Raw genomic sequence first — 71,332 nt, 5'->3', positions numbered from 1 at the left:
AACTGTTAGGCCTTTAGCTCTTGCGTAGGACGAGAATCGAACTCGAAACCCACCGAATTAATATCGATATATTTCTCATCCGACCACTCAACCTATGCCCTAGGGGCACATTTAAGTTCCACTTGTTATGATGTAAAATATTTTTGTTGAAAAATAATTTACCCAAAAAATTATTTTTTATCTTATTTCTTAGTATTCGGTTTGTTTATAAAAACATTCTTCAAAAATTAGCTACACATACATATACATGTACTTACACACAAAATATGTATACAAATACGTACCTACAAAATTTGTATACGTATATACCCAAAATATCTACAAAATTAGTAAACATCCAATTTTTCTCAATTGTCTAGACCATAGTTTGAAATGCCCCAGGAACCCTTTGGTCCCAGATTGCCTTTCATTTGAATTGAATTTGATGTATTTCGATAATTACTTGGTAAAGCAAGGACCTTATTGTACTGGATTTTTATCAATTTCGCATATTTACAATCCAATTGGTGTTGAAGATCTAAGGGATTCGAAGTAATGCCGAACTTAGTGTTCTTTGGAATATTGATTTTTATAGGTGTAGTGTAGAGGTATTGATAGACAAAGTCATACAAGGGATTACAGGCCAATATAAGAGATAAAAAGGGTAAAAGGCACTCACAAGGACAGTGATTTTTATTTTTATTTTATTTTGGTCCATTTTAGTTTAGTTTTACATAACTAAGATTTAATTAACCTCAATTTTTACAAAAAAAATAAAAATAAAAAATAAACCACAAAAAACCTCCAAAACCATCTTTAAATAATAGAAGATTTGAGTGTAATTTACCCAAAAATAATTTAAACAAGAAATTATGCCAAAAATAGTCCCAATTCAAATTTGAATTTTTAATCTTACTATTATTGGGATTACCATCTTTGCATGGTACCCCATCGTTCATACTCTCGATTTGGGCAGAAAAAATAAATTGTTGCAGATTGAGACTTTGTCTCATTATGCAAGGCAAGGAATCAAAATCACAACTTATTAGTGTGAATCCTAATTTATCGTGGGCCGACCACTTAACCTGCACCTTGAGACTTTAATTTTACTATTCTCACTCAAACTCAAGTTGAATATAAGAGATCGGATCACTTACATAAAAGGTGAATGAACTTTGATGAAAATGTTCAAGTTTTGAGGCAAGAAGTGTCGCATCTCCTTCCCTTTGGGCTATAAGAACATATTTTATTTCCTTCTTTTTCCATAATTTTTCACATCATTTGGTTACTTTTACAAGGCCATTTCGATGAGAAAAAAAATCCACTTTTAATCTTGATGAGGAGAACGCCCTCGGTCCCATAATTACGCCAAGACGGATACCTAGTGGCGGTCAGAAGATATATGGCAGACAAGCATCGCCACGTCAATCGGATAGGCACTCAGTAAAGAAATCTTCGAGGCCTCAGGAACAGGCTAACCCACCGAAGGTCACGGAGGCAACAGCTATCCCAAACTCCTCGGAAACGGACATTATCGCGAAATCCTTATCGGGAAAGTTTCGAAGAAGGCGGAAGGGAGATCCCGAAGATCCCTCCATGATCCCTATCCCGAGAAAAAGTAAGAGAAAAAGGTGAAAGATTCTTCTTATCCTCTTCTGGAAGATATAGTTTAAAAGGGACAATTAATCCTAGATCGAGGACTAACTTGATCATCGGAGATCGACCGGGGGAGCAAGTCCCCGTCTCCATTGCAGGTACCATCGGAGAGGCAAGAAGGGAGCATGCGGCTACCACTTCAGAAAATCAATCATCAATTGGCGCTCACCGTGGGGTCGACATTCTTCTCTTCTGTCTCTCTAATATAGTAGACAATCTTGTTTTTTTTTTTTTCCTTTACCTTGAATGGCAACCAGAAGACAGCCGTCTAGGGCCGTGGGGGGCAACCCCGTTCCAGAGCCGAGTCAGCAGAAACCCCTCCCGAAGCCCACCAGGGAGAGCCCGGAGTCCGGAGGGCCCTCCGCCTCCGCCCGATCGAATAGCACTCCTGGAGGGTCAAGTGCAACGATTGACGGAGTTACTCATGGGTTTTCTAGATCGCCAGCATCAGCAAGCCCAGCATTCTCGGGCGGAAGAAAGGCACGAGCCCCCAAGAGAAGAGGAGTCCTATCGACGGGATGAGAACCCGCAGAGGCCGGGACAAGATGATGGTCATGGCGAGGCGGCCGAGTCTCTTGACTTGTCGTCTGTGCAGCAGCGACAGGAAAGAAGATTGCGGCAGTTAGAGAAGGAGATAGCCACCCTAAAACCGAAGACCGGAGAGGCTCAGGGACCAAGGATAAATCATCCCCTTAGCCCAGAGATCATGGCGGCCATACCACCGGAGCATCTCCGTATCCCGGCCATTAAGCCTTACGCAGGGACCTCTGACCTGATGGATCACCTTGATCTCTTTACCTCGCATATGATGGTACAAGACGCCTCAGACGCGATGTGGTGTAGGGTTTTCTTGGCCACCTTGGAGGGGCATGCCTGGGCTTGGTATTCAAATCTGGCTCATCATTCCATCGTAAGTCTTGCGCAACTCCGAGGCAGCTTTCTAACGCATTTTGCACCTCTCCGAAGACACCGAAGGTCCACCATGGCCTTGGTAAGTATGAAGCAGAACCAATGAGAGCCCTTGAAGGATTTCGTTTCATGATTTAATATGGAAGCCTTAAGCATAGAGAACTTTGACCACAGCGTAGCTATGGTGGCATTCTAGAACGCCCTGAGGCCCGGCCCTTTCGCCCAATCATTAGCCAAAACACCTCCGAGTACATTCACGGACATATTGGGCCGGGCCACGAAGTACATAAATGCCGAGGAGGTCATGCAGGCTAAGAGGGCGGAGCATGTGGAAAAGAAGGATAAAAAGAAGCATCCGGAGGAAAGGAGGAGTGACGATCGAAGGGAAAAACATCGTCCTCAGTGGGATTCGGGGGGCTTCACTCCTCTGAATGCCCCGAGGGCAGAGATCCTCGCTACTATTGAGGGTAAAGACTACTTGAAAAAGCCTCGACCGATGAAGGCACCATCCGACAAAAGGAACAGAAGTAAATATTGCCGATTTCATCGAGATCATGGTCATGACACTGAGGAATGTCACCAATTAAAGGAGGAGATTCAGGAACTTATCAATCGGGGTTTCCTGAGGAGCTACGTGGCTAAAACAGGTGATTCTCGGGGGAGAAAAGATCGACGGTCGCGATCGAGAAGCCCCCCCAAGAGGGACCTCACGGAGGATCGAAATCGGGCCCAGCGGGAGAGATCGCATCGAGGAGAAGACGATCATCCTCATCCTCCGATATTCCATACACTCGCAGCAAGGGAGGTCCCAGTCATGAAGGATGAAAAAAGTAGTGCGGTCCGGCTGAAAAGATCGAGGAATGTGGATCCAATCTCTTTTTCAGATAGCGACCTCCCGGGATACCCGACTCGAAATGACCCACTGGTGATAACAGCTGAACTCGGGAAGTGGGAACTTCGGCGGATCCTCATAGATCCAGGAAGCTCTTCAGAAATCTTGTATCGGCAAGCCTTCTTAGGCATGGGGTACGAAATGACACAGTTGAGGGCAGCGAGGGTCCCCTTGGTGGGATTCGATGGTGAAGCCGTATACTCAGAAGGGATCATTCAGCTCCCATTGACGGTAGGAGAGGTTCCTGAACTTCTCGAGTTATGCTAGACATCCTGGTAGCAGACGTGCCTTCGGCTTACAACATGATTCTAGGAAGATCTGGTCTCAATTCCCTTCGAGCCATCCCAAGCACATATCATATGATGATGAAGTTTCCCACAGATAGGGGGACGGGCGAAGTGCGGGGAGATTTGCGCTTAGCCCGTGAATGTTACATGGCCTCTATAGGCATTGCGAAGGATAAAGAAGCAAGGTCGCAAAAGGACGCTGACCCCCCGAAGGAGGTCAGTTTTCTACTAGAAGGACCTGAAGATCCCAAAACAGTAGAGCCGGTGGATGAATTGGAAGAAGTACTTCTGGAAAAAGATTGCCCAAGCCGATGCGTAAGAGTGAGTATGGAGTTAAAGGACCCGCTAAGGAGTCGAATAATATCACTCCTTAGACAGTATGCGGATATCTTCGCATGGACAGCCCGGGACATGCCAGGAGTAAATCCAGAGGTAATGACACATAGGCTGGGGGTCCGATCAGGTTTTCAGCCTGTCAGGCAGAAGAAGCGAAGCTTCGCCCCAGATAGAGCTCGGGCAATCGAGGAGGAGATTGCAAAGTTAGCAGAAGCGCGCCACATTCGGGAGGTGGATTATCCAGATTGGTTAGCAAATGTCGTGCTGGTTCCCAAAGGGCAGAGCAAGTGGAGACTTTGTATCGATTTCACCGATCTTAACAAAGCCTGCCCAAATGATAGTTACCCACTCCCAAGGATTGACGCCCTAATTGATGGAACTGCTGGATGTTCGCTCATGAGTTTCTTAGATGCTTTTCAGGGATATCACCAGATTCCATTGCACCCAGAGGACTAGGAGAAGACGGCATTTATCACCAACAAGGCAACCTACTGCTACACCGTAATGCCCTTCGATTTAAAGAACGCAGGAGCCACTTACCAACGCTTGGTAAATAAGATTTTTCACCAACAGCTCGGGAGAAATATGGAGGCATACGTCGATGACATGCTGGTAAAAAGCCTGGTAGCCGAATGTCATCCGGAGGATCTGGATGAGTGCTTCAAAACTCTTCGTAAGTTCCATATGAAACTTAATCCTGTCAAATGTGCTTTCGGCGTTTCTGCAGGAAAGTTCCTGGGCTACATAGTACATCACCGAGGGATTGAGGTAAACCCTGCGAAGGTCAAAGCTATCATGGATATGCCGGCCCCGAGGAATGTGAAAGAGGTACAGAGTCTTACAGGCAGGATGACAGCCCTTGGCAGATTCCTTTCTCGTTTGGCAGAAAAAGGCCTTCCTTTCTACAAGATCTTATCGAAGGCAAACAACTTCGAATGGAATTCTGAATGCCAGCGAGCTTTCGAAAAGCTGAAGGAGCACCTAGCCACGCCCCCGGTTCTTACCAAGCCGAAGCCTGGAGAACCATTATACATATATCTGGCGGTGGCCAATGAGGCCGTAAGCTCGGTATTGATACGAGAAGAAACTAAGATCTAGAGGCCTGTTTATTATGCGAGTAAACGATTATCGAGAGCTGAGGTTCGGTATCTTCCTATGGAAAAACTGGCCTTCGCCTTAATAACATCGGCGAGGAAACTCCAACCCTACTTTCAAGCTCATACGATTATAGTGCTTACTAATGAACCTTTGAAGCAGGTTCTTAGCAAGCCAGAGCTTTCAGGACGGATGTTAAAGTGGGCAGTGGAGCTCACCGCCTTCGACATTGAGTATAGGCCGCGACCGGCTATTAAGGCGCAGTCGTTAGCAGACTTCATTGCCGAAGGGATAGGAGCTCCTGAAGGCCCCGAAGAAAATCAAAGACCATGGTTGGTGGTGGTAGACGGAAGCTCGACCTCGGGCAGTGGTGGAGCAGGATTAATTAATGATAAAAAGTCCCGAAGGGCAAATATGGCCTTATGCTTTACATTTTGAATTCCGAGCATCTAACAACGAAGCAGAATATGAGGCCTTATTGGCTGGGCTGAGATTGGCTGAGCAATTGGGAGCTCAAAACGTCGAGGTGAGTTCAGATTCTAACTTAGTAGTGCAGCAGGTGAATGGAGAATACGAAGCCCGAGAAAGTCACATGGCGCGATACTTGACCATAGTCAAAGAGCTGATGGCACGTTTCCAACACGTAAAGGTGGAGTACGTCCCTCGGGCTATGAATACAGAGGCGGACTTGCTGTCCCGAATCGCTTCTTCCTCTTTCCCTACGAGCTCTCGGGAGATTCGGATCGAATCTCTTCCACAAAAGAGTATCGAAGAAGTCGCGGACCAGTTATGTGTTAATGACGAGCCTAGCTGGATGGACCCCCTGTTGTTATATTTGAGAGAAGAGAGACTCCCCGAAGACGACTCGGAGGCACGGGAGGTCAAACGAAAAGCCCAAAATTTCGTGTTAGTTAATGGGGAACTATACAGAAGGTTTTTTTCACAACCGCTACTCAAATGTATCCGACCTCGCGAAGTAGATTATATCCTACGGGAGATTCATGAAGGAATATGTGGAAACCACATCGGGGCTCGGGCTCTTAGTCAAAAGGCTCTGCGGTAGGGGTATTATTGGCCAACGACGAGATTCCGAGCAGCTAGTCAGGACTTGCGATCGATGCCAGAAAACGTCTAATTTGGTCCATGTGCCGGCAGTCGCACTAGCTCATCTCGCTACACCATGCCCCTTCGCTCAATGGGGTATAGACATCCTGGGGCCTTTTCCCCCAGCAGCTGGACAAGTCAAATATATCATGGCTGCTATCGATTATTTCACAAAGTGGGTCGAAGCTGAAGCAGTGGCCTCTATTACTCCCCGGCGGGTGAAACAATTCCTATGGAAGAATGTAGTCTGTCGTTTCGGAGTTCCTCGGGTGCTGATCTCAGACAACGGCACCCAATTTTCTAATCGGTCTGTTCGAGAATGGTGCCAGGAGTTGGGAATCAGGCAACAATTCACCTCTGTGGCTCATCCACAGGCTAATGGCCAAATTGAACTCGCCAACAGGACTCTATTGCGCGGTTTAAAAACAAGAGTAGATAAGGCGAAGGGTAGCTGGGTGGAAGAACTATCGAGCATCCTGTAGTCCTACCGAACCACGATGAAGATCTCCACGGGAGAAACCCCTTTCAGTCTATGCTACGGCTCAAAAGCGTTAATCCCAGTTGAAATTGGAGTACCTACGCTACGAGTAAAGCTGTTCAACCCTGAATCTAATGAGCAAAGTTTGAGGGACAACCTAAACCTCCTTGATGAATTTTGTGATCAAGCGAGAATCCGACGAGCTGCTTATAATCAGCGTATAGAGAGATACTACAATCGACGAGTAAGAGCACGAAATTTTCTACCAGGAGATTTGGTATTAAAGCGAGCAGATGTTCATGGAGCCCGAGAAACAGATAAGTTAACACCAAATTGGGAAGGTCCTTACAAAGTAACAGAGGTTTCCAGCCCGGGGGCATACAAACTACAGACCCTCGAGGGTGCACCGGTGAAAAACGCATGGAACGTGCAGAACTTGAGAAAGTTCTATCAGTGATAACTCTTTATTATCTTCATATGATCTGTTAGTAACAATTTTCCATTACATGTCGTGGCATTTTTTTTTCTTTGTTGCTTTGCGTATGCTATCCAGGAATAAATTCATTTTTTCTCCTATGCGTAAAAACTCATCATTTCCAAAGACCTGGGAAGGCACATCAGAGCAAAAGGAAAGATTCGACATACCCTCAACGGGGCTAGACCCCTCAACAATAACAAAGGATCAGATGTGATCCGGGGGGGTCCGAACCCCCGATAAAAACAAAGGATCAGATGTGATCCTCGGGGGGTCCGAACCCCTGACAAAAACAAAGGATCAGATGTGATCCTCGGGGGGTCCAAACCCCCGACAAAAACAAAGGATCAGATGTGATCCTCGGAGGGTCCGAACCCCCGGTAAAGACAAGGGATCAGATATGATCCTCGAAAGGCTTAAGATAAAAGGATTAGATACGACTCAACCCCTCAAGGACGTTACAGGGATCAGGCGTGATCCTTGGGGGGCTGGCGCCGAGCCCTTTTGAACAAGCGACAAAGACCAAGTCCTGCGATAACCAGGGGTGGCAAAAAGGAAGGATCAAGCCTGATCCCAAACGGCCTTTTCTTGTTTTCGACAAAAAGCAAAGGAAACAAGGCAACAAAAAGGCGGTAGCAAAAGAAAATTGTGCGAAAAAATCTAACACTTTTATTATTACGACAGCAGGTTTAAATACAAAAATGTCTACTCTAAATAGGACAAGGCGGCAGCAACGTCGAAGGGGATGGAGTCTACATCCAGGTTTGGGAAGCGCTCTTTGATGAGTTTCCTCGTATGCTCGAACCCGCCCCGAAGAACTCCTTCTAGTTCCGCGGCATAAGCTTCGGAACTTCGGAAATCGTCGTGACCATTTTGGAAAGCCACTTGGGCATCCTTGAGGGCGGATTGGAGTTGGACATGAGCAGTGCGAAGGTCTTCTTTGCACCGAGAATAAGACTCCAACGCTTCGACCTGTCCCTTCTTGGCTTCCTTCAGCTCTAGAGTAAGTCTTTTTATATCCTCCTGAAGCTGGTGATTAACACCCTTAGTGGCGTCCAGTTCCTCCCTAAGTCAGGAATTGGCCTGATTAGCCTCAAGCATGTTTTTTTGGACCAACTCCAAATCCTCACGCACTTGAGCTTCGGCTTCGTTGGCGAGTCGGGCATCTTCTTGCGCCAGCTCAACAGACTTAGTTAAAATATGAACACGGTGCTCGAGACTCAACAGTTGGGAGGAAAAAGACTCAAGTCCCCGAAGCCTCTCGACCTCAGACTCCAGGGAAATAATCCGGGCTCGAAGTTCGGATTCTCGCCGAGAGACCGAACCTTGGAACTCTGTAAGGTTCTGAGGAAGTGAAAACAGAATATAGATTAAGACCTACTCGCATAGAAAAAGGACAAAGTCAAAAAAGAAAGGAGCACAGTCGCACCCTCAGAATCTCGGCGCAGTAGTCGGTTTCGTTCGAAGTTCGTAGGGTCCCCGGTAGGATCAAAGCTGTTGAAGGAACATTGGTGGCTTCAGGAGCCAGAGGCTCGGAGGGAGTAGCAACCGGGGAGGTGGCCTCCATCCTGCGACGCTTCGTCCAGCGTGCTAATATCTCCTTCGTCGACAACGCCGAAGCCTCCTCCAGCGAAGCCTCCCCCGTCAGCTCTGAACGCCCCGCTGATGCTAATGACGTTAAAATCTGTTTAAAAACCGAACTGATAGGGATGCTGGGAGACGTAGCACTGGACTCCGTACCTGCCAAGGTTTGTCTTTTCTGGGCCTCTACGCGAGCCACAGCAAGCACCTGTGCGATGGTCGCTGAATCGTCTTCATGAGAGATCGGCGAGGGCGCAGGCATGGTGGAGGCCTCCCGCCGCGCGTTCGGAGAGTCTCTGGTCTGAGAAGTGAGGAGCTGGGAAGATGGGTCCCCCGAACCCCCAGCAACGCCCCTCTTGGAAGCCTCTTGGAAGGTCCGAGGATCTTCCTCCGCCACTCTTCTCGACCTAGAAGGTATTAAGTTTTTTTTATTCTTCTTGCTCTTTGGAACTTGCTCGGGAGGTGCAGTCCTCTTCGACACTCTCTGGTTGCTGGGAGAAACCGAGGGGCCCTTACTCCCAGGGAAATCCAAAATCATTCATCTGGTGATAGTAGAATACGATATCTCCCAGACCTCTTCAACTAAGAAAGAGATAATAACGAAAATCAAATACAGACAAAGGAAGAAGAGAGAGTAAAGAAAAAGATGAAAGAAAAAGAGCTCACAGTTCTCGCCGTCCAAACCCGCTTGGGTAAGGCTGGGATTGGAAAGCCACCCTTCTTCCCAGTTCCGACTGTTCTTCATAAGTCGGCAGGCGAAATCTTCGATGGCCTCGACGCTCGGACGCTTGTGCTTAGTATCTAGAGTCCACTCGTTGCAGACAGACCAGATTTCTTGAGAAGAGCCGGATGGCCTGGGACGGACGAAGACGAAGCACTCTTTCCAATCATCAGAATCTTTCGACCCGCCAGATTGCATGAGAGTCGAGGCAGAAATCTCAAGTCCGGAGTATCCCTTGCAGGTGAGGAGACGGCCATCTTTCACGATCCGAGGGGAGATGGAGATCCACCCTCCGGGGTCGCGGTTGGTCGTGAAGAAGTAGTCGAAGAGGTCCCCGGTTGGCTCAATTTTGCCAGAATGACAAATAAGGAGGAACCCCATCAGGTATCGCCATCCGAAGGGGGACAGCTGGGCGGGAGAGATGGTAAGATGTTGAAGTAAGGACATCACTCTTCTTCGGGGAGGAAGTCGAAAGCCCCTGTCAAAAGCACACTTGTAAATGCAGAGGCGGCCGGCGACGGGATGACACGCTCGTAAATGGCTATTGAACTCTACCTCCCACTCTTCGGGGACGTTGTACTTTTCTCTGAACTGTTGGCATTCCGTCTGGCTCATCCATTGGCATGGAATGGAGGCAGCAGGGTGTTTTTCCCACTCAATAAGCTCTGCGCCGGTGGGATTAAACCTCCCAGAACCAATTATCGCCATGGCAAAGAACTAGAAGAAAGAGAGGCGGAAGAAGTGGAAAATGCTTGCCGGCACAAGAAAAGCTAAAACTGAAGGAAAGTCATGCGGAAAGAAAAGTATAGGGGGTGAGGAGTTCCCATTTTAAAAGTTTAAACCGTGGGAATAAGAGACCAAAGGGCGAGCAATAATGAGCATTGATCACCCCGCATTGACAGAGCTCAAAAGACGAAAAGACCTCGGACAACGCATAGGGAAGAGATACCGTCGTCAAAACCAATCGATTTTCGCGCCCGCCAGACATGCAAAAAAGAGAGAAGAAAGGAAAAGAAGAAGTTAAAGGGAAGAGCCCCAGGAGCTTTACTACTCCTCGAGCCCTTCAAGCCGAAGAGCTCAAGGAATAGGAGGGCAAATGATGAGGAGAATACCCTCGGTCCCATAATTACGCCCAGACAGATACCTAGTGGCAGTCAGAAGATACATGGCAGACAAGCATCGCCACGTCAATCGGATAGGCACTCAGTAAAGAAATCTCCGAGGCCTCAGGAACAGGCTAACCCACCGAAGGTCACGGAGGCAACAGCTATCCCGAACTCCTCGGAGACGGACATTATCGCGAAATCCTTATCGAGAAAGTTCCGAAGAAGGCGGAAGGGAGATCCCGAAGATCCCTCCATGATCCCTATCCCGAAAAAAGGTAAGAGAAAAAGGTGAGAGATTCTTCTTATCCTCTTCTGGAAGATATAATTTAAAAGGGACAATTAATCCTAGATCGAGGACTAACTTGATCATCGGAGATCGATCGGGGGAGCAAGTCCCCGTCTCCATTGCAGGTACCTTCGGAGAGGCAAGAAGGGAGCATGCCGCTACCACTTCAAAAAATCAATCATCAAATCTTATTCCTAATCATAATTCTCCTAAGACATTGTTGAGGGCACCCTCCCGAATTTAGTCATAATTCCTCTATGGCAATATTCTAATACCATTGTCAAATCTTCTTTGTTCTCTTTATTTCGACCACCATTTTTCAAGTGATAGAATATTCTGGTACTATTTAATATTCTTAATTTGTGTTTTAATATATTTTAATTAGTAGTGTGATCAAATAAAAAAAATAAAATATTTTAAAAGACTTTTTAAATAATGTTTGGTGGTCCTTGGTTTAATTTATATTTTTTAGATAAAATTTAAATGAAAATGAGTGTTGATGTAGTGATAATATTGTTTTCAAATTTACTCTAATTAAGAGGTCTTGAGTTTAAAATGATAATGTAATAAAATAGATGTCATTAATAATTCTCTCTAACTTTTATTGTTATGGTATTATGATATTATTAGCAATTCTCCATTTTATCTTTGATTTGACTGCTAATCTCACATGACAATCAATTACATTATTGTTATTCCCTCTGCACCTAACTATGAGAATTATTAGGAAACAATAAAATGAAAAAAACCTCCAGCCGAGTTAATATCGTAATGCAAATTTCACATTAATGTTTATTTGGGAATTTGACTGTCATCTGGCAATCAGCAATCTTATCCTCTCCTTGATCCTTGACCAACAGTTCATAGATTTTGCCTTCTCAACAGTCAACACCAACCCACCCACCCCCGCCCCCCCCCCCAAAACAAAACAAAAAAAAAAAAGATGTCAAAATATACTAATTAAAAATGGGAATTACAGAGCATATATAGATCAAATTGCAACCTTGCCCACAGTATCAAATCATTTCTTAACCAGCCCATGGCTTTTGATTTGATTCTCAGCCATTCATCATTATGTCTATCAAGTCAAAAGAGCTGTTTTGGTTCATATATCCATTAATACCCATATATAAGGATCTGAGGGTTCTAGTTCGGTTAGGTGGTGAAAGATAAAATAATATTCTTATTGTTTATATACTCTAAAGCAAAGAAAATTATCTCTTGTAATTTAATACAAAAAATAATTGACATTATACTCAAATTGAAAATTTTGACTCACCAATATTATCACGATTATAATTAACTTTGAAGATATGTGACAATAATTTTTTCAAAGTATAAATTATTTTTAATGATATAAAAGTATAAATTATCAATTAATGATATATATTATAACCCACCATACCCTCATGTCATTTGGAATATATATATATATATATAGCGTTACTACGACCAATTCTTTTTATAATTAAAGTAGCATAATATATGTATATACTTAAAAGTGAAGAATTCCAACCTAGTGACTTTGAATTATTAAAATATTATTTCTCCCTTATACTAATGAATAACCTTTCCTATACGAAAAAGTACTTTAAAATCTCACTTTCCAATGGAAGGCAGCACGCAGTAACCCACTCCGGAGGCCTATAAATACAGATCTCCATATGTCAACTCCTCACATCGCATCTCATCTTCTGATTCTAATTACATATCTTTCTTCTTCAGAATTTGAAGAGATCCAATTTAAGAAATGGCGGGTTTTGCATCCAAAAGCTACTTTCTTCTTTACATAATGGCTGTTTTGAATGCAGTGCAGTGTCATGGCAGCAAGGACAACGATACAACCTCTAGAGCAACTTACTACAGCACCTCTGATGGATTGGGCACTCCAAGTATGTATCCATTTTCACTACACTTTCTGATGAAACAGTTTTCCCGTTTCAAAAATGAGCTTTGATCGAGAGATTATGTTTTTGTACCAGTTATAAGATTGTTTCTGGAGTATTTGTCTCCAAAGCATTTCGAATATATTTCATAAATTATTCTCATTTGAACTTCAAAATTATCCCACGTCCAAACCCATGGAATCTTCAAAGTTTTTATCATTTGGTTTTGGGAACAGCGAAAACACAAAATCTATTATCAAACAATGTTTGTCAATTTTTCCCATAAATATATATGAATACATCTATATAGTTGTTGTTGTTTGTTAATTGATGATATAACTGCATGTTGAGGAGTTAATTAATTTATTAATGTATGTTATTTAAGCTGGAGCTTGTGGGTATGGTGAATATGGAAGAACTGTCTACAGTGGCAATGTGGGAGGGGTCTCTAACCTTTACAGGAATGGGCTAGGCTGTGGCGCTTGCTATCAGGTAATAATATAACTTAATTCATCAAAGCTAATTTAAAATCTGCAAGAGAGTGATAGATAAAGTAAATGGCCCTTCTTATAAGTCCATGCTTTTGTCTGCTGGGATAACTAACGAAACTTGTTTGTGTTACAAAAAAAATAATAATAATAAAACATAATAGGTGAAGTGCAAGATCCCAGGGCTTTGCACTGTAGATGGAGTGCAGGTGGTGGCAACAGACTATGGCGCAGGAGACAACACAGACTTCATCCTCAGCAAGCACGCCTTCGCCGCCATGGCTAGACCCAAAGCAGACTCCAAGCTGTTTGCTTATGGCGTTGTTCCCGTAGATTACGTGAGAGTTCCTTGCAGCTATCCAGGCCGTACCCTAGCAGTGATGATCAATAAGCAGAGCAGGTTTCCTGATTACCTAGCCATAGTCTTGGTTTACCAAGCTGGAAAATGTGACATTACGGCTGTTCAACTTTGGCAAGTAAGTCCACTAACTAAACATCTTTATTTTGCATAAAAAAAAAAAAATTTGAAGGTATTATACATTATTCTTAGGATACTTCATTAAACATGTTTTCTTCTTGACTTGACACACACACACGCATATATATAGGCTGAGTATCAGCAATGGAAGGACTTGAGGAAGGTGTATGGTGCAGTATGGGACATGCCTAATCCTCCAAGCGGCGGGCTTAGCCTGAGAGTCCAAGTTTGTGGTCAGAGATGGGTGTACCTGGGCAAAGCCATTCCTAAGAAATGGATGCCTGGGGCCATCTATGAAACCGGCGTTAAGCTTGCTTAATTAAGCTCTATACATGGAAGTGCTAGTTAATCCATGTTCTATTATATACCTAGTTAAGTGTGGGAGTGGTTCATTACTTGTTGTGTCCTATGAAATCTAATAAGTGGAGCTAATGCTTGCTCCTAGCTTGAGTACTTCTCAAGTTTTAATTCTGCAATGGCAAAGCCGGTGATCTACTCTTTATATTCTCAATAAAATACTTGGATTATAGTTGTGTTTACATTTGTGTTCGGAAAGCGTGGGAATAAAAATTTTAGTTGTAATTTCTTTCGTTCTTCCCCCGCGCCCTGTATTTCAAGTGTTTTTTTTTTTTTCATTTCCATTTTTTATGTAGAGAAAAATGACAAACTATAAGTATCTCTTAAATTTTACACTCAATACCGTTAAAAGTTTTACTAAATGACAACATATACTGCTACATATTCTGAAAATTACACTCGGCTTTGTTCATTTAATATTTATTAAGAAATTTATGTAATTTTGTAAAACTTCAGGTACATACTCTTCATGTAACATAAATCAAGTTTCAGGATTATCTTATATGACTTTTCAATAATAAGAATATTGGGCCGAGGGAAAAGTGCAAGTAGATTTACATAGTAAAGATAATTATTGTAATTTTTTATATTTATATCTCTTAGGTCAAATCTAAGAATACCTAGTGTATTTTAAGTTAAATTTTATTGTAAAAATGATTTTGATGCCCTAACTAGGATAGACAGACTTAGAGTTAGAGGGCAATTAGTGCCAAAACACAAGCCTCATTTATCATCACATTTATTCCATTAAATTAGTCATGGACCCTTTAAATCTTAGTCATTTAATTTAATTTAAATGTCCTCCAATTTACATTAATTTTTAAATTTAGTTATGACATCCATAAACTCCAACCGAATAAGTAATTCTTTTATAAAACAGAGCGGCGGCCCATGTCACTACAGTCTCGCTGGGGATCAAAATTTTTTCCAAGTCTGTCTAGTATGAGGTTTTTACCAGCTATCTCACGTAATTCTTTCAAGCATCGATGGCGACTACCCATCGCAGTCGCCGGCGCCACACCCATCACTCTCCAGTCTCCACCTTCTCGTCTTCCGCACCGTCGACCCCAAGAAGACCCATAACCATTATCAGAGGACAAAGACCACCTTCCACACCAAGCTCTGTCTGTGTACGTATTCTTTCTGCCATCAACGCCGACCACCCATTGCTGCCCCGTCGCCTCCACTGCGGCCCACACCCACTGTCACCCACCTCGTAGTCGTCCTCCCCGTCATTTGCCGCATCAAAGTGGAGGGCTTGACGTGATTATGATTATGAAGCATCCCCATTTTTCAAACTCCTCGATTAGTTTTTGCTTTTGGGATTCTCAAGAGGAATAAGAAAGAATGAAGAAAAGCTTTGATCTCATGAGTTATCCATCTTGCACAGAAAAGCAACAAGTATTATAACTTTTGGAAGAAGACATTATTGTATATGATCAATCGCAGTGAAACGCCTCATCAATGAGGGAGGGTTCTTGGGAATGGAGGCAGCTCATCCAGAGAGGGGGGGGGGGTATCTGATAATACTTCTGGATCTTCTTGGGATTGACGGTGAGGAGGACGACGAGGAGGACGGCCGTAGATGTGGCGCGGCGACTGCGATAGGTGGTCGCCATGGATGGCAGAAAAGGATTGGGGGACAGGCTTAAACTTTGAAAAATTTTATACGTGGCGAGATTTTAGTGGCTTGGGGCAGCACTGTGTTTTGCTCATTCAGTGTGTTCCACACAACAAATATTTTTCTCCTAACAATTGTCATCTTATTCTTAGGGATATAATTTAGGGTAAATTTCACATTTCTTTGTATATTTTTTTAAATAACATACATCTGTTTTATAATTAATCAAGGATAAAATTTAATATATTTTGATATTTAAATATTTTTTTCTTTTTTTCACCTTTCTTTCTCTCTTTTATTTATTTTTTTTTTATCAATCTTTACCTTTTTTCTTCAGAAGTTAAATAAGGATTCTTAAATTTTTTTTTCGTCAAAATGAATTATCATATCATGATTAATTTCTAGGCCTCGAGTACAAAAATTTGATTTTTCTATCATTTGTATTTTTAAAAAAAATTGAACTATAAAATCGAATTAATAAGGTTCAAAAGTTGATCTTTTTACAAAATTAAATTTCACAAATTTTTCGGTTCAATTTTGCAAAAGGCAAATGAGTTCTTTGAAATGCCATCATTCAATCACAATTTTTTAATTTTTTTTTGTAAAATTGGAATAGAGTTATTTGTGGAAGAGTATTTTAGAAATTTTAATAAAAATAAGAATAGTTATTTAACTATAAAAAATTTAGTGATGCGTGATTTAAAAAATTTAAAAATATGTAATATTTTTAACGATAAATCTATTTGGATAAAATCTATCCGAATAAAAAGACATTTAATGCTTGTTTTATATTATTTTAATTATATTAAACAAAATAGAAAGACAATTTTAACCTTATAAAAATTCTAACTCTTCACTCGTCTAAAATTTCCGCCTAAAACTACTGCCCAACATATTAAAGTTGCACATTTTCAAAGCAAAGAAAATTAATTATGAAAATGAATAATGACAATCATGACACTTAGGTTATGAAAATGAATAATGACAATGAAAAAAAATTAGTTATAAAAATAAATAATGACAATCATCTGTGTTAAAGTCCGCCCAATGTGGGCGGACTGCATCTTAGATGTAGCCCGCTGCTGCATCATGCAGCAGGCGCAGCGGACTACATGTTAGATGCAGTCCACTGCTTAGATGCAGCATCGGGCTGCATGTTAGATGCAGTCCGTTGCGTATCATGCAGCCTGCTGGCGGGCTGGATCTAAGATGTAGTCCGCCAGTATTGTATTTGGCGGACTGCATTTAGATGTAGTCTCATCAGAAATTGATGGTTGTTTAAATTACTGGACAGATTTCATTACTGATATTTTTGTTATTTGATGTCTTTAATGATCTCATGCGTCAATCAATTCAAGCAAAGTAGAATAATTTGTATTTAAAGCCATTATGACTCTTGAGATTCTAAAAATTCATTAATTTAGGTGAGAGACTAAAATTTAAATTTAACAAGAAAGAGAATGAAATTTTGACTTGTGAATAAAAAGGGTATTGTTGGTAAATAAAATGTTAAATGACATTTTCATCCTAACATCAATAATTGAAATGACAAAAAAGAACAATTTTATCTGAATCGATTCTATCCAAATAGTAATGTCCTACTTTTAAAGATGGAAGAGGGTAATTTGTGTATTTTCATTAAAGGTGAAGGCTGATCTGTAAAAAACTATAATTTAATTCACTTTTTGTCGCCAACCGGAGCTTATTCAATGCTCACTAGTCACCATCAAGTCATCGCCCACCGAGCTTGCAGAGAAACGTACGCTAGTAACCTCTCCCATTCTTACTTCTTTGGCTGAGGCACCATTTCTCACCTTCTCTCTGAATCTTCTAAGGTCGATCAACAATGTCAATGGCTCTGTTCTCGTCTCCTCCAACCCACCTCCCAACTTCAACTTCACCTTCACCTTCACCTTCACCCTCTCCGCCCAAAACCCATTTGACCCTCCACAAGCTCTCTCTCTTTGTCGCACCCAAGAAACACCCCTCCTTGGTGTCCGCCCGAGGAGTGGCCTCTGGCGCTGCCGCTGTGCAGGAGGCTTCTGATGCTCCGGTACCCAATTCTTGGGCTAATGGCTCGCCGGAGAAGGCTGGATTTGAGGACCCCAAGTGGGTTGCAGGGACATGGGACTTGAATCAGTTCCAGATAAATGGAAATACTGATTGGGATGCTGTGATTGATGCTGGTAAAGCCTCCTTTTCTTCAAGTTTCTTGTGTTGTTTCTGCTAAATTTGTTCTCTGTGATTGATGATTGCCTGGCCTTATTTGGTTCGAGTATTTTGGCTTGTTGGAACTCTGCAAAAATTGTTGCAAAATTGCTTCCCTCAGGCATGCCCAAAATTGTTTATGGCTTCTTTTTAACTTTTCTTGATAATCTTCATGGACGAGAAATGGAAATTTCGTGCCATTTGGTAATGGAATTTTGAGTTTTCTTGTGACTTTGAACATGACTGGTACAAGAAATCGATAGAATGATGCGAAATATGTGCGGTTGTTCTTGTTGGCAGATTTGGAAATACGATCTGGGCAGCTCTTACACCGATGTCGCCAATGAACAGGACGATTGCTTGCGTTACTTTTTAATCAGAACATTGTTAATTGATGTGGCTAACCATGTTTGAATGAGAGTTCTCAGTGCAGTATCTTGTGTAATTTGTATTCATCTGTTATAATAAAGAGGAGAAACCAAGCCTAAACATATGATAAAACAACCAACTCCATGCTATGCTCCCTTTCCTTTTTATATTACAAAGATGCTCTATAAGAAAATCTTTTCTTTAGTGTGTTGGTTGCAGATTTGGTGACTTTGGTGTTAATCTAATAATCTTAAAGGTGGTTTACCATTAACCCTCCAAGAATTTTAATGGGGCAAAATAACACCTTAAAGATAGTGCATTTATTCGTGGTCAAAATCACATTATATGGAATCCCTGCGACAATTTTCTTCAATAGAGGAGGGGCCTGTATGGTAAGACGAAAAACACGTAGTTGATGTGCATACAAATGGCTAGTGCTTTTCTACGTAAGGGTTCAGAATCATCTTTCAAAGTGGATTCCTTTCTGTTTATATTTGGGACGGCCAAGGTTGCCCCAGTTCATTGCACACGATGAAGTGATTGGAGTTCACTACGCAGACTTGGCTGCAATTGAAGTCCTCTTACCAATAGATAAAAACTTAGCAATGGAAAGACAGAGCCAAATTAGTAGCTCAGTTAACTGTCCAAAACTAGAGTAATTTATCTTGGAACGAACTATTACAAGTTTGAATTTGTTATTTCTATAGCCATTTACTTTGTTGAGACCAGACTGGATTTCTGATTAACCTTCATGCCTAATTCTTCCCAGAGGTTAACAGGAGGAAATGTCTTGAAGATAATCCACAATCAACCAGTAGTGACAATCCTGTAGCTTTTTACACATCTATAATACCCTGGTGGGCGTGGGTGAAGCGTTTCCATCTTCCCGAGGCTGAACTTCTCAACGGTTTGCTCAGATTTTTCTTTCAACCCCAGATCTTAATGCGTATATGCTAATGCTTGATGATCGTTGATGTGCAGGGCGTGCTGCGATGTTAGGCTTCTTCTCGGCTTACTTTGTGGATAGCTTGACCGGAGTAGGTCTCGTGGACCAAATGGGCAACTTCTTCTGCAAAACACTCCTATTTGTAGCTGTAGTTGGAGTACTTCTGATCCGAAAGAACGAGGACATAGAAACCCTGAAAAAGCTTCTGGAGGAAACGACGTTTTACGACAAGCAATGGCAAGCAACTTGGCAGGATGAGGCCCCTAGCAGCTCCAACAAGGCCTAGAGCAAATTGCAGGCCTCCGAGCTGCTACTTCTAATCTATCATCACTGCATCTGTATTAACTATCATTATATAGGTCTCTGTTTCTGAAGGAGTGTGATTGAAATTTCTATCCCCAGTTTGTAGCAGCTCCTGGGATCTGATTTATTTGCTTTTGTTATGCATGAAATTATTCCTGATCTTGGGCTACCTTTTGCTGTGAATTCTTCGAACTCTTCTCTAGTTTGAAGATCGAGCTTGCATCTGCAAAAGAGAATCCAATCCAATGGCCAATGTTTTGGAATGATCTTAGATCGAGACATGTATATTTGATTTGACACTCAATCCTCCATTCTATGGTAGTAGGTGAATACCCACAGCAACGGGTGACTTGGGATTTAAGAAATTAGACTATATATATATATATATATATATTTATAGCAAACCAAACACTGATGCTTTATTAATTAGTCTTTTAAGTTACAGAGGTTTCTGTGTTTGTGGCTTAAATGAGTTTCTTTGACAGTGAGAGGTCATTCATTAATGTTACTTTCATGATTGTTGATGAAACTTGGCAGTCTACCTGTAAGTCATAATAAAAATTAAAAATAAGTGTGTAAAATTAATAAAAATAATAAATTCAAACAATTGGCCAAAATTTTGGTGCCAAGAGAGATATGAGCTCAATAGAATGCCGGAATGGCATCTTGGGGCCTTGCTCTATCGTCCCATGATCATGGTAGAATTATAGTCTGGGTAGACTTTATATTATAAATTGCATTTTTTTTTTTCTAGCGGTTTCATAAATCGTCACAAGGGATCACTATTAGTAGCGATAAGCATGAAACTGATGCTAAATGGTTGATGACCATTCCAACGCAATTAGGTTGACCTTTGCCGGCAATTTTTGTAGTTGTCGGTAATTTTACCATCATAAATATAACACCTCACCCTTCAAGTGTGTTACCTACTTAGTAATGCGGGATTTTTTTTTCTTTCATTTTAGTAATTATACTTAGATTCCAAAGTTTTTCAAAATTTCTGTTTTACCCTCTTAACATATGTAATATTCAAAAAATTAAGAATTTTTGAATATTAAAATTTATTGTTTGAATTAATTAAAATTAAATCGAAATGGCCTTAACAATAATTTGGTAAATTATCAAGCCATGGATGAATCCAAGAAAACCTATGAAGAAATAAGGTGCAAGTATAATTTGTTCAAAATGATAAAAATCAATCAGTTTTGCTAAACTAGGGAGTTAATTCGGAGCCCAAAATTCGATTAAATTAGGTAATGTCGAATGCTAGACAACCTAATAACCAGTTCACAAGATCCAATTTCTCAAAAATCGTCAAGTATATTAAAAGTTATTTGAGTTCGAAATTAGTCAAAACACATATCAGGAAAATACAGTAACTTATTTTGGGCAAACATAAAATTTAATCAAAAGTTAGATTAAGACGAACTAAAAGATAAGTGTCGAAGTAGATATAACCAAAAACATAAGGATTCCGATATTGACAGTCGAATAAAAAATAATTGGACACAAAAATTTCTAAATAATAAATTATGAGACACAATGAATAGTTTAGGAAAATGACTTTTGGACTCAAATTTTGATCAAACAGTGTTGAGCTGGACCAAACTATTTTCACGAACCTTACAAATGGCACACTGGAGGACGAAATGATACTTTTAGTGCATATATTCTTAATCTTAACAACGAAGATATGATAAGTAAAAGAAAAAAATAATAATAGGATCAATGATTGACTTGAAATTCATTTGTGACAATCTTCTAAACCTATCAAGTTTCCAAATAATTGAAATCAAAGATTTATTTTAAGCTATCAAGCATAAGATTGATCACAGAATGAAGAAATTGGGGGTAGAAATCAAGCAGGAAAAGCTAAAATGGAATATCACACGCATACACATGTATGACTAAGCTTAGAATATAAACTCTCAACTATAAAAAGTGTTGTAATGTGGCACACTTAATCACCACCACACACTCAAGAGAGGGGTGAATTGGGTGTCTTTAAAAATGCTTGAAACTTTTGAAATTTTGAGAAAAAAATAGAAATATAAAGCAATAAAACAATGGTATGATCAAATAAATGATGCTAGAAGAAGAAACAACAAAAAGTAAATAATCCACAAGATTTAGTGGTTTGGCATCAACCTACATCCATTCCCCCAACAATCTCGTTGGAGATTTTTATGTACTAAAACCTCTTGTCAAAAACCTATAGGCTTTTTAGGCTCAATGCTAAGAATTACAAAGCTTCCTACCAAACAAAATTTGTAGGCCTTCTAGTTTACAAGCTATGCAATATAATAATAAGTTATAATTGAGATAAATCTAAAAGATAACTCTCTTAGTTACAATGAAACTCAATAATACAAATTCAAATGCCCGTCAAGAATTATAAAGATCCACCTTGCCTTTGAATAAAGAAAAATGAGAGCTTGGAACACTTAAAAATTAGAAATAACCACTTGAGAACATGCAATTCATTAGCTTATTCTCTTACAACTTCAATCTCTATTTATAGTTTTTTTGGTTATCCAATGCATTGAATAGTGTTAAAGGGTGACTCAAAATTAGTTGAGTAAGTCGATAGTTGGTGTGACAATTGTCAACCACTGGGTAGAGTCAGTCGACAATTGTTGACTAGTATAATAAGCTTGGTTGTTAAAGACTGCAATTCCAATGACCAAATCCAATATGTTTCTCTACCCTTGTTTATGTCCAACCTTGTAACTATCGAATGTCCTATAATTAGAAACAAAACAAGGATGAATGGCACATGAAGAAGCTATTGTATCCAAAATTCTCTAAATGTTGAACACTGTGATTGAGAGAAAAAAGAGCTATGAGCGCTGGGTTGCTCGGGTAAGAGCTTGTACTCTAAAAAGTTCTAGTAAATCTTGTTAGCATTCTTCTATAATTTTGTAAGTTTTGGTTCAATAATGAGTGGATTAACTACGGAAAGAACCTCCTGTCATGAGTAGGATTCATTTACGAATCTGAACACATACATCTAGTTATCGTGTATATATTCTTCTATTTTCTTTTCTGTATTTTTGTTCTTAGTTTTGTATTCTGTAATTGGTCTTGTTGTTCAACTCCCAGAAGATCTAACAAATAGCTGTTTAGTGCTGTTGATTGCATTTAATGTTTGAAAAACTAGTTGTTTTAATTTGTCAGACAAGAAACTGTTGACATATATGAAATCGATCGACTATTTCTATTGAAACATTTAAAATTTCAAATAAGCTTTTAAATAAACTTTTGACATTTTGAAAAGAAATTGACTTATTCAATCAAACGATCGACAGTTTTGAACACAAAGTCAACATTTTGAGATAAAAATCGACATTATACAATCAAAGTCAACTTAATTTGAACTAAACATATTTGGACCGAGAGCATGCAATTTCCCTGTCGACAAATATGGGAACTGTCAACTATTTTTTGCCAAAGGCCAAAAGAAGTCGACTATTTCCTTAAGAAATTCGATAGTTTTTTAACTTTAAGATAACACATGTTTCAAAGGCATAAAACATTCGACAGATTATTCAAAGAAGTTGACAATTTTGTCTTGATCTTTTAAAAGAAGTTTATGATTTTAAAATAATTTTGTTGAATTATTTATCATACAACAAGATAATTGATTTTAGAATAATATATCATGAATACATATGATGATTATTTAAGATATTGTCATTAAAGAGTTTAACATAAATTTGAAAATATTGAGATAAGAATAATTTTTCATTTTCAAGTATATATATTTATACATTTTGAAAATCCAAACGATATTGAAATATTTTCCATAAACAAAACACAATAAAGCTTTTCATCATCAAAAATAATATAAAAAACATAATAACAAAAAGTCTATTTTTTTTCCTGAACTTTGAATCACTAAAAAAGAATAGACAAGCAAGAGAATGAGAATGAGAGAGATCTGGAGATTTTTGGTGGCCAAGTAAAGGGTTTAGCAACCTTCTAGTCTTTCCAACGATAAAAAGAGGATAACAGTGGTTGTTGAAGCTTCAAGAGGCTTCAATATGAAGAATGGTAATGGTACTGATGATGGGAAATGGTCAAAATACTTGCCGACACTGAGAGATAGTGTGTTAGATAAGAAGATAGCACAAGTGAAATTCTTCAAAAGTTTACAACTTTGCTACGTGACACTTATATCCCAAACTCCCAAGTTATTGTAAATATACCTGATATTTTTAAGAAATTATACATCTACCCTCTATTTTTGTTCAAACTTCATTCGTACCTTAAAGATATTTGTTATTGCAATTATGCCCATTTATATTGCATAAATTTTACTTTTGACAAGGGTTGGATTGGTTAGGAAAAAGATAATTAGCATTTCACTCTAAACCAAGGGTCGTAGATCCACTTGTCGGCCATAAATGGTGATCATTACCTGGTTAGTCATAATAGGTGTTGTACAATAATGCATATCAAGTTTATTGTTTATGTGCATGAGAAAATTATTTTAGAGATGTCACTGAGTAGTTCATCACCTAATCAACATATTATCATGAGTCAACAGGTGATTTGAGCACATCATAAGAAAATGAGAAAGTGATTGGATAAAAAGAGAACGTGCTAGATCAAGATTCATGTTTACGATCTTAATATTAGTTGAGGGGGCTAACATGTAATTAAGTCAAATAGGCACATGCTTAATCTAGACATATATTTTGATAAATTACAATGGACAATAATACAATAATTAACAAGACACATAAAGTAAATTAATTTTTTTTTTAAAAAAAATCACTCATCCTAATTCGCTAATCGATAGCAAATCCTCTTTCTCAATTTGTGTGTAACCTCGAACGATATGTCCAAAATGTTTTTTAACCTTACCCACCTGACATGTGCCTCTTGTTCAAAAAAATAATTATAAATTTTTTGAAATTTTTTTAATTTTTCTCTTTTTTCTTTTTTTTCTCTGGCATGAGAGAATCACTCGCAAGGCTACGATCATGTGTTTCCGTCGTCTTCGATGATTGGTTTGCTCAGGGCCGGCCCAACCTAGGGCCCCCAATAATTTGGGGCCCCCAAAAAATACAACACCCCCACCCCTTTTAGGGCCACAAAAAATACAGCACCTCTCCAAAAAAAATACAGCAGCCATTTAAGAGAATAAAGCAACCCTTCCCACCCCAAAAAAAAATTGGCCCCACTCCCCCTTCCGAAAAAGAAAAAAAAAATTGGAGCCTCCTAAAAATACAAATACAGCATTCCATCCTCCCCAACAAAATTTATTTTCGCTAAGGCCCCCACGGGACCTTGGGCTGGCCCTGGGTTTGCTACTGGCGACCCCACTGCTAGCTCCTTCCTCTGTTTTTCTTCTATTTTATTCTCTCTTTTTCTTGCTTTCCTTCCTTGCTTTTTGTTTTTTCTTGTTGGAATCAGTTACCCAGCAAGCCAAGCTTCGTCGGGCTGGTTCGTTTTTGGACAACCCATAACATGTTTCCGGCAAGCTTGTATCTACCTTTCAAATCTCCCCGAAAATCATTCTAAATTCTTCCATTCTCTTCCCCACACTTTCAAGAGCGAAAACCCTCTACTCACAGTCTTCAAATCGATCCATAGATGGCTCAATTGTGTCTTTCTTCTTGGACAAATCCTCGTCCTTAATTTTTATAAGCGAACCCAATTGACTAATCCACCTGGAACCATCAAATGGGAGTTTCTTGTCTACTAATGTCTCCTAGCAGTGCCGTACCTGAGATTTGGGGGCCCTAAGGCGAAATGCAAAAATGAGCCCCCGAATCATAGAGTACATTTAAATTTTATTTTTTTTATGATAAAATATAAAATAAATAAATAAATATTTACACCATATCAAAGAATAAAATTGAAAATTTTCTAAATTATCAATTAAAAACTACTCTCCTTGCAGTTTTGGAGGCAAAAATATCAATCAAGTTTACATAATCAAGTTGTTCGAGCATTTTTTTCTCAATAGACAACATAGCCAATCCATTCAATCTATCTTGTGACATAGTTGAGCGGAGATAAGTCTTGATCAACTTCAACTTGGAGAAACTTCTTTCTGCAAATGCAACTGTAACTGGTATAGTTAACAAAATTCTGTAGGCTACACAAGCATTTGGGAAACACCCATCCATTCTCTTCAAATAGTTCACCACATCAATTGCTTTTTTTGTTTCTTTAGGTAAAGAGTATTTCAAGATTGTCTACTCCAAAAACAAATCATCTCCATCAATATCAAAATGACCATTATGCGTTAAGGATTTTTCAAGATTCTTACAAGACCCCAATAAAGTATCATCATCAACACACTTCAACCTCTCCAAATTAAACAGAAATCCAAATGTTTCCTCATATTTTTTAAATTGTTCAAATCTAGTTTGAAATGAAAAACGAGCTCGATCAATTATGAAGAGGAAATAATTTACTCTAAAAGAATTTTCTGCTGATTGTGTTATCTCATCACTGCCATCCTCATCAAACTGTTCTTTCTTCGAATCATGCATTTTTCTCAAAATACAGCTTCAACTCCCATTTCATTTGCTATTTGTTTCGCTTCAACCATGGTCTTATCAAATCCAGATTCTCTGTAGTCATCAAGAAACAAAAGAAGTCCTTCTAAAAGACTGATAGCAACATCAATATCCATATTTTCAGCTTGAAAAAATTTACTTACAGTGTTGATTGCATGCAATAACTTTTACCAAATTACCATGCCAAGCAAGAACTCAAAATTCTGAAGTTCATATGTTGCTAAGGACTCAGCTTCGCTCTTTGTTTTAGGATCTTCACTAGTATCTACCAAGTCAAATAAAGCATCTATTATTTGTACAGTTTGCTCTTTTATAGGCCTAACACTTTCAACATGACTTTCCCAACGTGTTTGTGACAATGGCTTAAGTGTAAGACCTTTCACATGATCTTTGAAAATTTTCCATCGCTTGGTAGATGAAGAAAACAATATATAGATGCGTTGTATCACTCCAATAAATGACATAGCTTTAGGACAACAATTTGCCATATCACATAAAGTCAAATTAAGACTATGACAACCACATGGAGTATAAAAAGCCCTTGGATTTATTTCAAGTAATCTTGTCTGTACACCTTTATGCTTCCCTTTCATATTAGACCCATTGTCATACCCCTGACCTCTTATATCATCAATGTCCAGCTCAAGATTGGTCAACATGTTTTTAAGCTCAGTAAAAAGTCCAAGCCCTGATGTATCATCAACCTTCAAAAATTCTACCCAATATTCTTCTACTATTACAGAGTTTGCTGAATAATCCACACATCGTATTACAAGAGACATTTGCTCCTCATGACTAGCATCTGGCGTACAATCTAATATGACTGAAAAATATTTTGCTTGTTTAACTTTTCTAAGAATTGAACTTTTTACCTCGTTTGTCAACATTTGTATCAATTCATTTTGAATTTTAGAGCCCAAATATGTATAATGAGTCTCATGTGCTTGAATACATCGAATGTGCTCTTTCATAATCGGATCAAACTCAGCAATCATTTCAATCATTTGCAAAAAAAGACCATTGTTTTCCACATAAAGCTTCTCACAATCTCCTCGAAATGCCAAGTTATTTTTTTCCAATCTTTGCACAACAGCTATTATCCTCTTTAACACTTGTCTCTAGTGTTCTCTTTCTTTATTGATTTCAATCTGCACACTTTGATCAATTGTTTTATTTTTATTCAGTCTTGTTTCTAATTCAATCCAACTAGTCATGCAATATATATGCTCCTTACTTGCTTCATGATTTTTAAGACCCCAACCCATATTATGCCAATCTCTGTATCCTTCATTTCCCAACGGACCAATTTTACTCATTATTTTTTGAGTCTTGAACAACTTACAGCAAAAGCAAAAAACCTTGTCCAAAAGAACTGAATATACTAGCCATCTCCTATCATTTGTTTCTCCATTGAGCAATACTCGCTTATATTGTGATAATTCAAAATGCCTACCACTACTATCTTTAGGAAACAAAACTCCATCAATTCTTTTTGGACCCTTCTCTACTAGCAAATCTCTCACATTTTGGTCAATTTTATCCCAACACCCTGGATCATAAAAATTAATCAATGAATCTTTATGTTGAATATTGTCTTCTTCTTTCTCGTTTAATTCATTGACATCAACGTGATCATCTTTGTCTTCATTCAATTCATCAACTAAGTCTCCTTGTTCATTAACATTATCATTCCAAGTTTCTTATTCCTCTACTGAAGTTTCACCCAAGTTTTCAACTATTTCTTCTCCCTGTGTTATTTTGCTGCTATTAAAGTATTTAAATATATCACCGGCTTGATGTTGAACTAATGCTTCTTCCCTTTGTTTCCTTTTTCTTTTTTGAGCTCCAGACATATGTTTAGGAGGCATGATTTGTGACTATTGCCTACACCTAACAAAAGTCAAAAGGAAAAAAATATGATGACATTACAGATTACATGACACACTTAAGTAATAATAATGTTAAACTTAATTTTTATCTAGACTTGTAATAATAAGAAGAAGAATAAAATGAACAAGGCATCTCTATACTCTAATTACAATTTCTAAAAATAAAACAATTATCACGTATATAAATAAAATGAGACATCAATAAAATTAAATTTTCTTTTGCCAGATTTAGCCAACATCAATAAAGCCAACATCAATAAAATAGACATATAAAGCCAACATCAATAAAATAGACATATGCAACCTATCAAATAATCCAAATCTCCCAACTTATCACAAACTAAACAAAATGAAAATGATTTGTGAACGAGAAACTAATCGGTTGAAGCTAAGCACTAGTAGATCTGGATTTTGGAGAAGCAGATCAGCTTCAAGGACCAAATCTGAGGCAGCAAGATCTCAGATCTGGAGGCTAGAGGCTGGAGTGACTGAGTGAGGCTGAGACTGAGAGCGAGGCAAAGAGGCACCGCCGCACCGGTGACCAGCCACGAGGGCGAGCGACCGCCGACCAAGCAGAGCAAGAGGCGAGAAAGCGAGGGTGAAGGGCGACGATCCGACTTCCGACGCCAGTGAGCAGTAAAAGGAGAGAGAGGCAGTAAGAGGCAAGAGCGAATGCGAGCTACCTGGAGCGACTGAGAGAGAGCAAGGCAGCGAGCCACCGGTGACCGGCCACGAGGGCGAGCGACCGCCGATCGAGCAGCAAGAGGCGAGAAAGCTAAGGCAAAGGGAGACGATCCGACGGAGCAGCGAAAGAAGAGAAAGGCGAGAGCAAAGGTGAGCCACCGACCGACGGCGAGGGCAAGCCGGCGAAGGCGAGGCGCGATGATGACGATGACGGAGGGAGTTACAGAGCGACGGAGCGAGAGACTGCAGCGAAAACGAGAGCGAGAGAGGAAGAAGGGCGAACGCAGAGTGAGAGGGGGAGGAGGTAAACCGTGGCGGCTGGGCTGGGCAGTTGGGCCCTTAGCAAAAAGAGGGGTTCCAATTTTTGGGCCCCCAAATACATAAATTTTCATGGGCCCTGAGGCAATTGCCTCACGGGCCTCATGAAAGGTCCGGCCCTGTCTCCTAGGCATCATGGCCTATGCCTGTGACCATGCAGGCCGTCCCGTTGCCGAAAATGGAAGGGAAGGGAACCCCAGCGCCTACAGTGTTGAAGACAGGTTACTATACCATTCACGCTACAGATTTCAGGTAATTTCAATTTTTCCTTCCTCTTTTATTTAATTCTAGTTAGGCCCTACTTCTTAACTCCTTAACTTATGAAAATTTCACAAAAGCCCAATCTCCTCTAGGTTCTTCTTTTCAGCCTAATTTTTAGAGAAAAGTTCGCTCGCACCCAACGATCTTTTGAAAATTATCAAAAATACCCCAAGATGGTAATTAAAATTACTAAAAAGCCCTCGTACCATTTTTCTATTAGGAAAAATCACATCTTTTCTCAAATTTTGTTAAAAATGTTAGGCATTATAGTAAATCTACTTTAGTGACAATAAAAATATTACATTTTTATTTGTGAAAATTTTCTTTAAACATCACAAATAGTTAAACAATAAAACAACCAAAACACGTCGTTTGGATTGAGTTCAATTAACATATGTCATTTTGAAAAATAGTCAAGCTCTTATTCTTCAATTCCCAAGCTAAGTTCCCTTCTCAATTTGGTCAAGACATATTGTCATCCTCTCTCTTTTCTTCCATGGTGAAAACTCGCGTCAATCATCAATCATAAGTATAATGTATTTATATATATTAGACCACAAAATAATTGATTAACACATATTAGGTAAAGGCACAACAAAAAATCCTTTCCAAATGACTGTGACATTACACTTATAATGTTTAAAGATCAAATCGAAGAATTTTGTCAGAGAGATGTTGAATGAGAAAAATTATTTGAGGAATTTTGGGAAAAGTCATAGCTAGGTTAAGGAATTTTTTAGTTTATATGTTTGGAAATTTGTGTGAAATGGCTGAATGGCAAATCACAAGCTTAGGTTTAGTTTTAATTTTAGTTTTGAGTTTTGAATTTATTTTTAATTTTTTGTTTTGGTAATCTATTTTTAGAAAACAAAAAATTAGAAAATACATTCTATTTAGAATTTTAAGAATAATTTTTTATGATATTTTATTGAATAAATTTGATTATTTGTCTAGATCCTAATTGTTTGGAGCCACTGTTGATTCATATTCACATACACAAATCGTCGTTATCAACCCACAACCCTAATTGTTCTGTGTTGTCAGTTCTTTGCAACATGAATTTTTTTTTTTTTCTCTTTGTATATGTATATATGATTATTTGAATCTTCTCTATATCTCTTTATGTATACATAGACATAATATATACATATATATATTCTAGACAACGCAACTGGAAGCCATGGCTGCTAACGGCGAAAGCCTCGTGCGAAAGCTTCGACAGCCACGGCCTCCTCTCGTCGCCAATTGCTCACTTGTTGTCTTCAATTGCTATACAAACCCTGATCATTTTTTGGGTCATTTCTTGATGTTTTGTCATTCTTTTTTCTTTTTTCTTTTTCTTTTTTCTTTTGTGACAACGATGGCAACAAGGTGGACAACAACGACTGGGCACAATGATGGCAGTTGTGGGTGGTAGTCGATGAAGTCAATAGCAGTGACGGCGACGATGACGACGATGGCAACTATCATGAGCTCGACCACCAACAACGGCATCTGTGACTGGCAATGACAGTGACGATGACCGGTGGAGAATGAGAGGAGTGAAGGAGCAATGGCGGCAGCGATGGAGGTTTGGAGAATAAGAAATCCTAGCCTCTAGTTCACCATTCGTTTTTCACGTTTTTAACTTTTGGCTTTGTTTTTGCTTTTTTTTACAAAACGTTTTCTTATTTTTGAAAATAGTAAAGTAAACGTGTTTTTACTATTTTATAAAACTAAAAATTAAAAATAGCCTAAAAAAAAAAAGAACACCTTAATTTTTTGTCATAAATATGAGGTAAAATCATATGTCAGGGCATTGTTTATTTATATGACTGGAAATTTGAATCTCTAAGTTATGTCATGCGGCTCCTTGGACAAGATTAATTCCATAGTAGATACCTCCAAAAACAAAAAATCCTTTGCCTTGGGCCGGGGAGGGGCAGAGTTTTTGTCCTTAATCATATCTTTTTTTGGAATACGCCCCATCACTGGCGTCTCTAACCACCCTGCCCCAAGAACTATACTAGAGAGGTAAATCAAGATGTGCCTCGTCGTGGCTCGATTCCTCGACGAACTACGGGTCTAGAGAGCAACACCACAGAGTAGTCTTTTGTGGGATCTTTCTTCGCCAAACTAGCTATATATGCCCTGGGGGCATTCTTAATCATATCTTACTCTTACCTAACTTGCTAATTACTGGACATGCACGTCATTTTATCGAGAAAAAAAAAAACTCATGAATGATTGTTCAGTTCAGATACTTATGCATAGGGTTAGATTTGTGTAATTGAAATCTTGCATTTTGTATATATTAGGGAAAAAGGTACATCTTAATTAGCTAGCATCTAGTCATTTTATAGCTTTCTTGACGTGGTCATCAGATAGTCATAGGTTGGCATCTCTCCCTTTTCTCTTAAAATACTGTCTTTAAAGATCAACCAAAGAAGCCCCTTTTTTTTGGTCAATGATAAAACAATCTCAACCAGTACAAAAATTTAGTTTGTATCAGAAGGAAAAACATATGGAATTAGCTAATGAATGAACAAGAGCATATATAGCATGAGCAAAAGAAAGCAAAAGCATTGGTCTGACTGAAATGAATGTTGGACTTAGTGTAATTTATCTACTACCCCAAAATTAATTATTAAAGGTACCCAAAACTTTTAAGAATAATTAATACTCCTTGCATTTTCCTAATTAATAATAATTATTTGCTCATCTGTAAAGAGTCACTGACTGACAGCTTTCTTGCAAGTTTAATCTTGATATATACAACTTCAATTCCTATAACCAATATATAGATTAATTACTATTAGGAGGGATAATCAATTTAAAAAATTTGATTAAGTTTTTAAATGCATCAAAATATAAATGAGATGAACACAAAACTACCTTAACTTAGACTTACAATATATTTATTTGTGCATGTATGTATGTAACATATTTATTTTTACCTTTCATTGACTCATCGCAATTGATTGTGTGACTTAATTATATGCATGTACATGCTACACGCTATTCCCGCATCACTCTTTATAGGCCAAGTTCAATCCAATGGACCGACCCAATCTCTCGAAACCCAGAATAGCGCAGGCGACCTCATCAAATAAAGCCCATAAACCATCAAAATTTGAATCTCATAAAGCAAGCATTCCGCGAGCTCCCGATAAAACCCCTAGCGAGATCTCAACGGTTGTCTGACGAGCTCGCTGCAGAACTCTCAATTCGCTAGATCGCCCAGGTCGCTGGCCTAAAACCGCCGGCTCGCATAAGTGGTAAAGCTGCTGAGAAGTCAGAGGTAGGGACTATTCACTTTAACTGCAACAGCCCATGCTCCTCGTAATGAGGATCTCACTCCCGATTTTGTGTGGACGATAAGAGTTGTTTGTCCCCCATTATGTAATCATTGTATTTTTATATGTTATCTAAATTGTAAAGACCCCTCAGTATAAATAAGAAACAGAAATATCATGAGGGACAGAGAGAATAATCAGACACCGCCATTCTGAAAAAATAATCAAAGTGCGGTCATGGAGTAGGCATCGTTCTGGGTGAACCACGAAAAAATCTTGGTGTTGACTCACGTCTAAAATCTTTGTATTCTTCTTCTTGACATTATGAACTTACTCACTACGGCTCAAAACGAATCAGAGTCAGCTAAAATTGAACACAATACATATACATGAAAAATTGAATTATAGGTTAAGCTTGATGAAGAGATGTTGGCTCTTCTTGTTAGAGAGGAACCTAAAACCTGGATTTATGGGATGGTTGAAACACATGTAAAAAATTTAGCACAAAATGATGTATTTTTTTTTTTTTGTTTGTTTGAATTATTAGTTCGTAAACTTTCTTATACAAAAATTGTCTCATTTTTTTATATTAATTAATTGATAAATAATATTTTCACAGTAGTACTCTTCTTATGCTTGTTAATAATTTCATGACACCAAAACATATATGATGGTTTCCCAACATCTTCTCCCTGGAGAAAAGTCTTCCATCACAATACCCAATAACTCTACTAACCCTAGATCACGGCTCGTGTGCTTATCTTCGGCTGATTTTTTCGTTCTCTCATTTTTTTCTTGTAATGGTGTGTTTGATAGTATTTAGTTAAAAAAATATATATTTTTTAATTTGTATAAAAAATAAAAATCACCTTTCATAGATAAAATTTTTCATTGAAAAGAGGACAAATGATGTTTTAATGGTTGTTTTATGGAATTCAACTCCATAAAAAATGTAGTATGTGAAATAACAAAGATGAAATTCAATTTCTTAAATGGGACATTTTTCATAAAATTTTCATACTATCAAACACACTCTAAGTGATTAATGCATCCCTCAAATTCCTAAAGCCCTCTTTCCCTCCATCTATATCCAACTTGATCTGTCACTCTCCCCATTCCCTACCCACAAGCCCTCTCCCTTTTTTTTTTTTTTTTTTTTTTTGCTACCAATAAAACATTATGGATAGAATCATGTTAAAAACATACAACATGACCTAAGTTGTCAATACAAGGAGAGTCCTAAACCAACAAAAACCTAAGAAAGCACAAGCCTCCGGTCAACAAACAACTAAATAAGCTCTAGCAACTACAAATATATGATCTACGAAGGGATTCTTAGATTGATAGGAAAGCACATACATCATCTTATGGTAAAGAGGCTAACTGAATTAGCTTTTACCTCTCTAAAAAGGTAAGGGAATGACCCGAAAAAGTCACAGCCTGCACGTAGACAAAAGGCAAGCTTGCCAATTCTAAAAACCCAAAATGCAAGCGGCGCCAAGATATAAAATACACAAGAAATAGCATAAGATCAAAGTTGAAACACTAGTACTTAATGGAACTAAGACACAACAATAAACTGCAAATCCACAAAAAAAATTAGGCTCAACCAAGAAATAACAAAACCCAACCATATGTAGCCAAATATCCAAGCTTTAGCATTGCAAAATCCTCTTCATCATCGTCATCCCTTGGTCACATCTCAAGCATGAACTAGAGAGAACAGATCTTGGCAACAGTGAGCATCCTTTTCAAAAGCAAAGATGAAGAGGAAAGATACACATCCTCTTTCTAGGTTCCTAGATTTGATTTAACACCTACAAACGGATTTGAGTTTCAAATTGAATGCACAATAGCAAAATGAAGAAGAGAGAACAGGGGAGATGGGTGATAGGGGAAACAAAGAAAAGGGGTTTTCAGCAAGAAGGAAAATGGGGTTCTAGGGTTTAGAACAGAAAAGGGGGTTTGGGAGAAGAAAAACTAGGGGGAGGAAGGGAATGATGAAAGGGTGGATGCGAACGGAGGAGAGGTCAACAAAGAGTTGATTGGAGCGCGTTGGTGGCTGCTGAAACCTAAGGTTTCTCCTATGGCTAGAGAGAGAAGAAACTCTTAGCAACCAATACTCAATCGTGAGCATCTCATAAAGTATGCTCGCTACTTCCCCCTTGTTTAACCTAGATTGCCCAGACTCTTTTTTCCGTACTTGTTTCTGCTCATGGTTAAACCCTGCTTGGATTGATCAAAGGCTCCTCCATTTTTAAGTTGATCATTGAAAAGTCGTGATTTTGATCATTTTCATGGAGATGCCATTGTTTTTCCGAACTTGGAACCTCAAGAAGAGTCAATAAAGTTTTAGACAGCTCAACAAGGGCATATGAAGGCCAAAGCGTATCATGTACCTTTTGTATTTGTCTTCTGCTCATGGTTAAACCCTTCTTGGAATGATCAAAGGCTCCTCTATTTTTAAGTTGATCGTTGAAAAGCCGTGATCTTGATCATTTTCATGGAGATGCCATTGTTTTTCTGGCCTTGGAACCTCAAGAAGAGTCAATAAAGTTTTTGACAGCTCAACAAGGGCATATGGAGGCCAAAGCGTATCAGGTACCTTTTGTATTTGTCTTGTGTCTCCCATGCTAGTACTCTTGATGATGTTTTGCCTTGTTCTCAATAGATTTTGAGGAAGCATAGCAGTAGGTCATCTTGTATCTCTACGGACTATGGCCCGTTGGGGTTAGTGGCCTAGTCCTTTTTGGGTTTCTTAAGCTACATCATTCCAAACCTTATTTGTTCCTTACTTGTTCGTTTTCTCTACTTGCTCCTCCCCAATCCATCCATGGTAGGGGGCCATTTGGATGCTTGTTCCATAGTTGATGTTCTTTTGATTGGAGACACAACATTTATCTCTTTTGTTAAGTTTGTCCCCTACGGTGCCTACTCCCATAGGGTTGTGTTTGTAAGGCTTCGGCCATATATGAACCATTATTCAACCAAGAAAAATAAAAATCATGACAGTAGTATGCTAATTTTAATCTTCAAATCAGAAAAATAAAAAAGAAAAGAAAAGAAGAAATAGGACAATTTGCTACAAGACTTTACACTAATTAAGGGCAAAAAATTTGTTGGCACCAGAACCCATTTATCTGGAAAATAAAAAATAAAAAAAGCTGCTTTGTTTTAGTTGTTTTTGTCACAATTACAGTAATCTATTTGAAGTAAATCTATTAGATATCAGGCTTAGTTTGTGGGATCGCAGATGAGTTTGGATGAATCCCACCATCCCCACCAGCCTGAACTTCTTCTTCTGCCCAATACGTAGAATGAACCCCATAGAGCACATAGAACAAAGTTATGAAGCACGACCATATCCCAAACCTCTGGAACGCCAGCCTCTTGAGCGTTGTCATGAGAAAAACGCTCAGGAAGATGGATATGGCCGCCGGCCACGGCATCATTGGCACCGACCAGGCCGCGGAGTGGCGGCGGCCGTATGTCACCCTGCACTGGAAGAAGGTGGTGGTGGCGATCATGCAGCCGCCGAACACCGGCAGGCTCCACCAGTACTGTTGCCGCCGGAGCAGCTTCCACGACAGGGAGAAGCCGATGGAGGCGGCGGACAGGAGGAGGAGGAAGAGGAGAGTGTGGAGCGGCGGGTTGTTTCCGGCGATGACGTAGCGGCTGTAGATGAGAGCGTTGGCCACCAGGTAGAAGACAAGCAGCGTGCCGATGGAGACCATCTCTACTACTATATCTAGGTCTGTAAAGAGTCCGATTGATGCTGTGCAAATCCCTGCATTAATATTGGTATTATGAATTGGGTCACAATTAATATATATTCACAAAGCAATTATTGATCCAACCTGTAAGAATATTGAAACAATATTTTCAAAGTTGTATGCTCACAGATTCTCTATAGAAAATACCAAGACGCCCATCATCCAATGGAGCTGTGACATTTTTACAATTATAAGAATTTTTTTTTCCTTTGGTGCATGGGTGTTTATTTTCTCGATGTATGATCATTAATTAATAAGTTCTATTATATATATATATACGTATGTATGTATGATAAGTTATATCATTACCCATATCTATTGGAATATTTTCAAAATTAATAAAACACTTTCCCAAAAGTGACTACCTTTATTAATGAAAAAATATGATTCGTTATTAAAATAACTATTCACTGCTAAAGGCCTACTTATTTGAATAGTCACAATTATTTGGAATTTTGAATAGTCACAAATAATCACAATTCTTATAATTAATTTGATAACTATTCCAATACTCAAAACATTTCCACCAAAATGTATCATAATAATTAACTACTCATCAAGGAGTTTGTTATATTAGTAACTATTCCAATAATCAAACATTTCCATTAAAATGTATCATAATAATAATTAACCACTCAAAGAGTCAGTTATATTAGTAACTATATATTCCATTAATAATCAAACATATATTTCCATCAAAATGTATCATAGTTGGTAATTGACTAATCAAGAGTTAGTTATATAGGAAACTATTTCAGTAGTCATGCCTTTTAATGTGTTAAGGTTGGTAATTTTTTTTGATAAAAAGATATGAGCAACTTTATAAATAGAGTTGTTATTTGGTTTTACAGCTTGCTTATTACAAAACCAATCTCTAATTTGATAGTTTCCTGTTACTAGTAATTACTCAGAAATTTGAATACTTTTTCTGCTGAACGCATTTAAATATTGGTTTATTGTAGTGCTCTTGAAATGCTGCATCAATAACCCAGCAAAAAAAATAGAAAAAAAGAAATGCTGCACCAATGCACTGATCTTGAATATACAGATGCATGGAAAGTAGGAAGGTATTGCTAAGATCAATGGAAATGTAAAGCTAGACATGTCCTCTTCTGAAAGCTTTAGAAAATATTTTTTTAATTTTATAATAAAAGATGTCTTAACATTTATGTTCTAAAAAATCATAATATTCATTTTTAGAAAATTTTAAAAATATATATAAAAATTATATTTATTAATTCATAGTGTAAAGTTGAAAAAATTAAAATTTATTTTCTAGTGGGAGATTCAGTTATTCAATAAAAAATTAAAATTTAAAAACACAAATTATTTTTTCCGACCAAACATGCCGACGACCTAAAAAAGGAAAAAAAAAATAAAATAAAAGGTTTTGTTCTGTATGGGCTATAAATGCAGATGAATACTGAGTAGTGTTTGATTATGTTCACTCCATTAACAAAAGAGCAAAATTTATATTAAGACATAAGCCTATCCCAAAGTTTAGTTTGTGGGCGCATTTTGTTTGGCATGACTGCGAAGCCCATTAATTACTCCTTTAAGGTGTAGGGTATGGGATTAAAGTTTGCTATATATGTTAATAGAAAATATTTAGATGAGTAGTCAGTAAGTTTACCCAAGAAAAGCGTGGCATTGAGAGGGGTGCCAGTTGAATGGTGGACTTTGGCCAAACAGGAAGGCACTAGCCTGGCCCTTCCAATAACACAAAGATACCTAGCTTGGCCAAGCATGGCAACCAGCAGAGACGCCACAATCCCAAGGCTTGCCCCAGCTCCCACCACATTGCCTGCCCACTTCCAACCCATCGTCTGGAATGCCATGGAGAATGATGCCTTGTCCGATATCTGCAATATTACTAAGCATTAATTTGATCAAGGATACAATACATCTATGTGTGTGTGTGTGTGTGTGTGTGTGTGTAAAAGAAAAGCTGTTTGAAGGAACCAATTAATGGAAGTCAGATTACTATGTATATACTCACCTGGTTATAAGGAACCATCACACACAGTGACAAAGCCATGAGGCAATAAAACCCGGAAACAATCACAACAGAGCCCACAATCCCAATTGGGAGGCTCCTAGAAGGGTTTTGAATCTCTTCTGCCATGGTTGAAACTGAGTCGTAGCCAATATAGCTGAAGTAAACCTTGGCTGCTCCTTTAAGCACCCCCTTCACACCATAAGGAGCAATTCCTCCTGGCTTTACCATGTTCTTCGTACTGCCATTTCTAAATCCAGCAACGATGATAAACGCGAAGAAAACCACATGAAACAGTGTCATTATCAGGTTCAACCGGGAGCTTTCCTTGGTACTGCAATAATCCCACAAACAATATCACCCATTACTAAAGCAAATGCAATTGCTTAATTATTATTGCTTTATACATATATGCTACGTATTCCAAAGTTGGATAAACTATATGTAAGATTTTCAAATAACAATGGATCTTATTTCCTTTAAGGTTATGAGATAATACCAAATTCCATTGAGAATATGGGATAGAAATAGATATTTGTGACTTCATTCAACAAGCATTGCCTGCTTATAAATAAGTCTCCTAATTTAGTTCTTAATTTATGTGTGTAAGTAGTTAGATCATCGTGGTTGTATATCCAAAATGTTCAATTTCTAAAGTGTTTGTCCCACAACTAAATAAGTAAAACCCTCTAACATATATGTGTGACTAGTTATTTGAAGTATTGATAAGGATGGCTAATTTAATTTTTAATTTTGTCTGCTTAAAACCTGTGTTGTTTGAAAGAGTTTATAGTTTTTACGTAAAAAAATTACAAATTGAGTGATTTTTTCTCATTATTATGTGACCATAGATGTAGATATTGAGGTCAAACTACGTTAAATTTTTATATTTTTTTATTTTTTGTAATTATTGTGGATCTTAATGTTATGTAAATAAAATTTCTATATAAAATGGTGTAATTTATTAGCATTTATACATATAAAATACTGCCATAATGACATATGATGGTGATAGTTTTTTTCAATTACAAGTCACTTTGGTAGATGTTCATAATACCTAATGCTTAGCAAACCACATCGTTTTGTATAAAATTTCTTGAGTATGATTAAGTTTGTAGTCTTGTTGACCATTTAATTATCAAAAAAATTAACTTCAAAAAGAAATACAAATTAACAACTGATCCCAATCCATAACCGATGATATATATATCCAAAAAGTTGAAGGCAAGAAATTAAGAGTTCAAAACCTTGGATTTGTGAAGCAGCAGGCACAGCACATACTTAAACAAAGAAAGGGCACAAATTGGAACTTAAAACAGAAGATTACTATAAAAACCAAAGTAGAAGTAAGGCAGTAACTAATGAAGAGTTTATTAATTAAACCTGTGACAAAGAAAGAGAGTGAGAAGAGCAATAAGAGCCACAGCTGGGAAATCCAACATGTTGTAACCCTTGGGGAACCCATTAACTTCAACTCTCCATGAGTTTGGATCATTCACTCCAAAGGCACAGCTTAGATACTCTGTGAAGCTCCTTGCTACCGCTGCATTGGACAATACATACTCCATCAGTATGTTTGCCCCAGCAAAATAACCCACAAATTCTCCTGCACCAATTCAAAGGAAAACTCAGCCAAACGTTAATTATTATATATATATATATATCCACAATCATTTGTTGCATTATAAGATACAGGATTGCTCATTCCAAATATGCTTTTTGACCTGTTTAGGTGACTCAATCATTAGAGTTGTGAATAATTTGTGCTAAGATAATTGGATTAGATAAATGACCGTCTTTTTCCAAGATGTATTATGAGGGGTGTTTGGAAAACTCTTTAGATGAGAATTAGCAATATATTCTATGTAATCATATTTATCTCACCACTAACTTAATTAGATGTTTAGTGATATGCAATTCGAACTCGGATTTTTTTTTTAAATTAAAAATGAAGCAAGACCAACTCATAAGGGAAAGTACACCGAGAAAAACTGAGGCAAAATCGAATTGCTTGGATTATATGTATATGTTATATGTTTCATGTTTTTCCAATTTACATAAAATCAAGAAGCTAAAAGGAATTCAAGAGCTTCATTTTTCGTACCAAAAGTGACTCTAAGATAGCTAAAGGCACCTCCAGCAACTGGGATCTCAGTGGAGAATTCAGTATAGCACAAGGAAGAAAACAGTGCAGATACACCGGCAAGGATGTATGATATGAACACCGAGGGGCCGGATTCCTGGTGAGCCACCAGGCCAGTGACGGCGAAAACTCCGACGCCGAGCATTCCTCCCATGCCAAGAGCCACCAGATCGTACCACTTGAGCTTCCTCTTCATTTCTGCACCAGACCTCAGCCTCACTTGGTTGAGCTCCTGTTCTGGTGTCCATGTGGCCAGCATTCTCTGCCTCAGCCTGTGAGGTGTTTGGGAGAGATTGTTAATGATGTTTCTGGCGATGTGGATGCTGTTGCTTGGTGCTGTGGCTTCAATGGTTGCCATCTCTCTGGTGGCTGGCTCTCAGTGAGTATTTTGGCTTCCATATAAGAAGGGCTAAGACGAAGACTTTATTATACTTACTTTTACTATTTAAAAATTATATTAAAATACCTTTGAGGTTATATTTTTGTTACATGAGATTTAGCTGAAATTTTATAAAATTATATAAATTTTTTAACAATTTTTTAATTGAACAAAGTTTAGTATGATTTTAAAATGTAAAAAATTAATACAGGTTATTATAATTATTTAAAAATTTGGATTAATACATTGATGGAGACGACACATTACTAGGAGCTTTTCTCCCAAAAGGGCGATGGGTGACCCGAAGCGCTGAAGGTACCTTCTTGTCCCTTGTGTGGCTCCACAAAATGACAATAATGCCCTCTCTCTCTCTCTCTCTCTCCCCCTCCTTTTTTGAGAGGTCCAAGGGCTCCAAAGAGGTTCTTCTCTGTGGGGAGAAGCATGCGAAAAAAGGTGAAAGAAGGGCCAAGCAAATTAGGTTAATAACCAGTAAGAGGAATCACAAGGACTTTGACCTATCCTTTGGGGAATTCTCCATCTGATCAAACTTTGAAAGTTGTGACAAGAATTCCACACTTTGTTAAAGGCCAATAACCAGAGGGTTCCTTCCTTCTCTACCCAAGTCTTAATTGAGAATTAGTACTTGGGACTTGATTCCTACAGTTTTAGTTCATAAAATACTGGTCATGTTTTATCATCTCCCAGCAGACATTTTTAGCATCTTAAAGTGCATCACCTAGTATTGAAAAAACAATATTCTTACAGAGTTTCTACAAGGAAAATTAAAAAAAAAAAAAAAGAATTCTTCCATCAGGCAACATATATATCTACTGCTTCATTATCAGTGTCCACATGTGCTCATCAACTTCATTTTAGTTTTCTCTATTATGACCACAATCGTGCATGTTCTAATTAAGCTTGGTAGACATATATAGCTTCTAGAAATTAAACTGTTTAGAACCACTCCAACTACAGCTATTTAGATAGTTCTGCAGCTGCTTTGATTTTAGGCTGCCTTTTTTTTCAATCTTTTCATTTTATTTGGCATAAAATGATATATATACATGAAGTGATCAAAAGGCATTCTTTCTTTCATAGGAATCAAATCCAAATATTTTAGCAGAAATGATAAGGAAAGAATAATTAGAGAGCCCTTCTTATTAATTAGTATTCTTAATCATGTTATATATATATATATATATAGATAAATAGATAGATATATCTATTCATCCCGCCGTCATCAACATCACATAATCCACCCCAAGTTCTCATTAGCCATTGAACCAATGAATCATTCTTCTTAGTGGCTGAGACAGAACTGATTCATTTCTTTTAATATATATAAATATATAAAAGATCAAGATTAAGTGGTCCTTAATCCTTTGGCCTCTCCACATGCCACAACCCGAAATTCATTTTTTTTTCTTTTAATTTCTTTCTTTAGAGTCAGTCAACATGAAGAGTTTTGTTAAAAAATACTATCAAAATATTATAATAGTAATTAACATTTTATTATGATAATAAACTATTTCATGGGCGTTTTTCTTTCTAATTTTACATATAATTACCTATGATTTCTCTGTGCCACCAAATATTCAAAATAAAACTTTTCAGCTGCAGACAAGATGAGTTGGGTGCTGAAGCATGCTTAAATTGATGGGAATATAAATCCTAATGATTTTCCCATAGCAAAATCATGAGAACCACAAAACAACGCATTATCTACAGCAATTTCATTTGATAAAGGCCCAAGGAACATGAGATTTTTCAGATCCAGAAATGGTGGCCTGGCTAAACTCAAAAGTTTTTCCAATTAAAGAAGGGTAAATTGACGTAAGACATATGACAATATGAGTTTTCAAAGCAATGGCACCGAAACATTAATATATATATACACACACAATCAAAATGATAAATCTTAAATCCTAAATAATATATGTATAATCAAAATGATAAATTGGACATACACTTGAAATCACTGAAATTTCACAAGTTAGATTAAGTGTTTTTCTTGTTTGATAAGTTTTTTTTTTAATTTAATGTTATTTTTATTTTTTTTAAAATTGAATCGTAATTCTATATTTTATTAGCAAATATATATGGTAAAAACTATTATTTTATTAGGAAAAAAAACAAAATAATATTCAAGTTTAATTAAGATTCTAGTTCCTGTCATCCTATGTATGCATCATATTTAAAACAAATTAGATCATAAATTAAGCTTATATATTAGATACATTAGCTTAATCTTCAACTTTCTAGGACATGAATTATGACAACCCCCACCTAGCTCTCTCAACTATTTGCAACATCAACAAATTAATCCTAATCCATGGGAAATTGAAACCCAAAAATTTTCGTTGACCATATTTATCAGCAATTAATAAACTGAAGCACTACTTGGAGTCAATACTAATTTCAATTTGGAGCCATTAACATTGGATGGTTATAATATACATATATCATACATACAGTGGCAAGCATATTCACATAGAGATACAAGAAGAGAGAGAGAGAGAGAGAGAGCATAAGGGAAGTGGCTTTTCAATTAGTTGCTCTCTAGCCAGTAGTATAGGAATAGGAGCGGTAGCCTTTTCCTTTTGATTTGGCTTATAGTGGGTGGGGGTGGGGGCATCTATAGATTTCCATTGACCTCATTCCTGACCTCTCCTCTCTAGTGAGTGCCTCGGTATATTTGTTGTTCAATCAATACTTATATGCCTATGCGAAGGGGGGCCCTCTGAATGCCATTTCCCAATGTGAAAAGTGCACTAGTTTTTCTCTTTTGTTCATCAAGAATATATATGATGGAAAAGGAGCAAAGCTGTGGAGGAAGAAGGTGACTTTTAAGGGAGGGAAAGAATCATCCAGGAAAAAGCTGATAATCTTCTTTAAATATTAAATATTAGTGACCCGTTTAAATAGGCTTTAGTTACTTGTGGACTGAGCAGAACCACCACACTAATTAATCTCTTTCATTAAGTTAGTTGATCATTTTAGTTCTATTGACATCATGATGCTTCTCATTGGCCTTGCTCTGAAGAACATGTGGTTGTAATAAACTAGTAGTTTAAAATGAAATTATGCGCTTAATAGATGTATTTGAAAGCATCAACATGTCATGCTGTTGCTACAAAATGCGAATGCAAGGTTGGTTTCATTGCTTAGAATCTTAAAAATTCCAGTGCATTTTAGAGGCTGATTTTCCATTTTGTTTTGGATTTCTTTTCACTTACAAAATTCAGATTGTTTTATTATTTTGGTACGTAATTACAGTTTTCAAAATTGTGGTGTTATTTTGATGCAAAAACTGAGTAGTAGTTAGCTATTTTGAAACAAGTTTCACTCACATGAATAAAACTGTCTTTGTTTGTGAGAATTGAATTGAGAAAGCAACAACAACGATTAATATTATGTCATTATAATGAATATTTTTTTCGTAAACTTTGCACTCTGCAGCTGTTAATACTTTAACTTTCTTCTGTTCGCGTTAATTATTGGGGTACGGTAAGACATGAGAGCATATCATATACATCTCATGTAGTTCAAGTTTGGGCTTCCCCATCCCACGTGAATAGCGATTCTTGCTTCTTGGATGGCTGGCTGCTCGCCTTGCTTAATGGCCGCCGCCGTCACTGCCAACTGGTTTGGCAAAAGCGAAAGCCATTATTCCATGGCGCCATTGGGGGAAAAGTTGCCATCAGAGGAAGCCTCCCCATCTCCATCTCCATCTCCATCTCCATTCATCCCCCAAAATCATATAATTGCCTTGTTCATTTTCAGGATAATGATATCTATTAATGTGGGTATCATTCCTTTGCATCTTCTCTTTATTTGCCTTTCTTTTCTAACCCAATAATACATGGTACATCCATTATTTGTCCTAAAAACATCAAATCTCCCATGACATAGTCAAACACAGGCAAGCATCGTACAGATCAAACAACAAGAAAATCGTACGCACACACCATGCCTTAGGAAACAGACGTACATATTATGATTTGCAGAACAGAGTTACATTCTATAACAAAATCTAACAACAATTCTAGCTTCAGATCAGTGAACAAGTATATGTAGTTGTCATAAAGATGAAATTTTTAATAGCCATTTCCATCTTCCCAACCAACAAGCCCTGCGGAACCTACAATCAGAAAACTTCATATCCTAATAACTATGAATCTGGCAAGACCCCTGTCTCTGCCTTCTTCTTCTTCTTCTTCTTGTTCTCCATTAACACATTCACGAAAGCATCCACAATTTGCTGCTGCGACTGCAGTATCAGTTCGCTGCGTTTCATCTCCATCTCCATTCTCATCTTCTCTATCTCCCGCACCATCTCCATCTTCATCTTCTCCACCTTCATGAACCCTTCTCCCAACAGGTTGATCGCGGAAACCATCTCTCCAATTGGATCCCTGTCTCTCTTAAATCCTCCTCCTCCTCCTCCTCCGCAGTTCTTCTTCCCCAATCCGGAATCCCAGCCCGAAAAAAAACCATTCAAAACCCTAGAATCAAGGCTGGGACATGAATTCCCATCAGCCTTGACGGGGCTCTTTGCTCTGAATCCTGCAGGTATTGAATATCTGTCACCAGATAGATTCACCAAAAACCCACCATCGGAATAATCAAAATTGGAATTCAATTTGAATCTGCCATCATCAGGCTTTCCCAATTTCTTTGCCCTAAACCCTGCAGCCTCCACGGCTTGATCAGTTGGTTTTATGCAAAACCCGCCACCTTCATCGCGACTGGGATCAAAATTAGGGCCAAAATTCCCATGAATCTTCCCAAATTTCTTGGCCCTAAGCATCGGATGGACGAACTGCCCATCAGCTGGGTTTCTAATACGATATCCACCTCCAAAATCAGTATCATCGCCGAGATCTTCATCAGATCCATCTTCCATATACCCATTCAAAACCCCAGAATCAAAATTGGGGATACAATCTTTTGCCGTATAACCTAGAGCTCCAGAATTTCGATCTTTTAGGTGAAACGCACCTGCTGTATCTAGGCCACGCTGATCTGGGACGAGATTAGGGATTGAATTTCCGTCGATCCTCTTAGAATTCTTCATCCGGAAGACGGTTTCAACCATATTCCGGTCGCCTAAGCCCTTGATTACGTCGGACTCGACCCGATCGTCGGTGTTCTGGTCAGATCCATCGGCCAAGGACGTCCCCCGCTCCATGGAATCCATGTTCTCGAAGAAGAACCAGGAGGAGAAGAAGCGGCCGGGGAAGGAGAGGGAGCGCTGCTTCTCGGCGCGGTAGCGCTGGCGAAGCTTCTCCATCTTGTGGCGGCACTGGGCGGAGCTCTTGGCGGGGGAGGCGCCGGGGCAGCGCTGGGCTACGGCGGCGGCCACGGCGTCCCAGTCGGCGGTGCGGAGGTACCCCCGGCGGAGCGCATACCAGCGGTCACGGTAGGCGTCTATGAGGGCCAGAGTCTCCTCCTGGGTCCAGCAGGGCGGCGGGAACTTCTTGGGAGGCTTGTCGGGGGCAGTGGCCATCTTGACGGATAAGGGGGAAGATAAGGAAAGCGGTGGAGGTGGAGGTGGCGGTGGTAGTGGTGGCGGCGGCGACGGAGGAGGAGGGGATTGTTATCATGGTGGAGCAATAAATGGGAAAGAGTGGGTGGTGGTGAATGAGAGTGGGTGCACCCCACCATTACATGACCACTCCACCAGCCTCTACCCCCGCCTTAACACTCCCCCACCACCCACCCTCCCTACTGAGAGAGAGGTGGATGGGATTGGGATTGGAATGGGGATGGGGTTGCCAGCTCGTGATTGCGCCCACATCAGCGGTTGTGGGTGGGCGGCGGTGGACTGGGATGAGATGTGGCGGTGGCCGACTCAGATACAATAATTAGGTTCGAGTTTGTGTCCTTTTTCGGTGGGGGGCGGTAATTAGGTTTTAGTTGGTGGAAAGGAAAGCATATTGATTAAGAAATTTGGCTGAGGTGGTGAGATATTAATTATTTTAAATATTAATTTTTAATTTAAATTAATAAAATATTAATACCTAAGTGGGTTAGTGAATTTTTTAAATTTTATCTTAAAACAAAATAAGTATCCATTAGATGTTCAACTTAAGAGAGTGGGTAAAATGCATTTAATTTTTTGTGATTTATGTTATTAATTGAGATATTTTTGTAGTTTAGACATACCTTTTCCTCCTTTTTGTAGTTTAATATTTTTATGAAAACTTACTAATTTTGATATATTAACTTAAATTAAATTAAAATAAATTTTAAATAAGTCAAGATAAAAATAAAAAAAATCAAAAATTAAAAAAAAAGTTTGGTATCATCTAGTTGATCACCAACAACGTGTAACAATAGATTCTCGCATAGAGAGAGAAAGTGAAACAAAAGAAAAAAAAAATAAAAAAATCGATAAGAGAAAAGAAAAAATGAATAAAATATGAGTTTAAAATTTTAAATTTATTATATCGACTTCTTTTTTACATCAAAAGAATATTTTCATTAAAAAACTAAATCATAATGGGTGTTGTTGTTGCACCCAATAACTAAAAGTACAAGAGTTTGAGTACGTTTTATCTTAAATTTTGTGTTATATCGAGATGTGAAAAGAAAAATATTAATTATTCTTGGATAAAATTAATTACTCTTACCCTGTGTCCTCCTCCTTTCCTCTCTCCTTTTTGTTATCATAATTCTGTCTCTTTCTCTTCTCTACTCTTCTCCCTCTCCAATGAGGAGCCCATGTTCAACAATTAAAAAGGAGAGAAGAGAGATTGAGAGAGAGAGAGAGATAAAGGGGGAGGGGGAGGCTAAATCAAATAAAAAATGAAGAAAGGAGAGAAAGAGAGACGAATGTGAGATATATTTAAGATGTTATTAAAAATTTTAAACAGCGTCAGTCAATGTGATAGAAAAAGAAGAAGAAGAAGAAGAAGAAAAGTTGTCCAATAAATAGAGTCAATGGGATATTCATGTTCTCCAAACACAATGACCATCACTGTTTTATCATCAAATTTCAATAGTATTGTTTATAACTTACCCTATATATATTTTTTTAATAAGAATTTATCCTATCTTATTTGTGTGCTTTGCTTAATTTTATTATTATATCTAAAGGGCCGGATAAGAAGTTATTTTATTAGTTGATTTTTCCCTCTCTTTAGTTAACAGCCGATCGCACCTCTGGGTAGAGCATCTGCCTGCCTGCCTGCCTCATACGCCCTGCCCACAACTTTCATTTAAATAATATGTAGGCAAATAGGCAAGCTTCTTCTTTTGAGCAACACATGACAACTAGTAAGCTCTCTCTAATTCTTTCATATCCACATAATATATATATATATATAAAGCAAACTTAACCGACTATACTGCAAAAATTATATAACTTATCCAATAGCATCAGAAACTGATGCCAACAATTGAATGGAATCAATCAATTCAAAATTAGAAGTCCAGCCATTTGTTATAGTATTCACAGGTCCTTGGTGAGATGATACCATCAGGCGTGCACTGACTGATCCTGGGGCATACCCCACATGGAATCGAAGCCATGGCACCCACTTTTAGCCCCTGTCCATGGCCCATCCCGGTTGCAGATCTATAACAAACACTTCCAATTGGAATGGAACGAAATTCTCCTAGTCCAGTGCTCTTTATCTCAAGAATCTCGTTGTCTAGAACCATAGATTTCAGTATCTCCTCAATTTGCTGAGTCGTGCACTCGGCTGTCGTGATTTTATTCTTCTTAAAAAAGTCGGAGACTCCCTCTGCTGTAGCAACCTTTATCTTCCTAATGATTTTCAAACATGATTCTTTAAGAATGGCGATGAATTCTTTATCCAGGTTACCTCCCACATACCACTCACCGCCAGTGAGTTCCTTTGATGGTTCAAACTCGGCTGCCATGTAATGTTTTCTCCCCTTGCTTTGGATGTTAACCACCTCTTTTATAAGTTTCCTGCCTTGGAGTGCCTTGAGGGCTTTGTTAACCACAGGCTCTGGAAGATTTGTCTCTCTTTTCATATCTCCTTTCCAGATTCCCATGTCTCCTTTGCTTTTGATAAGGTTTAACAGTACACTCTCCGGTGACTGTAATTGTGCATTTGGTTGTGGTCGCTTCCGCTTAAGGGATGAGGTATCCTGAGATCGACTCATGTCTAATAGAATGAATGTACTACAAAGGAAAATACAATTAAGCACGTCAGATTGCAATACAAACTTAACAGATAACTCATTCATGTTATATAAAATAATTCCAATCTCAAAACTCTAAATCAAATTTAGTAGTTATCATATGACAAAGGGACATGCACACACGGGTGAGCGAGGGAGAGATTCTTCCATTAATTCAAAAGTATGTTTGAGTTAGTATGATAAAGCTATATATTTCCGTCTCACTGAGTTTGTACCGTCAGTGATGTAGAGCCCCAACCAAAAACACAAGGGTAATCTTGATTACAAACTAAATATCATTAATCAATAGTAACATCAAAGTCTCCTCTACAATACATCATTAAAAGTTATTTATAAGCAATTAAGAGATAAAAACGTATTCTAACTAAGATTTCTAAGATTATAAAGATAATCGCAATCTAATTAGGATTCTAGGAAATTAAAGAAATCAAAAGGGCCTAGAAAACAAATTAAAATAAATAAAGTAATAAAAATAATTAATTTTTATTTTTACATCTAAAATATTGTTTTCCAAAATATTTGTTTCTATGATCTTCATCTTTCTCCCCTGGTTAAAAAGAACTTGACTCCAACACGTTGGACAATAGGTATCACTCGATCAAGATCTAGGATTCAAAAATCCTCTTTAATAATTCAAGTATTATCTAAATTTGGTCAATCTTTACAATTGACAAGAGAACGTCAATAATCACCACCATGAGAAGAAGCCACAATCTCATCGTCAAGCACAACATCAATCACATCCTTTGGTTCTAGTATGTGTGGAATACAAGGAACTTGTTGTCTTGCAAAAGCACTAGTAGGCAAGAGAGGAGGCTCAAATGTGTCTTGATAAGGAGTTAAATCTTTCACATTAAAAAAAAGACTAATATTCATATTATTATGTAAGTTGATGTTATGACCGTAGGGTTTGGCTAGGGTTTAGATGGAAAATTGAGAAGAATTCGGGAGAGAAAGAGAGAGGAATTGGAGGGAGACAACAAGAATAGAAGTAGAACAAAGAAGAAGAGAGAGAAGAGCACAAAGATGTGAGAGAGAAATCTGGGAGAGAACTACAGAGAGAGAGAGAAGCATTCAATCAGTTATTACTTAATATCCTCCAAAAGAGCCTCTCGGGTAGCTTATATAGCTACTCTTACTGTTAGTACTTTCAGTTATCATTTGTAATTGAAAGTATTACAACTTCTCATTTAAAACAGAAATGTTACTAAAGAAAGACAAGAAAAATACAAATCAGTAATTGTCGCATGTTTAATGACCATTGTATCCTAAGGTTATGTTATGGTCCACAGCAAAGTATGGGACTTGTCCTACATTGGAAGTTTAGGCTCCTAGTGTGGGGTTTATAACCTCTTGGGCACCCTCCCCTTAACAGCTAGTTTTTGAAGGTGAGTTCTACCCGAGAGTTGTAATAATGGTATCAGAGCCGGTCCCATGACTCCCAGTGCAAACGAGCAGCAATGGAGGTGACACTGGCATTGCAGTGTTCGCCCGGGACTAGCAGTGGCTAATGCACAGCCTGTTGTCATGGACACCGGGCTACGGAGCATGGTGGAATGTTATGGTCCACTGCAAGATATGAGACTTCTCCCACATTAGAAGTTTAAGCTCCTAGTGTGGGGTTTATAACCTCTTGGACACCCTCCCCTTAACAGTTAGCTTTTGAGGGTGAGTTATACCCAAGAGTTGTAACAGTTGAGTTAATAAGCATTAGGTCCAAGTTTTCGAATGATAGGAAAGGGGCCACTAGCTCGAGTACAAAACTTCTTAAAGGAATGTTTAGGAATGCGCTCAAGACGAATTCAAACCACAACAATCACCTTCATTAAATTCCCAAGTCTACAAATGCATGCTTCGGATCATCCAGGTATGGTCCTAGTCTCTGCTCCATTAACTGGTCTTAATTATAGATCTTGGAGTAAAGGAATTCAAATTGCCCTAGAAGCTAAGAATAAACTAGGGTTTATCAATGGAGAAATTTCAATTCCGGATGAGACTAGCAATGAATTTCATCTATGGAAAAGATGCAATTACATGGTTACTTCTTGGCTGCTGAATTCAATTTCTAAGGATCTAGTAGATGCCTTCATATACACTGAGAATGCTAGACAGCTTTGGCATGAAATAGAAGAGAGATTTGGGGAGAGCAATGGAGCTTTGGTCTATCAGCTCCAACATAAGATTAGTTCTGTCAGTCGAGAGAATCTCTCAGTTTCTGTTTACTATACTCAATTGAAATGGTTGTGGGATGAATTGGCAGCAGTCAAGTCATTGCCAAACTGTAGTTGTGATGCCTATAAGGCAATACCAGAATTTGATGAGGAGAACAAATTAATGCAGTTTCTTATGGGACTACATGATGGTTATGATCAGGTCAGAAGCCAATTATTGCTTCTTGATCCTTTGCCAAGTGTTAATAAGGCCTACTCAATGCTGTTAAGGGTGGAATCACAAAGGCAGGTTGTTTCGACCTTAAATGAAACTACTGAAGGAACTGCTTTCTTTTCTAAGCAGACGGTGAATAATAGGAAAGAGCAAAAGAAGTTTAAGAATAAAGTCTACTGTAAAAATTGTAAACGGAGTGGGCATTTGAAGGATTCTTGCTTCAAGTTAATTGGATATCCGGATTGGTATAAAGAAAAGATGAATAAGGATTCCACACACAGAGTGGTTGCAAATGTGATGAATAAGGCAGAATCAGTCTCAGATACACCTCTAGATGCAGCATCATTGGACAATCAAGACGTGGGAAGTTCAATTGCAGCGGCTCTCATTAAAATGCTCAAGCCATCTGTTGGGAATGTTAGGCTCAATACAGCCTTGATTGACTTTGCTAGTAACCCAAAATCTGTTAATTCTTGTTATTTTGGTATGCTTGGTGAAGGTACATGGATTCTTGATAGTGGTGCTACTGACCACATTTCATACCATAAAAGGTTGTTTCGTTCCTTGCATAACTTGTCACAACATGTTTCCATTCATTTGCCAAACCATACTATTACTTTTGTTTCACAAGCAGGGTCCATTTGCTTAAATCCTTTAACTGAGCTCAAGGATGTCTTGTTCATTCCTTCATTTCACTTTAACCTCCTGTCTGTTAGGAAGTTGCTATTGGATCATCAATTGTTAGTAATTTTTCTTCCCATGGGTTGTCTTCTTCAGGACCTAAAGACACATGAAGTGTTGGCTGTAGGCAAGGTTGAAGGGAAATTGTACAAGCTAGACAAATTAAGCTTTCATGTGGACACTATCACCAAATTTCTTTCCCAACTAAAGTCTCTCAACCTTCATTTTGTATCTGACATTTTTCCTTACCAAAATAAAACTTTTACCAACACTTCATGTAATATGCCCTATTGTTTTGCCCTGTCATGATACTTCTCTTGTTGCTGCTTCTACTTCTGATTTATGGCATAATAGATTAGGACATATGCCTGTTAGAAACTTGAAACACATACCTACTTTAAGGCATTTGTTTGATGATACCTTTTCTTGTGAAACTTGTCCCTTGGCCAAACAAACCAGATTGCCCTTTGCCCTTCATGATCCTACAGCCACCAACCCTTTGGAACTTTTACATGTTGACTTTTGGGGCCCATATTCAACTCCTTTGACTGGTGCAAAATATTTCCTTACCATTGTTGATGATTATTCAAAAACCACTTGAACCTACATGGCTCAACACAAGAGTCGTCTTTCTCTCCTTCAAGCCTTCCTTCAGTTAGTTGAAAACCAATTTCAAACCTCTGTTAAAATAGTTCGGACAGATAATGGCTCTAAATTTGTTAACCAATCTGTTTCCACCTTCTTGCAATCTAAAGGAATTTTGCAACAAAGAACATGTATATACATTCCTCAACAAAATGGCATTGTTGAGCGTAAACACAGACATCTACTTGAAGTGGCAAGAGCTTTACAGTTGCATTCTCATTTGCCTAAGAATTTTTGGTCCGAGTGTATATTAACTGCTATGTACCTTATAAATCGGATGCCTCTTTCAATTCTCAAATGGGAAACCCCTTATTTTCACTTGTTTCACAAAGAACCTAATTATGCTTTCTTAAAAACCTTTGGATGCCTCTGTTATGCCCCAAATACTTTTCCTCATAAAGATAAATTCTCTCCAAGAGCCATTAAATCTGTCTTTGGCTATTCTTACTGTCAAAAGGGCTACAGATTGTTTGATCTTTTCACTGGAAAAATCTTTGTTAGCAGGGATGTAACATTTTTTGAATCTATATTTCCCTTTCACAATCATGTTTCTTCTGACAGCTCATTGCATACCCCCTTACCACAAATTCCTATCAGCTCATCTGCACCTGATCTTGTTACCTCACCCTCACATTCTTCCTCTCCTTCAGCTGATGGGACCCTGAATATTATTCCTCCTCCTTCTCCTAGTTTGCCATCTGATTCCTCTCCTCATATGATACCTCATTTGCCAGACCTACGCCGGAGTACCTGTGTTCCACAAAAACCCCTTTGGCATAATGACTTTGTCAGTTTGGTTGAAGCCTCACCTTCCTATGCTTCCACTTCTACATCTTCAGGTAACACTTCTCTCTCTAATTATGAATCTCTTCTTTTTTTCTCCTGCTTATGTTTCCTTCTTAAACAACATTTCTTCTATTCCTAAGCCTTGCACCTTTCATCAAGCATCTCAAGATCCTAATTGGGTTACAGCCAGGGAGCATGAAGTGCAAGCTTTAGAACTGAATCATACTTGGGACATTGTTGATTTACCAAAGGGTAAGAAACCAATTGGTTCTAAGTGGGTGTACCATGTAAAGTATAAGCCTAATGGAGACGTTGATAGGTATAAAGCGCGATTAGTTGCCAAAGGGTACAATCAAATAGAGGGTTTTGACTACAAGGATCGTTTTTCTCCTGTGGCCAAACTGGTCACTGTTTGGTTATTCATAGTTGTTGCTACTTCCAAAAATTGGCCTATCTATCAGATTGATATTAATAATGCATTCATTCATGGCCATCTTGATGAGGAGGTGTATATGACTCCACTCGCTGGCTATACAGTTGTTCCGAGGAAAGTTTGTTTGCTGAAATGATCTCTCTATGGCTTAAAACAGGTTTCACACCAATGGAATTTGGAATTTAGTGGTTTTCTTATGAAGCTAGGGGTTTATTCAATCACCCTATGATCATTGTATTTTTACGCATACGACAAGTTCTCATTTCGTTGCTTTATTAGTCTATGTTGATGATGTGCTCCTAGCTGGAGATGATGTTGATTTTATTGCCTCTACAAAGGCTGCTCTGGATGACAAGTTTACCGTTAAGGACTTGGGTTATCTCAAATACTTCCTTGGGTTAGAAGTTGCTAGGTCCTCTTCTGGAACTTTTTTATCTCAACACAAGTTCATCATGGATCTTGTTCATGAAGTTGGTTTACAGGATGCTAAGAGTTCCTCTTTTCCCATGTCCAAGGGTTTGTCTTTGGAATCAAATCAAGGTCTTCCTCTTCCTAATCCCAATCAGTACCGCAGGTTTATAGGCAGGTTGATGTATGTTAATCTTACCCGGCCTGACATTAGCTATGTCATGCAGCACTTAAGCCAATCTATGTCTTCTCCCTACCAGCCTCACTTTGATGCTGCTCTTCGGGTTGTTAGGTATTTTAAGGGTACTGCTTCTCAAGGCCTTTTTTATCCTACTGCTAATCTCTCCCTCTCAGCATATTGTGTTACCTTTATTGTTTTCTTCTTCCTGTTTTGTCTTGAATTTGGCTTGTACAAATCTTGATTTCTTCACAGAGCTTGAGCTTGGTTAACATAGTCCAAGCTCGAGCTTGACTCATCAATTCGGTTGACAAACCATGCTCGGGCTCGCCACCATGCTCGAGCTCGCCCAAGCCTAGCGAGCCTAAGCCCGAGCTCAATAAGCTTCTGGCGAGCCCGGGCTCCGCCTCAAGTTCGAAGGAACAAAAGATTTCAGCAGTAAGATAATTTTAGCTTTCTTAGGGTTTCTAAGGAACAAAACAAGATCAAATTTTGTGTTGAATCAAACACACATTGTCCAAAAAAGATTGAAAAACACTTGCACAAATGACGAGCAGTTGATTGCACATAATAAATTGAAGATTAATGGAAGATAAGTGCTACCAACGTGCAGAGGGGACGGATTGAAGAAGAAGAAGAAACCTCTCTCTCTCTCTCTCTCTCTCACTCTCTCTGAGACAAAGAGATGACTAGGCAAAGAGAGGGGCGGGGTAGTGGTGAGACGGAGAGGCAGTGACGAGAGCGGTGGACACTCCAGCGGGCAACAGCAGCAGCAGCAACAACGGGTCTCTAGTCTCTTCCTTTCTTCCCAACAACAGCCTACAAGCAATTGCACTTCAAATGCAATTTCAAATTAATCAATTAGGGTTTGAATTGTAACACTACTATTTATACCATATAAATTATAAACTAATTTCACATACATCCCATCTATTTTATTCCAATTTTAGTTATTTTTCACATACACCCTTATCTATTTTATTTTTTAACTATTTCCTATTCTATAATTTTTTTTTAAAAAATAACAATAACCAAGAACAATTATTATAACATGTTAAGTACTTAAGAGGAAAATTTAATTGAATGAGAAACATGCATATAGATGGTGAATTATAATATATAATTTGGTTGATTTAATCTCTTTGATTGATCAATTGATTTTTGTGATCCATATATGGTTAACAAGCATTAAATATATCTTTTTGATAATACATTTATTATAATAAAATTAATTAACAATAAATAATTAGACTTAAAAAGTAAAATATAATAAATATGTATTATCTAAAATTTAATATATCATGTGTTTTGCAACATATAATATATAAAATAAAAAAAATATTCTGCATATTACTCAAAATATGTATAAATTTTCATATCTTATAAATAATTACTATATTTTCAGGCCAATATTATTTATATGTATATTGATGTAATATTATATAATTCTTAATAGTCTTATTTAAAATTAATAATAATTCTAATTATCGTTATGAATTATTATTAATTTTTTGTAAAACTATTATGAACTGTTATTGATTTTAGATAAAATTATTATAAATTTGACAGTGTCATGCCAGTTTATAAATTTTGTTTGTAGATAAAATACTTGAAATTTGCATTTAATGCTATCTTTAACGATTAATTTTTTGAAACTTAATGTAACATTAGTCGAGTAAACTAGGTATTGTTTGAGTGAAATATACAATTATTCGAGTTAAGTCTTTTCGATACTCGAGTAAAATTATATTTTATTCGATTAATATTTATTCTTAATCGATTAATGATAAAAGTATAGACTTATCATTTTAATTCATATTTATTACTCGGTTAACTGTCATAGTTACTCAATTAATGTACCACTTACTCGATTAACTTTTTAGTTATTCAAATATTTTTTTTTTTTTTTTTGGTTAACGCACCATCACGAGCGCCCCACGATTTCAGCAGCAGAGGTAAATCAGAGAATCCAGCAGGCAGGTTTCGACCCCTAGCACAACCGCAAATGTGAGGGTGGCAAGCATTTTTCATTTTTCAGGGTCGCTCCTTGCCCGCTGAACTATCTCCTGGCTAGGGCTCAAACACGGAACCTGGGGGCTCAAAGAGCAACACCCCAGCGATCCTTCCTTTGCCAGTTGATCTACATCATATGTATAATCGATTAATCCCTTAAAGTACAATACTTTTTAGTTGTTACTCAACTAAACATTTCTTTACTTTATTAAAACGATAATTACTCTATTAAGCTCATACATTAGTTGATTAATTTTCAAGTCACAAAATATCTTATTATCAACACATTCTATTAATTATATTATTATAATAATTTAAAGTTCGTTAATTTTATGTCAAATAATATTTTTATAAAATTATGAATAAATTTATTAATGTATTTATAAACAAGTTATTCACAAGCTGCTCACAAACCAATAATCGAGCTTGCTCGCAAACCTCTAAATGATCCAACTCACGAGCCTCTAATCGAGCTTGTTCACAAACCTATAATCGAGTCAGCTCACAAGTTACCGAGCCAAGCTTTACTGAGTTCAAACCCAACTTGTTTACAAATCGAGTTTTAAAATTAAGCTCAAGCTCAACTTGCTTACCTAAATGAAGAACTCGAACAAACTTTTAACGAGCTAAGCACAAAGCTGCTCACAAGCAACTCGGCTCATTTACGACCCTAGAATTCAGTGATGTCCCCTAATGGTCTTGGGTAGACCTAGAATTAAATCCATACTCACATCTTGTCGAGGGCTAGGTGGGATAGGAAGAGAAATGTACAAGCCCATGTTGTTCTTTCTAGTCTTAGCTAGTTGATATGTGTGAAACTATAAAACAATTTTAGAGACATCTCTTTTCAAATACAACTAATAAAATATATCTTAACAAGTGTAAGAGTCTTATCTCGTGCAAAATGACTAGCTAATCCCCCCTATGCATCTCCCATATGAGTAAGTCTATAAATAAAGTCTATGGAATGCACAACTTAGTTCATTTAAAGAAAGAATCATCATGAATGACAAAATTAACAAAAGGCAACGATTAGCTTGACTAATCTCAAGGAAAATAGAACTAAAATCAGGGCAATTAAGGTAAGTATCCTTCACCTTATCAAAACCAATAACCTCTGTACTCATCACCTGAAGAAAACTAACTACCTGACTAAGGTCATCAACTACTTTATTATCAACCCCAAAGCAATGCTCAAGGACAAAGGTGTTGTCATGACCCTAAGGAACCCCAAGGATATATTAGTAATACATGTCAAGTGTTTTCCTTATTAGTTTCATTTTTTGTTATTGTTGTTAGAATTTCCAATTATAAGCCTATAAATAATAGGCTTGAGTAGTTAGAGGAAGGAAGCTTAGTGAATGATTTGAATTCTCTCATTTTCCTTCTCCCAACTCTCCTAGTTCTCTCTCCCGTCTTTCTCTTTTCTTCCTCAATTCTGTCCATTCTGTTCTTTTCCTCTCTTTCTACCCTATCTTCCTCTAATTCTTACCAAATTTCTTCCTAAACCCTAGGCAAATCATAGGGTCGTAACATTTGGTATCAGAGCCACCGTTCCTTGGCAACTTTCTTTGTTGATTAATCTCTAACGGATCGACGTCTACTGTCCCACAGAGAAAAAGTTATCCCGTGTAGCAAATTCCGACGAAGGTGGATTCACGGAATTTGAAGGTTACTATAGAATTAGGTAGTAGTCGTAGGTGTTTCCGCAAGCTTAGGTAAAACTGAATGAACAACTGAGTCGATCAATTATAGAAAGGTTTGGGGTTTGAAGCAGTGGAATCCGACAATCCAAACTTGAGGTGAACATAGGTCGAGCAATCTTGAATCTGTAGTAGATCGCGTGCAAGACGGAGGTTGTCATCCATTGTGATTGTCGGCTCTAATTAGCAATTCAGTTGCAAATCAAAGGCACGGAATTCAAGTGAATTCCGACAAATCAGTGGTCAGTGATTGGATAGAGGTGGATGCAGGCTTCAGGCGAGTGTTGATCCACGACAACTGCCATAAGAATCCAAGCGAACTTGAACCCACAACGAATCGAATGTAGAATGGAAGGATCGTGATCGGCATGCGGGCCATCGGTAATTGCTTTCAATGCCAAACTCAGATCAGGTATGAAGAGGAGTTACGCAGCGAAAGTAGTTTCAGAAGCAAGACATCAGACGATGTTCGATGGTGATTGGGTGAAGCAGATGCTGATTAGTGTTGGTATTAGGATTCAACGAAATTAAGAGTAGACAGCTCAAAATTGGAAGACAATCGTTGAATCACTTCGATTCTGGCGAGTAGTGAAGGAAATAGGCGCGGAGTGGAGGCAGACCAGGCTAGTCCTTCGATTGACTTTTGGTGGACTTAAAGGCACGGAATAGGTTTGGGCGAGCGTGGAACTGAGATTCCAAGAGTAAGGAAGGTTGTCGATTGCAAATCAGTTGCAAGTGGCGAAGCCGAGCAAAGCTATTTCAGCTCGAAATTGAAGACGACGCGGGTCGAGAGAGTTCCAACAGTGATCAATGAATTCTAATTGATTTCTAGCAGCCACAGAAACCAATCATATCCTTAGAAAGACTACAGCAAAGCAAGATCGTGACATCTTAGCTGCAACAGATCCAATGGTCCTTGGTAGATCAATGAGGGTCAGAATTGCAGGCAACGCAAGGCGAGCGACTCTCAGAACTGGTCTAGGTCATTGCATGTGACCGAGGTGGGAAAGAAGGCGTGATCAAAAACGGTCCAGAGGGGAATTCCACAAGCGGCGATTCTCAATTGCCTTGATTTTGATTGTGATCCTCAACTCAAATTTGGAAGTCGAGCGAGAGGTGAGTCCTAGGTGAATTCTAACTTGACTTAGGTGAGAGATGAAGAAGTCTTGCAGCTGTGAATTTCGGCTCATAATTGAATTGCCAAGGCAAAGCAGGAGGAATCCTTGGCTTTTTGACCAAGACGACTACTGTGAGGCGGGTGATTCTCCTAGGTGAGTACTATGAGATGATTTCAGACGAAATTTCGATGACTTGGGAAAGTGAGAGTTGGTAATTCACAAGAAGTTACAACGAGAGCCAATCAAACTCTTAAGAAACTAAAATTTGAAAGGCAACAGTCCTTAGCTACTCCATCGTAACTAAGGCGGAGGTTTCGAGTGAGTTCGAAGCTAATAGTAGGCTACCTTGAAGGCCAAACAAACTCAAATCAGATTTTAGAAATTGATTTGGAGGCCATTCACCAGCGGCTAAAAAGTTGATTCAAATCTAGGCTACTGCTAGGGCAAGGTCTGAAGCGGATTAAGGTTGCTGAATTGAAAGTAACAATTGCATTGGCTTGGGTTGCTAAATTTTAGTAAAAAAATTTCAAATACAGCCTTAGAAGCTGAGCAGGAGGTTGTTAAAGCAGTGGATTTTCGAGGAATTGAACGGAGGAAATGGTTAAAGGACTAGGTGCTGCAACAAGTGAATGGGAGGTCAGGTGGACTGACTTTGCTAAAGATCTGTGTGACCAATTTAGGGAGAAGAACATGATTGATGGGATTGAGGAGTTCAACAAATTAAAGCAAGAGGGATCAGTGATAGATTATCAAGTTAGATTTAAAGAATTAAGGTCCTTCATGTTGATTTTGCAACCTGCCTTAACGAAGAGGTACTTCGTTTTCAATTTTATTAGTGGGCTGAAAGACAAACTAAGGTCAATGGTCAAGATGATGATGCCTGCAACCGTGAAACAAGTGGCTGAGAAGCCAAGGTTCTAGGAACGCGCCTTAGAAGCCATTTTTAGAAAGCATAAGCTGCAACCTAATAATTCTACCAAGAGCAATCAACTGATTGAAGAAGCTTCTAAGGCTGCAAATCATGTCGAGCGTGAACTTGAGGAAAAATTGGAGTTGGGCCGGCCAATTGTAACTAAAGACTTTGGCAAGGAAGAGAGATCGGACAAGGATATCAGAGGGAATCATTGCTCATCTTTGCTGGAGGTCGATGTAGTAGCACTGGAAGAGTAGGATTATGACAGTGATAGCATCCTTGCAGCTAAGGAAGAGTATGAGGCTGATAAGGTCCTAAAAATAAGGATGGTAGCTGCAAGGAATGAGGAAAAACCTGAGTTGGATCAGGCAATTTAGGCTGCCAAGGAAGTTATGGTAATTGCTGAAGAAGCTACCGAGATTCCACTAGTGGAAAAATCTGCTAAAAGTGAGCTTTTGGTGTACACCAACAATCAATAGGTAAAAGATACTCAATTGAGGATACCTCTACTAAAGATAGGGAAGGAGAAGATGTTGGGAAGATGGTGGAGGGATTTTTTGTGGAGAGAAACGAGACTCTTGTTGCTTTGCTTGTTCATATTTTCGTGGGAGAGTGGCAACATCGAATCAAGTTTTGGCCTACAAAACAGTTCAAATTACTCTCTATTGTTGGAGAGGATAGGGTGGAAGGCGTGACTGATCAACTGGAATTAATTTTGAGAGCAACAAGGAATGGGGTGGATGGTTGAAATAGGTGCTGCAACAAATCGGTACTATTGTTTTTGGAGAAAAAGACATGAAAAGGCAAAAGAAAAGGAGAATACAAGATAAGCACAAGAAAAGACGAAGAATAAACCAGATTGTTAAGGCTAGAATCGGTTGAGGAATAGGGTCAACAATTGTCAATTCTTGGGGACAAGAATTGTTTGAAGGGGTGGGGATTGTCATAATCCCAAGGAACCCCAAGGATATATTAGTAATACATGTCAAGTGTTTTCCTTATTAGTTGCATTTTATGTTGTTGTTGTTGTTAGCATGTTCAATTGTAAGCCTATAAAAAGGCTTGAGTAGTTAGAGGAAGGAAGCTTAATGAATGATTTGAATTCTCTCATTTTCCCTCTCCCAACTCTCCTAGTTCTCTCTCCCGTCTTTCTCTCTTCTTCCTCAATTATGTCCATTATGTTCTTTCCCTCCCTTTCTGCCTTATCTTCCTCTAATTCTTACCAAATTCCTTCCTAGACACTAGGCAAATCCTAGGGTCGTAACAGGTGTATTCACTAAGGAGTTCTATCCACTTGGCATGCCTAGAGTTTAATTTCTTTTTAGATTACAAGTATCTTAATGCCTAATGATTAGAATATAGAACAAATCCTTGTGACAATAGATAGTATCTCCAATAATGAAGAGATTGGACAATAGCATAGAACTCTATCATAAATGAAATATTTTTATTTAGCTTTATTGAGTTTCTCCCTAAAAAATGCTATTGTTCAACTCTCTTGATTAAGAACTCCTCCAATACCAATGCCAAATGCATCACAAGGAACCTCAAAAACTCTACTAAAATTGGGGTGTTGTAACACAGGTGTTGTGGCCATCATTTCTTCAATTTCCTTAAAGGCCTTATTGGTTGAACTAGGCCACTGAAACTACCATTTCTTCAAAAAATCTTGATTGGAGCCATGATAGTACTAAATCCTTTAATGAATTTTTTTATAAAAAGTAATCAGGTCATGGAAACTACGAATCTCTGAAACTGTTCTAGGTTTAGGCCACTCTCTAATAGCTCGAACTTTCTCAAGGTCAATAGCTACACCCTAGGCAAAGATAATAAAGCCTAAAAAAAGCACTTGAGCTTGTAGAAAAGAATACTTCTAAATGTTAACATACAATTTGGCATCCCTAAGAGTTAGAAAAACTTGTTTGAGTTGGTTTAGATACTCATTTAGGGACTTTCTAAAGATTAAGATGTCATCAAAGTAAACAATCAAGAATTTTCCTGTGAAAAGTTTGAGTACTTGTGTCATAACTCTTGTAAAGGTACTAGGGTCATTGGACAAGCCAAAGGGCATAACTAACATTCATAAAGTCCATCATGGGTCTTAAAGGAAGTTTTCCACTCTTTTCCAAGTCGGATACAAATTTGATGATACCCATTACACAAGTCTATCTTGAAAAACCAACTAGAACAAGCCAACATATCTTCCAATCTTGAAATGGTAAATCTATACTTGATAGTGATTTTATTAATGGTTCTACTATCCACACACATTATCCACGATCCACCTTTTTGGGGGGTTAAAAAGGCAAGTACAACACAAGGGCTAAGGTTATGTCGAACAAATCCTTTAGTCAAAAGGTCTTCCACTTGTCTATTCAATTCAGCTCACTCTTTTGGGCTCATCCTAAAATGGGGAAAATTAGGTAATTGAGACCTGGTTTGTCTCCTTCAAATAACAAAATGTCTAGTCTCAGCATCGAAGTATAATATGGGTTTGCATGGACTCCCCTTGTCGAGGATTCTAACACCAATTCCAGCCGCTTCCCTATTTCTATTAGATCAGGAGTACGTTGCCTGACTCAAGCCCTAGCAAGAATTGAAGTTGTGTTGGTCCTCAACGAAAAATCTGCCAACAAGCTCACATTAGGAATCCTGGAGAACAGACTTAGGACAGTGCTTAGTTGTTGTCTAAAACCAGAGAATTCTTCTTGGATGTTAAAGAAGTTGTAATATCCCTAGTTCAATTATATAAATGTTGTTATTTCATGAAATATAGCATGTTTCATGACATTAAGAAAATTTTGGAGACAGCTTAAAGATCTTAAATATCCTAATCGATGGAAGAGAATACCCCGGAATGTGCATGTCTGAAAAGAAAGGGATTTTTGACAAGAGTTTTTGACAGTTTAAAGATCTTAAATATCCTAATCCATGACAAGTGTTTTAAGATAGGATTTTTGACGTCAAAAGAAATCAGATCGGGAACTATTTTCGATACAGCTGCAGAGCAACCTAAAAAATCGAATCATCGTAAGAGACTTCCGAAAAGGCAACGGAACCCCGAGAAGAGTTAAGTTTTACATAAGCAACAACCCTGAAGAGGGTTCGGAGTAAAATAAAGGAATTTGCGATCAAATGCGATTTTGTATAAGTTTCGAGCCTAAGTGTAATTTTTTAATTTTGGCCAAAAAATGGTAAAACGAAACTCGGAGAATATAATGTGAAAGAGGAAATTCTAAGGGTCATTGTGGAATTTTTGGGAACTCAATGGGCTTCATCGAAAGGCCTAAAAGAGATTTAGAAAATTAAGGGGGTCAAAATGTTAAAAAAAAAAAAAAAGAGAAGGAAGAGCAGCCATGGTTGTCAGCCATCACTGGCCAGCCTTCGGTCAACGTCCTTAGGGCTCCTGAGGGCACGAAAATGGGCCCCACAACATGGTGGGTTGATTGGGATTGGGTATGGGTCAAGAAGTGGCCGAGTATGGCTGGGATTGGACGGGTACGACGATGCATGGCCGCAGGTTGCCAGATTTTTGGGGAAGGGTTTTCGTAGCAAATCATCATGATTTGAGGCAGGGTAAGGTTGTATTACGCATTTAAGACTTGGATTAGACCAGGTACGACTCATTTAGGCTCCAAGAACGGGTATAAATAGGGGTTTGAAGGTGGCTAATTTCATCAAAAATTAAGTTTCATATTGCTCATGTTAGAGAATGAATCGAGAGTTCTTGATAGAGGGCTTTTGTTCCTTGAGTCGAGAGCATCGATTCTAAAAAATTTTGTGAGGATTCATGTAAGTTTCGAGGGGTTTTGAGCTTGGTCGAAATTGCAAGAAAAGCCACCAGAGCCGGACTGGTTTTTATCTATTTGGAGCATCGCCGATTGATTTTTTGGACACCCAAGGGTACCAAAGAGATCGACCAGAAGTAGGCTTTCCAAGTTGTGCAAGAAAATCCAAGATCGGAGCATCGCCAGCGACCGAAGAAAGGAAGAAGATGACTGGTGCGTGAATCTCAAGCGCAGGTCTTCACGTGCAACCAGGCGAGGGCGCGTGGGTGTAGGTAATTTTATGAATTTTTTTTAAAAAAAAATAGAAAATTATTTTATTAATTGTTATGGAGGAAAATTTGGAAAAACAATTAAGGAAGTAATTATTTTTGAATTACCGAGAAAATTAGAGGAAAATTAAGGGAAAAAATAGGATATTGAAATTCATGAATGATTGTGGTGGCCAGGAATCATTGGGGAATCAAGATCTGAGTAAGTGTGTGGTTATTAAGTCTTGGCACATCAATCAAGATCAATATTCGAGGTATCAATGTTAAAGTACTTTCAAAGGTGAATGGTTCTACCAAACTGAATTTGGATTTTATGCAAATGGATATGACTTGAAAATGGTTCGACCCTAAACCCGGTTTTATGTAAATGGTTTTATCATGTTGTCATGGTTTGATGTGAATATGTCATGTGAATTGCATTTACATGTTATGATGAAATGTGTACATGTTCACGATGATATTGTTGATCATGCATCGCATATGTTTGAGAGTATGGGCCAACAGCGTTGCTCTACCAAAGAAAAGGAAGCCGTAAAATAGGGAGTAGCATTAAGATACGGTCGGCTCAAACGAAAGGAAAAAGAAAAGGACATTTTGCATTTTGCATTTTGCATTCATGCACGAAATATGAATATTATACCCTCACTTAGATGATTCATCATCTAACTCGGGTTATGTCCCTGGAATATTCAACCGTTCCAAACGACGATGTAGCAGAAGCAGATACAGAAGAGACATGTGACGGCACTTAGCAAGTGCATAATGTTTTATAATTATGAAAGTTATGTAATTAAGTTTCTACTACTTGGAATTCTGAACGATTTGAAAGTCCATGATGTATGATCTAATTTATGGCAAATGTTAATGTTAGGTTCGATCCTTGCTTCTGCTAAAAATGAAATACCTAGTCTAGCGTATATAATGTCTGATGATTTTGTTTCATGCTAGATAGGTAGATGGGAAATTTTGGGAGTAGGAATATGATGAGTTTGTTACTAGAAAAAAAAATAATAATAATAGACCAAAATTTTCTAAGTTATATATAACACGCCGGGGAAAATGGGGTGTTATAGAAGTCCTCTCTCAAATTCCTTTCCACTGCTATCGTCTCAACTCTATCTCAACTCACTTCATCTTGAGTTTGGTGGAGGTCGAGTTCCATCATCTCTAATCTCTCCTCTATTTGCTCTTGGTTCTGTCAAAACCTGATCTCCATCGCATCCCATCGAGTCTCCAATTGCTTCATCCTCGTTCCTTCCACCATCACTCAATTCACCCGTCACTTTCGATCAATTAGCTACCCAGTTTGCTGGATCCGATTGATAGAGGTACCTGATTGTAATGGCATAAACTCGGATCGCATTCGCTTAGTTAACTTCCAATTCACCGGATCCGATGAGTGGATATTTCTGATCGTGATTGCGCTAAACTCCAATCACTCGAAATTTGTTGCTCGCCAAAAGTACTCAACCAAATAGTTGGGGATCGCCTAGCTCTGATACCAATTGTCAAATCTTCGAATTTAACAGAGGGTATTTTTAGATGAATTTTTGGGAATTAGCGAGAATTGGGAGGGAAAGAGATTGAGAGAGAGAGAACAATAAGAGAATGAGGAAGAATGGAAAGTTCAAGAAAGGAAATTAGAGGGAAGAGATTCAAATCATTCCATTCATGAATACCCATCCTCTAGTTGTGGCTTGTTTATAGCCTCATAATCTCACACATGCACCCATGTACATTACAACCGATAAGCATAAGCGCCTCTATAACCAAAGACAAATAACTATAACAGAAAGAAAAAGAACATTACAATTACAATCCTTGGAATGTGACAGGGGCCTAAAGAACTATTGGGATTGTTCCCAACAGTATCTATTTTATTTTATCCATGGCATCTACCACCAACTAAATGTTTTAACAAATGATTTGTCCCTTTTCTACTACAAGAAAACACATTCTCACAATATTTACACTTAGCTAAATCCTCTCCACTGCACCTTTAAGTTTATCAAAATCATTCCACACTTTTAATGTTGTTTTTCTTCGTTTAGGAACAACTTAAATTGTCTCCACTCCTAACTCAACATCTCCATCACCTCTAATACCAGTAGTAGAATGACTAATATCAACAGATATTTTTCAAGAATTTTGTTATAGAAGATAATAAGAATTCTAAAATTAGTCATACATAGTCATTTGTGTGAAGTGAAACCAAATATATATATATATATATATATATATATATACTTGAGTGTCTATAATTAAGAAAATACATTTAGTAGAGAGTAGGATAAAGTAACTAGAAAATACTTACTACTTATCATCAATAGTCAAAATATTAGTACTTAGTAGAAGTAGGTACTTATTATCAATTGTTATATCATTCTCTAAGAGGCACATGCATCAAAATCCTATATCATATTCATGTTTTGTATTTTTATTTTTCCACTTAATGAGGAGCCATAGAGAACTGCATAACCAACAATGAAACCACAGTAACCCAATAAGCAAATAAAAAACCCAAAAATTAAATAACAAGAAAAATAATAAAAGTTCTAAGATAAACCGCCTAGGCAAAATCATTTGTCATGAAAGCTTAATGAAAAACAAAACAAACCCTTAATCAAAAAGAAGATTCTCAAGTTTGCCTCTAACATGGGTAGGTAAAAGAAGATTATCAGTTCAGGTAGCAAAGCACTACTCAAGTTTTTCACTAGCTTCAAGGACATTTCTCCGTCATCATTGTCTCCACAAAATGTAGAACACTTTATGCATTAGAATTGACTATGTAGTTGCCAACTACCAATCTATGATAAACCCATGCTTATGGTTGACATGAGGCTCTAGCTCTCTTAGGCCATCTCCAACGGGTGGGACAATTCCTCACCAAGTCGAAATTTAAGGAGTCAATTGTTGAAATCCATCTCCAACGGCTCTCCCTATCAGTCTTGTCTCTCTCCAAATTTTTGTTGAGCTTCAAATGGCTTGCTAGAGTTGAGGAGCAAAAAATTACTCCCTACTCTTCTTGTCTTAACGACTCTATCTCGCAGATCTAGAACTGGAAAAAGACGTCGGCGATGAGCAACAACAGCAGCGGCGATGAGCAGCAACAACGACTACCAACGAAAGCAGCGTTTATGAGCAAAATGGCAGCTAGGAGTGAGAGGCCAAAGTCGGATGACGAGGAGGAGAGCGATGTAGATGAAGAGGATGAAGAGAGCAATGCAGATTTCTAGAGGCGTGAGTGGAGACTAAAATTTTCAAAAAGTGGGTTTGTGAGATTTTGATTTTTTTTTTATTTATTAATGTATTAAGCGATTGATATTGTGTATTTAGTTATTGATTTGTACATTTAATTATTGATTTTGTGTGTATGTGTATTTAATTATTTTATATATTTAATTATTAATTTTGTTTATGAGTGTATCTAATTATTTTGTGTATTTAGTTATTAATTTTGTGTATGTGTGAAAATTATAAAAAAAAATAAAATAAATAGAATTGAAGTTTATTAAAATAAATAAATGAAATAGGAAGTGAAATAGAGAGGAGAACAAAAAGTGTAGTTGGAGCACGCACAGTTTTTGAAATAAAATTAAAATAAAAAATAAATTATTTATAATATAATAGGAAGGTGGATTGGATATGGTCTTAAAAAAAAGCTACCAATAGACTAGTATAATATCATGAAACTAAACGAGTAAGTTCATATTCTTTTCAGTGGTAGCAAGTGGGTGTGTATGAGGGAAATGCCATGTGCTTAGTTAATGTTGATAAGAACTTCACTCATGTCCCTTGGCTAACTGGAGAAGGACTGATGCAATTTTCTCTTTTGATTACATGCAATTCCACTATGAGTGACTAGAAGAGTTAGAGTTAAGCAAAAGTTTTGGAAAATATTGTGGATGTAGAAGCAAACAAGACAAAGGGCCATTGGAGAACGCACCCTACATACACCCAAATACCCTAAACATGAAGTCAAATTTGACTCTGGAAAAAACTAATGTGTTGTCAGTTTCTCACAGCATGGAAATTCTGCTGGCTTTGAACCATAGTGAAAGGAGAGGGCTTGAGATCCATCTAAGTCTCTGCCACTCACCGGATATAAAAGAACAAGCAAATTTGAGAGTGAAACAAATGTTGTTTTAGCTTAAAAATCATTCTCATCACTCAAACCCTAATCAAAGAAAAAAACAAAATCACACAGAACAGATTGAGCAGGGGCAGATCCAGGAATTTAGGTTGGGGGGGGCTGAAATTTAAAAAGTTAATGTAATAAAATTCTTATGTAACTAAAAAATCAGTACAATAAATGTTCATTAAACTTGTGCTTGACAAGGTTTTGAAACAAAAAATTCATTAAACTAGTGCTAAATTGATTTTGCTCACTATGAATTGAAGTACTTTCACTAGTGTGATGATCTTTCTTTCTGAAAAAAGATAACAATGTTTCTCCTTTTTTCACATAAGGTTGTTGTTTCATCCTAAATTCTAAGATGCACAAACAAAAAATAGCACAATTCAATAACCGAACAATTAAAATATTTAACTCAAAATTTGAGGCAAATGCAAGTCCAATACAACAACTGTATTTCTAGAGTTTAAACAAGAGAAGGCAAAAGTATGGTCCATTTAAATATTCAATTCAAATATTCAATAACAGATTCACAATAACAAATTCCAAGCTTCCAAAAACAAATTTCAGGCTTCCAGCCACGCCAATTCCTAAGTTCCTAACTAATGCAGTAGTCAAATAGGGATGCAGACACAAAGTTAGCAGAAAATCACTTACTTCAAACTTGCTGAAAAAAGGCAGCGATTTCAACAACAAATCAAGCATAATCAAGGAAAAAAAATATGGGCGAAAAATAGAAAAACTATCTAGATTTAGCTGTCAATCGAGAGAATCAAAGAACTGAAAGAAGAGAAAACATACCTGGGCAGCTGGGCTCGAATGAAGCAAATCTGGAAGTTGGGGGGGGGGGGGGGGGGGGGTGGTAAAACGAAGACCTGAATCAGAGGCAGGGCAGCGAGCAAGAGGGCGAAGCCGACTGGCCGAGCGAGCGTGGGGGCGAGGGTGAACGAAAGCAGGAGAGAGGCAGTCAGGCAGAGAGCGAGGGCGAGAGGCAGCGAGAGCGAGAGCAAGAGAAAGGCAGCGAGAAGAGCTGGACGGCGAGCGAGGGCGAAAGGCAGAGAGCGAGGGCGACCGAGAGCAAGAGGGGCCGAGCCCAAGCGAGAGCAAGAGAGAGCCAGCGAGGGCGAGCGAGAGAAGAGGAGGCAGAGAGCGAGAGGCAGCGAGGGTGAGCCGTGAGCGAGAGCGAGGTCGAGACAGGAAAGAGAAGAGAAGGGTTTGCAGGCAAGTGGGTTGGGCTGGGAAAAATTAGGGTGGGCTGAAGTGAATTTGGGCTGGGCTAATTCTAAATAATCAAAAAATATATTCTACAAATTTACCTCACACATAGATCCGTCCTTAAAATTAAGAGTGTGGATGTACCAAGCAAACAAGGAAGATGGCAGAACGGTGCAGTGGCCGGTGGAGGCTTGCGATGCAAGAAATGGTGGCTTCGGGCTGGGCGAAGATAGAGGAAGATCGTTGTCGGTCTTGAAATGGAGGCGTGGTGAGCGAAGAAATTGAGAGAAAGAAGATCGTCGATAGTCACGCAGATGGAAGCGTCAGGTTGTTGAGATGGCCGGCAATAGGCCAAGTAATATGCGGTGGGGTGAAAATCCTAATCTTTTGTAATTTCAAATATTGGAGGTGGTGAGTGTTTAATCAAGTTAATTTTATTTAACAAACAATTTAATGGATTTCGACATTACCGGCTTTGATATATACTAGTCTATTACAAATAAATTTGAATTTCGTGAATTAGCCGTTTACAAGTTTAGAAAGTTTTTGATGAATTTAGCCTAAATTTATTCAAAATTTTCTCAAAACATGCAATTAAAATTAAAAATTATTAAAATATGAACAATTTATGACATGAAATTAAAATATTTATAATTAAGATTAAATCATTCAAAAAATAATATTGTAAAATTATAATTTAAAATTAAAATAATATTCTTAATGTGTTTTGATGATTTACAAGTTTGATAATATATTTATGAATTTAAATATAAATAATAATTTAAAATGTTAATGTAAATAACTTGTGTATAATATATATATATATATATTTATTTAGGTTTGAATATTGACAAGAGTAATTTTTTTATCCTTACCTTAAATCAAATATTTGCATTTCAGATTTAAAAATCATATTGATTTTGAGGAAAACCTAATTTGACAAAGATGAATTTGGGTTATCCCTCGATCAATAATCAAATGTTTCAAATTTAATTGTCTTTGTCTTAAGTGCGATTTAAATATATAATAGATTATGATTAAATGAGATTTAAATATAAAAAAAAAAAACTAATAGTACTACTATTCATAGTTTATAGAGAATTATCTACAATGACATGAACAACCCTTATATGTAATCCGAGGGATGGAGTCTCGAATTAACCTTACAAAACTTAATCCAATAGGTGAAAGTGATTATGTATATAAGCATTCCTTAATATTAATTTAATCCTTTTTAGTTTTTACCAGGAAAGAAAAACTATCATCCACCAAAAGATTCCTCGTACCAGACACAACATGTTGAACTGGAAATCTTCCCTGCTCTATTTTTCATATGGCAAACAACATATATTTCAAAAATTAAGTTCATGAAACAAAGTTGGGAAGAATACTCATTTACAAAGCATCATGAAGAAAACTCCCATTCAAGCTGCTCCAAAATTGGCATTGGCATGGATATTCAAGTCTCCATGAGCAGCCTTCATTCTCTGGATCTTCACGGAGACGGGATTTTCCAAAACAGAAACGTTGATGTTGTTCCAAACCTCTGGTTTTGTAGGTAGCAGCACGATTTTATCCACAATTTCCATGTCTTCTGGAAGAACATACCCGAAGACAGTATAAGCTTTCTTCCACTCTTGGTGGTTCGCTAGGCTTATAAAGAATTCTG

The 71,332-nt window shown here is 38.0% G+C and overlaps 7 protein-coding genes across 11 annotated transcripts in view; 3 read left to right on the top strand and 4 right to left on the bottom strand.

The window, feature by feature from the left end:
- The first annotated feature begins 3,040 nt into the window (after positions 1-3,040).
- Positions 3,041-3,703, top strand: LOC127787483 (uncharacterized). The gene has a single exon (XM_052315544.1). It carries the CDS (start codon positions 3,041-3,043, stop codon positions 3,701-3,703), a length of 663 nt encoding a protein of 220 aa, XP_052171504.1.
- Positions 3,704-12,590: 8,887 nt separating this feature from the next.
- On the top strand, positions 12,591-14,296 carry LOC127813877 (expansin-like B1). Its single transcript, XM_052354977.1, has 4 exons — positions 12,591-12,797; positions 13,177-13,283; positions 13,444-13,755; positions 13,888-14,296. The coding sequence occupies exons 1-4, from the start codon at positions 12,656-12,658 to the stop codon at positions 14,074-14,076; spliced, it is 750 nt and encodes a 249-aa protein (XP_052210937.1). The 5' UTR covers positions 12,591-12,655; the 3' UTR covers positions 14,077-14,296.
- Positions 14,297-17,472: 3,176 nt separating this feature from the next.
- On the top strand, positions 17,473-19,730 carry LOC127813876 (light-harvesting complex-like protein 3 isotype 1, chloroplastic). The gene is made up of 3 exons (XM_052354975.1): positions 17,473-17,921; positions 19,082-19,219; positions 19,294-19,730. Exons 1-3 carry the CDS (start codon positions 17,582-17,584, stop codon positions 19,542-19,544), a joined length of 729 nt encoding a protein of 242 aa, XP_052210935.1. The 5' UTR covers positions 17,473-17,581; the 3' UTR covers positions 19,545-19,730.
- A 15,872-nt stretch (positions 19,731-35,602) lies between these two features.
- LOC127787168 (cationic amino acid transporter 6, chloroplastic-like) lies at positions 35,603-40,802 on the bottom strand. Its single transcript, XM_052315071.1, has 5 exons — positions 40,398-40,802; positions 39,677-39,899; positions 38,297-38,627; positions 37,931-38,159; positions 35,603-36,311 (listed from the first exon to the last, which is right to left on the bottom strand). Exons 1-5 carry the CDS (start codon positions 40,792-40,794, stop codon positions 35,746-35,748), a joined length of 1,746 nt encoding a protein of 581 aa, XP_052171031.1. The 5' UTR covers positions 40,795-40,802; the 3' UTR covers positions 35,603-35,745.
- Positions 40,803-44,785: 3,983 nt separating this feature from the next.
- On the bottom strand, positions 44,786-46,715 carry LOC127787427 (uncharacterized). The gene has a single exon (XM_052315471.1). The coding sequence runs from the start codon at positions 46,322-46,324 to the stop codon at positions 44,987-44,989; it is 1,338 nt and encodes a 445-aa protein (XP_052171431.1). The 5' UTR covers positions 46,325-46,715; the 3' UTR covers positions 44,786-44,986.
- A 1,448-nt stretch (positions 46,716-48,163) lies between these two features.
- LOC127786930 (uncharacterized) lies at positions 48,164-69,601 on the bottom strand. Of its 5 annotated transcripts, none has more exons than XM_052314711.1 (3): positions 69,250-69,601; positions 55,117-55,343; positions 48,164-48,973 (listed from the first exon to the last, which is right to left on the bottom strand). In XM_052314711.1, the coding sequence occupies exon 3, from the start codon at positions 48,952-48,954 to the stop codon at positions 48,244-48,246; it is 711 nt and encodes a 236-aa protein (XP_052170671.1). In that variant the 5' UTR covers positions 48,955-48,973; positions 55,117-55,343; positions 69,250-69,601; the 3' UTR covers positions 48,164-48,243. The 5 variants fall into 5 exon arrangements, with proteins under 5 accessions (XP_052170671.1, XP_052170674.1, XP_052170670.1 ...); XM_052314714.1 differs by having other exon boundaries at positions 55,117-55,328; XM_052314710.1 differs by lacking the exon at positions 55,117-55,343.
- A 1,361-nt stretch (positions 69,602-70,962) lies between these two features.
- Positions 70,963-71,332, bottom strand: part of LOC127813856 (uncharacterized) — a 5,376-nt gene continuing 5,006 nt past the window's right edge. Inside the window, exon 5 of the mRNA XM_052354948.1 lies at positions 70,963-71,332. This exon is cut by the window's right edge and continues 130 nt beyond it. Coding sequence (XP_052210908.1) covers positions 71,088-71,332 — 245 coding nt within the window. The 3' untranslated portion in view covers positions 70,963-71,087.

Source organism: Diospyros lotus, chromosome 12, assembly GCF_014633365.1.
Source record: "Diospyros lotus cultivar Yz01 chromosome 12, ASM1463336v1, whole genome shotgun sequence".
Classification (NCBI taxonomy): Eukaryota; Viridiplantae; Streptophyta; class Magnoliopsida; order Ericales; family Ebenaceae; genus Diospyros; species Diospyros lotus.
The sequence above is the reverse complement of the archived record's forward strand: the minus strand, read 5'-3'. Positions and strand labels throughout refer to the sequence as shown.

Coding starts and splice junctions, on each gene's coding strand:
- LOC127787483 (XM_052315544.1), top strand. CDS start 3,041: ATGAAGGCACCATCCGACAAAAGGAACAGAAGTAAATATTGCCGATTT.
- LOC127813877 (XM_052354977.1), top strand. CDS start 12,656: ATGGCGGGTTTTGCATCCAAAAGCTACTTTCTTCTTTACATAATGGCT. Junction 12,798..13,176: donor TGATGGATTGGGCACTCCAA/GTATGTATCCAT, acceptor ATGTTATTTAAG/CTGGAGCTTGTGGGTATGGT. Junction 13,284..13,443: donor GCTGTGGCGCTTGCTATCAG/GTAATAATATAA, acceptor AAAACATAATAG/GTGAAGTGCAAGATCCCAGG.
- LOC127813876 (XM_052354975.1), top strand. CDS start 17,582: ATGTCAATGGCTCTGTTCTCGTCTCCTCCAACCCACCTCCCAACTTCA. Junction 17,922..19,081: donor GGATGCTGTGATTGATGCTG/GTAAAGCCTCCT, acceptor AATTCTTCCCAG/AGGTTAACAGGAGGAAATGT. Junction 19,220..19,293: donor CGAGGCTGAACTTCTCAACG/GTTTGCTCAGAT, acceptor GTTGATGTGCAG/GGCGTGCTGCGATGTTAGGC.
- LOC127787168 (XM_052315071.1), bottom strand. CDS start 40,794: ATGGCAACCATTGAAGCCACAGCACCAAGCAACAGCATCCACATCGCC. Junction 39,900..40,397: donor CTATCTTAGAGTCACTTTTG/GTACGAAAAATG, acceptor GAATTGGTGCAG/GAGAATTTGTGGGTTATTTT. Junction 38,628..39,676: donor ACTCTCTTTCTTTGTCACAG/GTTTAATTAATA, acceptor GGATTATTGCAG/TACCAAGGAAAGCTCCCGGT.
- LOC127787427 (XM_052315471.1), bottom strand. CDS start 46,324: ATGGCCACTGCCCCCGACAAGCCTCCCAAGAAGTTCCCGCCGCCCTGC.
- LOC127786930 (XM_052314711.1), bottom strand. CDS start 48,954: ATGAGTCGATCTCAGGATACCTCATCCCTTAAGCGGAAGCGACCACAA.